Raw genomic sequence first — 61,286 nt, 5'->3', positions numbered from 1 at the left:
TACGAAAATCAAAGCTGAACAAAACACAAGGCCTAATAAATAAGAAATAAAATAAAGAAGACCCAATACCAAGGAACTTGGAATTAAACCAGAAACCAGAAGTAAGACTAAAATGGGACCAACAAGAAAATAAATGCTATGGCAAAACAGGATTCACATGTAGGAAAAGTGATGGTAATAAAAAACAACTGATGATTACACAACAGATAGCAATGGCTGGACAGAAACTAGAATGGAACTACATACCTGACTAAAGTACAACTGACAGAGACACATGATTGAAGTATGTTGAACAGGCAATAAATGATGAACAGAAAATAAATGATGAAAAGAAAACAAAATCAGTATAACAGACCAGTATAACCAGTATATTTACTGGATAACAGAAAATCAAAGACTGAGGATCGAAGTAGTGGGCAAGGGCGCAGACAGAGGACAGAACAAGGCACAGGTTGGGACTAGTGCAAATCCTGACAAGCTTGGTTGTTTATTTTTTTCAAACCGTGCTCAGACCTGGCACCTAAACGAGGCAGGGCGTAAAGAGCTGCTTGTTGCCTGCACTGTAATATGGTGTTGATTTTCACACATATTCCTGGGTGTGGCAAACCAATCCGCTTTAGATTAGAGCCCTAGTCTAAAGTGATTAAGGATCTTGCCCAAGGGCCCTTAGCGATTTTCTGGTCGGGCTGGAATTTGAACCAAGGATCCTCTGGTCTCAGGCACAACCCTTAACCACTAGACCATCACCTCCCCAACATACTCCACAGCATACTCCATCTTAGCATATATGTTGATAGAAATCTGGTTGTCGCCCTGCCTCATGTATCCAACAGTGTCCCATGACAGTTTTGTTTATGTCCATTGGTCTTGCCATGGGAAATGAAATATGAATGGAGAGGTACTAATTCACACTCTGCTAGGCTGCAGAATATGTGCAGGTTGGGAATAACTGAGTTACAAAGTTGTTAACCAAGTTGGATTTCATAATTAAGCTGTTTATTGTAGAGAGAAAGGTAGATGTGGGTGTTTGAGAGAAGATGGTGACCTTTTCTTAGCTTCACAGAAGGTCACTTAATAGAAAACATTTAGATAGCAGTAATCACTGCTGTATACTGTTACAACCGGACTCAGATTATTAAAAAAGATCACTTACACTTATATCTGACACAGAAACTTCATAACAGGACCACTTCAGCGCCAGTTTGACCATCGACACAGAGCACACAGAAGCAATGAATAAAAACATTTACATTTTTAATGCTTTGAATCACTTTCATAATTATACATGCTTTAATTTGATGAAAACAGCAGCTGAATGGCTGAACATTGAAAATAAATTTCTGCATCATATGCAGAACAATGGAGTAATGAGACTTTTAAATTCAATTACATCAATTATTTCTGCTTATTTCTTATGTCAAAGGTGATTGCAGCACGCCAAAACAATTCATCATGGCAGGAGCAGATGGAATCTGCTACAACCTGGAAGTTCATTTTCTTGTGTCGTCACACGCTGGTTCAGTCAGCTCAGCCAGGAAGTGATGAATGGAGATTAAACTGTGTCATGTGGTGCCTCGGAATGAGGTGACCAGTGCTAATTGATTTTTAAAATAGCTCATTATTACTTTAATTACTTTTTATCGACTAATCAGATGTTTGCCTTTATACCCCTGTCACAGTTAGCATGAATGAGGCCGAATCCCAGCCGAATGACAATTCGAACCACACTCAGCAAGTGCCAAGGTGCATTTGGAAATGTCGGACAGCATTCGCAGAGCAGCCGAACAGGCGGGCACAGTTGTCGGAATCCCACTCACACGAGAGGCCAAATAAGCCCAAATGCCGGCCAAATTAAAATTTGACTGCCATTCGGCCAAAGTCGTGGTGCATTCGAACGTCTCGGACAGCTATTAGAGTGCAGCCCACAAAGGCGGGTGCATTTGCGCGGCCAGGCCAAATGTAGAGCACATGCACCCAACTGTCTAGGTGCACTCGAGGTGGGAAAAAGCTTGAACAGTGGGCAAAGTGCACTCTGACTGCAGTCTCAGCATTCAAAACACCTGAAAGGGGTTGGCCGACATACTGCAATACAGAACCCGACCGAATGCTCTGGATGTGGAACGGATGAGCTGGAATGTACCTGAGTGCTACCCATAATGTCCCAAAGGGGTCCGAAAGTAACACAGTTGTGAGCCCCCCCCCCCCCCCAATGCAACACGACTGGGAGCTGAATGGCCCAAGTGCCCCCCAGCACAACACAACTGCAAGCCGAATGGCCCGAGTGCCCCCCAATGCAACACTGATGAGGTGGAACTACCCACCTGGGCATAGACTGTGGTTGGACCACAATGACCACAACAGCGGATAATATTAGAAGGCGGGATGTTGGCGCACCATCCAGTTTCCGCATTGAATACATTGAACAGCATCAGGTGGTTTACAGGACTGGAACACGCGACAATTTTCCTGCCTGCAGCTGACGCAGATCTTACTTTTGCACATGAATGACCAGCACATAGCAACAGCCTAACCCAACATGCACTGGATAATGAGAGGCAAAGTTATGGCTCGTAATGTTTAGTTCTGGCCACTGAACAGAATCAGAAATATTCCATTGTGGAGAAATTCATTTATAAAATCACTGATCATCTCATCATCAAAAGAGGCTGTGATGTGGACTGTTTAAACACTGTAACTACAAGGCACGTTAAATGAATTATTATGCAAGAACACATGAAAAAAGTTGTTTATCTTTGAATGTAACCAGAGGAAGCTTTTCTGCACTTTTGAAGCCTTTCTTTAATTTCAGTGTGTCTTGTGCTGCCCTGTGTGTGTCACCACATCCACCACAATAACAAAACCATCTTGGGTCCTGGATGGCAACCACCTAGCCAGACAATTGGCCCATTTCAAACTTTTTAAAAGTAGCCATCTAGCTGTAGCAGTCAGATGAAACATGGGCATCTCTTTGGTCTTCTCCAGTTGCTGGGGTCCTCAACATTGAGGCACCTCTGTGCTGGATCGTTTTTAGAGAAAAAACCGCCACAGCTGACATCCCCTTACAAAGTGAGTAGTCAGTCTTGGTATCCCTAAAGTTATGGTCACACCAACACAAACTCTTTAATTGTGCGATTGACCTACAATGTGGTAGTGGTACATCCAGTCTTCACAAATTTGTGATTGTGAGGAGAAGCTGTGAATGAAATATGCCGATCGCAACATGTTTCAAAATAGCTGGGACAGTGGTATGTTTACCACTGTGTTACATCAGCTTTCCTTCTAACAACACTCAATAAGCATTTGGGAACTGAGGACACTAATTGTGAGTGTCATGATTGGGTATAAAAGGAGCATTCCCAAAAGTCTCAGCCATTCACAAGCAAAGATGGGGCAAGGATCACCACTTTGTGAACAACGTGACAATATAGTCCAACAGTTTAAGAACAATATTTCTCAATGTTCAATTGCAAGGAATTTAGGGATTCCATCATCTACAGTCCATAATATAATGAGAAGATTCAGAGAATCTGGAGAATTTTCCACATGCAAGCGACAAGGCCGAAATCCAACATTGAATGCCCGTGACATTCGATCCCTCAGGCAGCACTGCACTAAAAACCGACATCATTGTGTAAAGGATCTTACCGCGTGGGCTCAGGAACACTTCAGAAAACCATTGTCAGTTAACACAGTTTGTCGCTACATCTACAAGTGCAAGTTAAAACTCTACCATACAAAGCAAAAGCCATAAATCAACAACATCCAGAAATGCCGCCGCCTTCTCTGGGCCTGAGCTCATTTGAAATGGACAGATGCAAAAATGGAAATCATGGATGTCATGTCGCCCGGACAAAAGAAAAAAAAAAGACCATCCAGATCATTACCAGTGCAAAGTTCAAAAGCCAGCATCTGTGATGGTATGGGGGGGTGTTAGTGCCCATGGCATGGGCAACTTACACATCTGTGATGGCACCATCAATGCTGAAAGGTGCATCCAGGGTTTGGAGCAACACATACTGCCATCTGAGCAATGTCTTTTTCAGGGATGTCCCTGCTTATTTCAGCAAGACAATGCCAAGACACATTCTGCATGTGTTACAACAATGTGGGTTTGTAGTAAAAGAGTGCGGGTACTAGACTTACCTGCCTGCAGTCCAGACCTGTCGCCCATTGAAAATGTGTGGCGCATTATGAAGCGTAAAATACGACAACAGAGACCCCGGAGTGTTGAACAAGTGAAGTCGTACATCAAGCAAGAATGGGGACGAATTCCACTTACAAAGCTTCAACAATTAGTGTCCTCAGTTCCCAAATGGTTATTGAGTGTTGTTAGAAGGAAAGGTGATGTAACACAGTGGTAAATATACCACTGTCCCAGCTTTTTTGAAATGTGTTGCAGGCATCCATTTCAAAATGAGCAAATATTTGCACAAAACAATAAAGTTTATCAGTTTGAACATGAAATATCTTGTCTTTGTGGTGTATTCAATTGAATATAGGTTGAAGAGGATTTGCAAATCATTGCATTCTGTTTTTATTTACATTTTACACAACGTCCCAAGTTCATTGGAATTGGGGTTGTATTACAACTTCCAAAATAGCCCTGGATGCAACAAATTTATTCCAGCTGCTTAGCTGACAGCATTTCCACTCGTGCCACAAGTCAGGAGAAGAAATCATAGCAAGCGGTGTTACTGATCATAAGGTCATACCACTGGTGGAGCCACTGATCTTCAGGTGGCACAAGCATGACAACTTAAGCAACAAGTTGTAGCATGATGATGCAAGTCTGGTTGTGTAATGATCCAGTGCTGGTGGAACAACCTTCTTGTGAGCTCCTGCAATCTTAAAACTTACAACTGGATTTTGAACATGGTCCAAAACCACCCACGACCACTTTTTCATCAAGTGATCAGCCATGAACTCTGTGATCTGTCACACTCTCTTTTCATGATTGGTTCAGCGATTCCTCAAATTTTAGGCTGTGGGCAAGTTGGTCATATCTTTCGTGTGACTGGCCCAGAAGTAATAATTACTTTGACACAATATTATTCCAGTGGTACCCAAGAATTCTGACCTCGCACCAAAGACATCCTGTCTTCACCGAAGGACACCGGTTAATGTCCAAGCCTTACAACCATACAGTAAGAAAGGACTCACCAGGACACTAATGGATTGAGCCGTTATTCTCCTGCAAAAGCATCAATATTGCCAATTTCCTCTGCCCACAGAATTTTTCTCAGGTGACTCTTGACCTTGTTGACCATACTCGCAGAGATGAATAGCAGTCATGACATCATGCATTTTCATGCAGAACAACAAAAGCATGGCTTCATTTCCCAAAATACCACTTTTTGCTTTATACTGCAAATGGCTTTGAATGGGTTCATTTTTATTCAGGACGCTCACGGCACAGTTGACCATGATGTAATTGGAAAGGAGCACGTTTTCAGATGAACATTTAAAATAGTTTGGTATTTGAATTACTGTGGTGTTTAAACCCCTCAAATCGCAGCAGAGATAAATAATTTATGCTGATCCTTCCACGTAAATGAGAGATGTGAGGGTTTTTGGGGTTTTGCTGTGGTCAGGAAGGGGCATGACATCAGTGCTGATTAATTTTGACCGCAGACCATAAGTTCAAATCCATTTAATGGACTGGACTGCCACATGGTCTCCTGTTTGATTTAGAGGCTATTGAGAAAAATAAAAGCATATGTTTGTTTTCTTGTCTACAACTTGTCAGAGGTCAGATAGGTCACCATGGTCACCCCATCAACACAATATCACCACTGACCCCCTCATCGCCTCTCCAACTTCTACACAATGGAAAGTCAACAGGGTGGAAAATGACGTCCCACCACTAACGCGGGCTAGAAAAACCACGGCATGTCCACAAGCTGACCTGTGACCCTCAGTTTCACATGTGTCAAAAAACCTGTATTAAGCCCAAACACGACTCAATACATCACGTGGATTATAAATTATTAAAAGTGAAAAAAGAAGACTGTTAACAATAATAATAATAAATATCAAACCAATGACATGAACAAAAGAAGAAGAAAAAATAAACCAGGTGTAAAATCTGAGCCAAAAAGGAACAAATATATGGTTAATTCTTTTGACCTGGGTTGCAGGAGTTAAAGGGTTGCAAAAATACTACTTGAAGATGACAACATATATACTCAACAAAATATAAACGCAACACTTTTGGTTTTGCTCCCATTTTGTATGAGATTAACTCAACGATCTAAAACTTTTTCCACATACACAATATCACCATTTCCCTCAAATACTGTGCACAAACCAGTCTAAATCTGTGATAGTGAGCACTTCTCCTTTGCTGAGATAATCCATCCCACCTCACAGGTGTGCCATATCAAGATGCTGGTTAGACACCATGATTAGTGCACAGGTGTGCCTTAGACTGCCCACAATAAAAGGCCACTCTGAAAGGTGCAGTTTTGTTTTATTGGGGGGGATACCAGTCAGTATCTGGTGTGACCACCATTTGCCTCATGCAGTGCAACACATCTCCTTCGCATCATCCGTGAAGAGAACACCTCTCCAAAGTGCCAAACAGCAGCGAATGTGAGCATTTGCCCACTCAAATCGGTTACGACGACGAACTGGAGTCAGGTCGAGACCCCGATGAGGATGACGAGCATGCAGATGAGCTTCCCTGAGACAGTTTCTGACAGTTTGTGCAGAAATTCTTTGGTTATGCAAACCGATTGTTCCAGCAGCTGTCCGAGTGGCTGGTCTCAGACGATCTTGGAGGTGAACATGCTGGATGTGGAGGTCCTGGGCTGGTGTGGTTACACGTGGTCTGCGGTTGTGAGGCTGGTTGGATGTACTGCCAAATTCTCTGAAACGCCTTTGGAGACGGCTTATGGTAGAGAAATGAACATTCAATACACGAGCAACAGTTCTGGTTGACATTCCTGCTGTCAGCATGCCAATTGCACGCTCCCTCAAATCTTGCGACATCTGTGGCATTGTGCTGTGTGATAAAACTGCACCTTTCAGAGTGGCCTTTTATTGTGGGCAGTCTAAGGCACACCTGTGCACTAATCATGGTGTCTAATCAGCATCTTGATATGGCACACCTGTGAGGTGGGATGGATTATCTCAGCAAAGGAGAAGTGCTCACTATCACAGATTTAGACTGGTTTGTGCACAGTATTTGAGAGAAATGGTGATATTGTATATGTGGAAAAAGTTTTAGATCTTTGAGTTCATCTCATACAAAATGGGTGCAAAACCAAAAGTGTTGCGTTTATATTTTTGTTGAGTGTATATTTCATAGTATATTTCACTTAAGATGGTATATATTATTGTTGAATGAAGAAACAACCAGTATGACATAAATAAACTGTTGGACAAGTTCTGCAGATTTCTAATTGTTTTCTAATTATGGGCATGAATATCATGGCAACACTGGGCTTTCAAATAATTATTTGAAGAGTTTTTTTGTTTCAGCCTAGAATGATGATGATAACACCTTTAAAAGAAAACAACAAATAATTTAGTGCATCAGTAATTTACTTGGGTTTTCTGAAATGAACACTGAGTCAAAATTATACATGCAGGAACAAAAATATATAGCACACCTAAAATTTGGCTGAACGTCTCTTCTGGTCATGTGGTAACCACAAACAAGCTTCTGGCAGAATTCCGGTTGGATATTTGACCACTCCTTTTGGCTGATTTAGTTGGTTTCCTGGCACAGACCCAACATTTAAGCAAAATACTGATATTTTTGAGAAGGTTGAGATCAGGACCATTCCAAAAGCTTAATGCTGGCCTGCTTTAACCATTCCACAACCATCTTTGATGTGTCTTTTTTCTTCCTTGCCCTATTAGAACACCCATTTATGTCCAAATTTCAAACATCTAGCTAAAGATTTGAGGTTTTGCTGAAATATTTATAGGTATTCTGCTGTCTTCATTATTCAGCCCACTTCGTGCAGTAGTTTCACTGGAAGCAAAACAGTCTCAGATCATGATGCTTCCACTAGCATATGTCTTGGCAATCCCTTGGTGGTGAAGAAGATTGTCTCTTGAGCTATTCCCAGATGGGACGGGCCGAATGCCTCAGCTTCTTTCCTGAAAACATACCTCTGGTTATTGTGGTCAGACAACTTAATCTTTGTCTCATCAGACTATACATTTTTCATCCAGAAAGTTATTTCTTTGTCCTTGTGGTCAGCAGCAAATTTTAGTGGAGTTTGAATTCTGGACCAGGGTCTTCTTTCTTGGATGGCATGGTATTGTAAAATGTGCTTGACTGTATACAGTGACACTGGCATCATAGCAGCTTCCAGTTCATGGAACATTTTCCAGCGTTCACTGGGCAAGAGATGGGGAACACCCCACCCCAGAGCTGATACTTCGCAAGGTGAACAGCCAAACTCATTCACACTCCTACTCCCATCTGTGGTAGTAAATTCAAAGTTTCCAATTCACATACCTGTATGCCTTTACTGGTTGGAAGAAGCCGGAGTACCCAGAAGGAAGTCATGCAAACACAAGAGAACATGCAAACTCCACACAGAAAGGACCAGGTCAGAAGCAAACCTGAGACCTTTTCACTGTAAGACAACAGTGCTAACCACTAAGCCATAGCGTGCTGCCCATTACTTTTATTTTACTCAATATTAAACATGCACAGATTACACTCCAAGGTCATCAATGTCAATACAGTGGATGCTCTTGACAGTTGAACAACTCTGCAATAGATTAAGTTGTGCCAAGCTGCTCCATAATGTTTTTATTTATTTATTAAAAAATAACAAACAAACAAATAGAATTTTTTCATATGGCTCTCATCAATTCCACTTCCTGCAGTACTGTAGCAGTAAAAATAACATACGCAAGGTAATACAGATTTAACAATATTCCTGAAAGACTGGTGGAACATTTTAGTTGTTAAAAATACATTAATAATAATAATAATGCTAATAATTTTAGAGATCAGAATCTGATTGGCGAGTTTATATGAGCGAAGCATCGCGCAGCGGCATGAAGCTCATTCATGGTACAGGGCGTCCTAAACAGGAAATGCCAATTTTCAAATCCACAGTAAAACGGGAAATGTTCAAATGTCAAACACTTCCTGGATTGACAGACGAGATCCCATGGAACATGGAATCTCGCGGGAACTCAGTGGCAAGCTCACACTCAAACAGGAAGTGCCAATTTATCAGTCACAGTGAAACAGGAAATGTTCAAATGTCAAAAATGGCATGGGTGGAGCTAGAGCGGAGGCCGGGGTTTCACTGGACTCCCCTGAAATCTAATTGGACAAATAAAGACCAAGACATATTCACCGACTTGGAAATGTTCATGTTTCCATCTCCTGACTTGTCTAAAGAAAACGCAATAAAACTGATTATGATTTACACGTTTTATGAAGTTTTAGAGATTTGCTTTCAGTTTGAGTAAGACCATTTTAGAAATTTTTATTCTTTTTTTTTTTTTTGTATTTCTTAAATAAACAAATTAAAATGTGTGAAATTACAAGTGTTCTAATACTTTTGGAGGGCACAGTATCCAAACCTTATGATGAGTGTAAAATGATTGTGGTATTATTACTGTTTGTTGTGAAAGTGTAGGGACACGGACCCACAACAGGGGGCGCAAAGGAACTGGTACCCCAAACATACTTCAAATGGGGAGAGGCCGGTGGCAGATGAAACCTGGCTGTTGTGTGCGTACTCGATCCAGGCCAGATGGTTGCTCCAGGCCGTCGGGTGTGCTGAGGTCATGCAGCGAAGGGCCTGTTCCAATTCCTGTTTGGCCCGCTCTACCTGTCCTTTAGTCTGGGGATGGTACCAGGACGAGAGGCTCACGGTGGCCCCCAGTTCCCTACAGAAACTCCTCCAGACTTGCGAGGAGAACTGGGGACCAAGGTCAGAGACGACGTCGGATGGAATCCCATGCAGACGTACGACGTGGTGGACCAGGAGGTCTGCAGTCTCCTGGGCCGTTGGGAGCTTCGGGGGGGCCACGAAGTGGGCCACCTTGGAGAACCGGTCCACTATCGTGAGGATGGTGGTCATGCCCTGGGATGGCGGGAGGCCCGTGACGAAGTCCAGGCCGATGTGTGACCAGGGGCGGTGGGGCACAGGTAATGGCTGGAGGAGTCCCTGTGCCCGTTGGTGGTCTGCCTTTCCCCTGGTGCAGGTGGTGCAGGCCTGGACGTACTCCCGGACGTCGGCTTCCATAGACGCCCACCAGAAGCGCTGCCGGACCACTGCCATGGTTCTTCACACCCCAGGATGACAGAAGAGCTTGGACCCGTGACAGAAATCCAGGACTGCAGCTCTGCCTTCTGGTGGGACGTAAAGTCTGTTCTTTGGGCCAGTCCCCGGGTCCGGGTTCCATGCCAGGGCCTCCCGGACGGTCTTCTCCACGTCCCAGTTGAGGGCTGCCACGATAGTGGACTTGGGGGTGATGGGTTCTGGTGGATCTGACAGCTCGACCTTGACTTCCTCTTCGTGGACCCGGGACAGGGCATCAGATTGCTGGTTTTTGGTCCCGGGGCGGTAGGTGATCCGGAAGTCAAAACGCCCGAAGAACAGTGACCAGCGGGCTTGCCTGGGGTTCAGACGCTTCGCGGTCCGGATGTACTCCAGGTTCCGATGGTCCGTGAAAACCGTGAAGGGCACCGTAGCTCCCTCCAACAGGTGTCTCCACTCCTCAAGAGCCTCTTTCACTGCTAGGAGTTCCCGATTGCCGACGTCGTAGTTCCGCTCTGCCGGGGTCAACCTATGGGAAAAATAGGCTGGAGAACCATATCGGACTCTCCGCTCTGGGACAACACAGCTCCTATCCCTGAGTCAGAGGCATCCACTTTGACAACAAACTGGCGATTGGGATCGGGCTGCACCAGAACGGGTGCAGACGAGAACCGACGTTTCAACTCCTTAAACGCGGCTTCGCACCAATCCGACCAGGTGAAGGGGACTTTAGTGGAGGTCAGGGCCGTCAGGGGGCTAACTACCTGGCTATAACCCTTAATAAACCTCCTGTATAAATTTGCAAAGCCAAGGAACTGTTGCAGCTTCCTACGGCTTGTCGGTTGGGGCCAATCTCTCACCGCCGCTACCTTGGCCGGATCGGGTGCGACGGAGTTGGAGGAGATGATGAACCCCAGGAAGGACAAAGAAGTACAGTGGAACTCGCACTTCTCGCCCTTCACAACAGCTGGTTCTCCAAAAACCACTGCAGGACCTGACGTACATGCTGCACATGAGTCTCAGGATCCGGGGAGAAGATGAAGATGTCATCCAGATATACGAAGACGAACCAGTGCAGGAAGTCCCGCAAGATGTCATTAACCAATGCCTGGAACGTCGCGGGCGCATTGGTGAGGCCGAACGGCATGACCAGGTACTTAAAGTGACCTAACGGGGTGTTAAATGCCGTCTTCCACTCGTCTCCCTTCCAGATCCAAACCAGGTGATACGCATTCCTAAGATCTAGTTTAGTGAAGATTTGGGCTCCATGCAAGGGCGTGAACACAGAATCTAGCAGAGGCAGCGGGTATCGATTGCGAACCATGACTTCTTTGAGCCCTCTGTAGTCTATGCATGGACGGAGTCCGCCGTCCTTTTTGCCCACGAAAAAGAAACCTGCACCCATCAGGGAGGTGGAGTTCCAGATTAACCCGGCAGCTAAGGAGTCCCGGATGTAGGTCTCCATTGATTCGCGCTCAAGACGAGAGAGGTTGTACAACCTGCTGGACGGGTACTCAGCGCCTGGGATCAAATCAATGGCACAATCATACGGACGGTGCGGGGGAAGAGTGAGTGCCAGATCTTTGCTGAAGACGTCAGCAAGATCATGGTACTCCTCCGGCACCGCCGACAGATTGGGGGGACATTAACCTCCTCATTAGCTGTCACACCGGGTGGAACCGAGGATCCTAAACATTCCCGGTGGCAGGTGTCGCTCCACTGCGTCACTACCCCAGACGGCCAATCAATCCGGAGATTGTGCTTTAACATCCATGGAAATCCCAAAATCACTCGGGAGGTAGAAGGTGTTACATAGAACACAATCTCCTCCCTGTGATTTCCAGACACCACCAAAGTCACAGGTGGTGTCTGGTGTGTGATTAATGGGAGAAGGGTGCCATCTAGTGCCTGTACCTTCAATGGGGAAGGTAGAGCCACTAGAGGAAGCCCTACCTCCCTGGCCCATCTGCTGTCCAGCAGATACCCTTCAGACCCCGTGTCCACCAGTGCTGGAGCGTGAAGGGTAAGATCCCCACAAAGGATCGTCACTGAGATGTGTGCTGATCTACAGGCTCTCCCCGCGTGGATGTTATGGCCCACCCTTAACCCAGTCTCTAAGGGCGGGCGTTGAAGTTTAACCGCTTGGGGCAGTTTCTTTGTATGTGCTCATTAGAGCCACAGAAAAAACATTCTCCGTGAGCCAGCCTCCGTTGTCTGTCATGTGTTACTTTAGCCCTGCTCGTGTCCATAGCTTCGTCAGCAGGGGGAGCTGTTGCTCCACGGAGCTCTCCGACTGTCGAGCGTGGGGACGGCGGCACCCTTTCGGACCTGGAAGGAAGAGGGACGGCTCGCGCCCAGCCATGCCCTTCGCCCCACTCCTGACGGTGTTGTTCTAACCGGTTGTCTATCCGTATGACCAGGTCGACAAGCCCGTCAAAATCCCGCGGCTCATCCTTAGCCAGCAGGTGCTCCTTCAGGTCTGGAGACAGTCCGTTTACGAAGGCGGCGCGGAGTGCAACGTTATTCCAGCCGGACCTCGCAGCCGCGATGCGGAAGTCAACTGCATACTCGGCTGCACTCCGACGTCCCTGTCTCATTGACAGCAGCACGGTTGAAGCGGTCTCGCCTCTAATGGGATGATCAAACACCTGTTTAAACTCCCTCACAAACCCAGTATATGTCGTTAGGAGCCGTGAATTTTGCTCCCAGAGCGCCGTAGCCCAGGCACGTGCCTCTCCTCGAAGCAAATTAATGACATAAGCCACCCGGCTGGCATCTGACGCGTACATGACGGGACGTTGTGCAAAGACGAGCGAACACTGCATTAAGAAGTCCGCGCACGTCTCGACACAACCTCCGTACGGTTCCGGAGGGCTCATGTATTCTTCAGGGGATGTGGGGGGGGGGGTTCCGTTGAATCACCACTGGAATGTCTGTATCTAGTGCTCGGTCAGCTGGAGGAGGTGCTGCAGCAGTGCCCTGAGTGCACGCTTCCACCTGGGCGGTGAGAGCCTCCATCCTCCGATTGAGTATAACATTCTTGTTGGGAAGGTGTCGTAGCACGGAGCCACAACAGGGGGCGCAAATGAACGGACAATGAGTAAGCCAAAAGGTAACAATTTAATGTTGTGATAATACACAACGAAACGTGTCGTAATTTTCACAGTCAATAAACACCAGGTGACGTGTGGGCAGGCTCGAAGATAGAAGACGCCCGACGAGAGAGAAGCTCGTCCCACACGGCTTCCACCACCAACGGTCTGAAGAACACCGGAGCCGCCAAGTCCCGAGTCCCCAGGTGGCCTCTGTCTTCTGCTGTCGACCCTGGTACTGCTGGCAGAAAGCAGAGATAAGATGTGTGAGTGTGAGTCCGCACACTCAGTAGTTCACAGTCCAGACACAGTTGGGAGGGAGCACCTCCACCTCCAAATCACACACACTCGTGCAGCTCCTGGTCAACCACTTATCTGTGATGGGGTGTGAGGCGAAGCCGTCGCTGTCACACCAAACGCCAATCCTCCAGATAAGGCAACACTCCAGGAAAACGGCTGCAATAGAGGTTCAAGTTATTACACACACACAGTGTTAGTCAGCAGAGAAATTACCTTGGTACTGGTAGTCGATTTCTCAGCGGGGAGGTGGAGTTGCAGTCCGGCTTATATAGTGGTGTAGATGAGTGACAGCTGGAGTGATGAGTGACAGCTGTCACTTCCTCTGGGTCTGGCGCCCTCTCGTGCTTGGAGCCCGCACTCCAAGCAGGGCGCCCTCTGGTGGTAGTGGGCCAGCAGTACCTCCTCTTCAGCGGCCCACACAACAGGACCCCCCCTCAACGGGCGCCTCCTGGCGCCCGACCTGGCTTGTCCGGGTGTCGTCTGTAGAAATCGGCCAGGAGGGCCGGGTCCAGGATGAAGCTCCTCTTCACCCAGGAGCGTTCCTCAGGTCCATACCCCTCCCAGTCCACCAGATATTGGAACCCCCGGCCCTTGCGACGGACGTCCAGGAGCCTGCGGACCGTCCAAGCAGGCTCCCCGTCGATGAGCCGGGCAGGAGGCGGCGTAGGTCCAGGTGCACAGAGGGGCGAGGTGTGGTGTGGCTTGATACGGGACACGTGGAAGACAGGGTGGATCCGCAGTGAAGCCGGGAGTCGGAGCTTCACTGCGGCCGGGTTGATGATCTTGAGGATGGGGAATGGTCCGATGTATCTGTCCTTTAATTTGGGTGAGTCCACACAGAGGGGGATGTCCTTTGTTGACAGCCACACCTCCTGCCCGGGCTGGTATGTGGGGGCCGGGGAACGTCGGCGGTCCGCATGGGTCTTGGCCCTCGTCCGGGCCTTTAACAGGGCAGAGCGGGCGGTCCGCCACACCCGGCGGCACCTCCTGAGGTGGGCCTGGACCGAGGGCACACCGACCTCTCCCTCCACCAGCGGGAACAATGGGGGCTGGAACCCCAAACATGCCTCAAAAGGGGAGAGGCCGGTAGCAGACGAGACTTGGCTGTTATGGGCATACTCGATCCAGGCCAGATGGTGACTCCAGGCCGCCGGGTGCGCGGAGGTGATGCAGCGAAGGGCCTGTTCCAACTCCTGGTTAGCCCGCTCTGCCTGGCCGTTGGTCTGGGGGTGGTACCCGGACGAGAGACTCACGGTGGCCCCCAGCTCCTTACAGAAACTCTTCCACACCTGCGAAGAGAACTGGGGACCACGATCTGAAACAATGTCCGATGGTATCCCATGCAGCTGCATGACGTGGTGGACTAGGAGGTCTGCCGTCTCCTGGGCTGTCGGGAGCTTCGGGAGGGCCACGAAGTGGGCCGCCTTGGAGAACCGGTCCACTATCGTGAGAATAACGGTGTTGCCCTGGGACGGCGGGAGGCCCGTGATGAAGTCCAGGCCGATGTGAGACCAGGGGCGATGAGGCACTGGCAGGGGTTGGAGGAGTCCCGTCGTCCTCCGATGGTCTGCCTTGCCCCTGGCGCAGATGGTACAGGCCTGGACGTAGTCCCGGACGTCGGTTTCCAGGGACGCCCACCAGAAGCGCTGCTGGATTACTGCCACGGTCCTACGCACTCCAGGATGACAGGAGAGCTTGGACCCGTGACAGAAGTCCAATACGGCAGCTCTTGCCTCTGGTGGGACGTACAGTCTGTTCTTGGGGCCAGTCCCCGGGTCCGGGCTCCTTGTCAGGGCCTCCCGGACGGTCTCCTCCACGTCCCAGGTGAGGGTGGCCACGACAGTGGACTCGGGGATGATGGTCTCGGTGGGGTTCGACAGCCCCGCTTTGGCTTCTTCTTCGTGCACCCGGGACAATGCATCTGGTTTTTGGTTCTTGGTCCCGGGGCGATACGTGATCTGGAAGTCAAAGCGCCCGAAGAACAGAGACCAGCGGGCTTGCCTGGGGTTCAGCCGTTTGGCGGTCAGGATGTACTCCAGGTTCCGATGGTCTGTGAAAACCGTGAAGGGCAACGATGCCCCCTCCAGCAGGTGTCTCCACTCTTCAAGAGCCTCCTTCACCGCAAGAAGTTCCCGATTGCCGACGTCATAGTTCCGTTCAGCTGGGGTCAACCTGCGGGAATAAAAGGCACAAGGATGGAGGACTTTATCAGCCTCCACGCTCTGGGACAGCACGGCTCCTATCCCTGAGTCAGAGGCGTCCACTTCTACTATGTACTGGCGATCAGGATCAGGCTGCACCAGAACTGGTGCAGTCGAGAACCGGCGTTTCAACTCCTGGAACGCGGCTTCGCACCGATCCGACCAGGCGAAGGGGACCTTGGTGGAGGTCAGGGCAATCAGGGGGCTAACTACCTGACTGTAACCTTTAATGAACCTCCTGTAGAAATTTGCAAAGCCTAGGAACTGCTGTAGTTTCCTGCGGCTTGTTGGTTGGGGCCAATCTCTCACCGCCGCAACCTTAGCCGGATCAGGGGCGACGGAGTTGGAGGAGATGATGAACCCCAGGAAGGACAAAGAAGTGCGGTGGAACTCGCACTTCTCGCCCTTCACAAACAGCCGGTTCTCCAACAACCGCTGTAGGACCTGACGTACATGCTGGACATGGGTCTCAGGGTCCGGGGAAAAGATGAGTATATCGTCCAGATATACGAAGACGAACCGATGCAGGAAGTCCCGCAAGACGTCATTTACCAAAGCTTGGAACGTCGCGGGGGCGTTAGTGAGGCCGAACGGCATGACCAGGTACTCAAAATGACCTAACGGGGTGTTGAATGCCGTCTTCCATTCGTCTCCCTTCCGGATCTGAACCAGGTGGTACGCGTTTCTAAGATCCAATTTAGTGAAAATTTGGGCTCCATGCAGGGGTGTGAACACTGAATCCAATAGAGGTAACGGGTATCGGTTGCGAACCGTGATCTCGTTCAGCCCTCTGTAATCAATGCATGGACGGAGTCCGCCGTCTTTCTTGCCCACAAAAAAGAAACCAGCACCCATCGGGGAGGTGGAGTTTTGGATCAGCCCGGCAGCTAAGGAGTCCCGGATGTAGGTCTCCATTGATTCGCGTTCCGGACGTGAGAGGTTGTACAACCTACTGGACGGGTACTCAGCGCCCGGGACCAAATCGATGGCACAATCATACGGTCGGTGCGGGGGAAGAGTGAGTGCCAGATCTTTGCTGAAAACGTCAGCAAGATCGTGGTACTCCTTTGGCACCGCCGATAGATTGGGGGGGACTTTGACCTCCTCATTAGCCGTAGTGCCGGGAGGAACCGAGGATCCTAAGCACTCCCGGTGGCAGGTTTCGCTCCACTGCGTCACAACCCCAGACGGCCAATCAATCCGGGGATTGTGCTTCACCATCCATGGAAAGCCCAAAATCACTCGGGAGGTAGAAGGTGTTACATGGAACACTATCTCCTCCCTGTGATTCCCAGACACAACCAAAGTCACTGGTTGTGTCTGATGTGTGATTAATGGAAGCAGGGTGCCATCTAGTGCTCGCACCTGCAATGGTGCCGGCAGAGCCACCAGAGGGAGCCCTACTTCCTTTACCCATCTGCTGTCCAGCAGATTCCCTTCAGACCCCCGTAGGTCCAGGTGCACAGAGGGGCGAGGTGTGGTGTGGCTTGATACGGGACACGTGGAAGACAGGGTGGATCCGCAGTGAAGCCGGGAGTTGGAGCTTCACTGCGGCCGGGTTGATGATCTTGAGGATGGGGAATGGTCCGATGTATCTGTCCTTTAATTTGGGTGAGTCCACACAGAGGGGGATGTCCTTTGTTGACAGCCACACCTCCTGCCCGGGCTGGTATGTGGGGGCCGGGGAACGTCGGCGGTCCGCATGGGTCTTGGCCCTCGTCCGGGCCTTTAACAGGGCAGAGCGGGCGGTCCGCCACACCTGGCGGCACCTCCTGAGGTGGGCCTGGACCGAGGGCACACCGACCTCTCCCTCCACCAGCGGGAACAATGGGGGCTGGAACCCCAAACATGCCTCAAAAGGGGAGAGGCCGGTAGCAGACGAGACTTGGCTGTTTTGGGCATACTCGATCCAGGCCAGATGGTGACTCCAGGCCGCCGGGTGCGCGGAGGTGACGCAGCGAAGGGCCTGTTCCAACTCCTGGTTAGCCCGCTCTGCCTGGCCGTTGGTCTGGGGGTGGTACCCGGACGAGAGACTCACGGTGGCCCCCAGCTCCTTACAGAAACTCTTCCACACCTGCGAAGAGAACTGGGGACCACGATCTGAAACAATGTCCGATGGTATCCCATGCAGCCGCATGACATGGTGGACTAGGAGGTCTGCCGTCTCCTGGGCTGTCGGGAGCTTCGGGAGGGCCACGAAGTGGGCCGCCTTGGAGAACCGGTCCACTATCGTGAGAATAACGGTGTTGCCCTGGGACGGCGGGAGGCCCGTGATGAAGTCCAGGCCGATGTGAGACCAGGGGCGATGAGGCACTGGCAGGGGTTGGAGGAGTCCCGTCGTCCTCCGATGGTCTGCCTTGCCCCTGGCGCAGATGGTACAGGCCTGGACGTAGTCCCGGACGTCGGTTTCCAGGGACGCCCACCAGAAGCGCTGCTGGACTACTGCCACGGTCCTACGCACTCCAGGATGACAGGAGAGCTTGGACCCGTGACAGAAGTCCAATACGGCAGCTCTTGCCTCTGGTGGGACGTACAGTCTGTTCTTGGGGCCAGTCCCCGGGTCCGGGCTCCTTGTCAGGGCCTCCCGGACGGTCTCCTCCACGTCCCAGGTGAGGGTGGCCACGACAGTGGACTCGGGGATGATGGTCTCGGTGGGGTTCGACAGCCCCGCTTTGGCTTCTTCTTCGTGCACCCGGGACAATGCATCTGGTTTTTTGGTTCTTGGTCCCGGGGCGATACGTGATCTGGAAGTCAAAGCGCCCGAAGAACAGAGACCAGCGGGCTTGCCTGGGGTTCAGCCGCTTGGCGGTCCGGATGTACTCCAGGTTCCGATGGTCTGTGAAAACCGTGAAGGGCAACGATGCCCCCTCCAGCAGGTGTCTCCACTCTTCAAGAGCCTCCTTCACCGCAAGAAGTTCCCGATTGCCGACGTCATAGTTCCGTTCAGCTGGGGTCAACCTGCGGGAATAAAAGGCACAAGGATGGAGGACTTTATCAGCCTCCACGCTCTGGGACAGCACGGCTCCTATCCCTGAGTCAGAGGCGTCCACTTCTACTATGTACTGGCGATCAGGATCAGGCTGCACCAGAACTGGTGCAGTCGAGAACCGGCGTTTCAACTCCTGGAACGCGGCTTCGCACCGATCCGACCAGGCGAAGGGGACCTTGGTGGAGGTCAGGGCAGTCAGGGGGCTAACTACCTGACTGTAACCTTTAATGAACCTCCTGTAGAAATTTGCAAAGCCTAGGAACTGCTGTAGTTTCCTGCGGCTTGTTGGTTGGGGCCCATCTCTCACCGCCGCAACCTTAGCCGGATCAGGGGCGACGGAGTTGGAGGAGATGATGAACCCCAGGAAGGACAAAGAAGTGCGGTGGAACTCGCACTTCTCGCCCTTCACAAACAGCCGGTTCTCCAACAACCGCTGTAGGACCTGACGTACATGCTGGACATGGGTCTCAGGGTCCGGGGAAAAGATGAGTATATCGTCCAGATATACGAAGACGAACCGATGCAGGAAGTCCCGCAAGACGTCATTACCAAAGCTTGGAACGTCGCGGGGGCGTTAGTGAGGCCGAACGGCATGACCAGGTACTCAAAATGACCTAACGGGGTGTTGAATGCCGTCTTCCATTCGTCTCCCTTCCGGATCCGAACCAGGTGGTACGCATTTCTAAGATCCAATTTAGTGAAAATTGGGCTCCATACAGGGGTGTGAACACTGAATCCAATAGAGGTAACGGGTATCGGTTGCGAACCGTGATCTCGTTCAGCCCTCTGTAATCAATGCATGGACGGAGTCCGCCGTCTTTCTTGCCCACAAAAAGAAACCAGCACCCATCGGGGAGGTGGAGTTTCGGATCAGCCCAGCAGCTAAGGAGTCCCGGATGTAGGTCTCCATTGATTCGCGTTCCGGACGTGAGAGGTTGTACAACCTACTGGACGGGTACTCAGCGCCCGGGACCAAATCGATGGCACAATCATACGGTCGGTGCGGGGGAAGAGTGAGTGCCAGATCTTTGCTGAAAACGTCAGCAAGATCGTGGTACTCCTTTGGCACCGCCGATAGATTGGGGGGGACTTTGACCTCCTCATTAGCCGTAGTGCCGGGAGGAACCGAGGATCCTAAGCACTCCCGGTGGCAGGTTTCGCTCCACTGCGTCACAACCCCAGACGGCCAATCAATCCGGGGATTGTGCTTCACCATCCATGGAAAGCCCAAAATCACTCGGGAGGTAGAAGGTGTTACATGGAACACTATCTCCTCCCTGTGATTCCCAGACACAACCAAAGTCACTGGTTGTGTCTGATGTGTGATTAATGGAAGCAGGGTGCCATCTACGTGCTCGCACCTGCAATGGTGCCGGCAGAGCCACCAGAGGGAGCCTACTTCCTTTACCCATCTGCTGTCCAGCAGATTCCCTTCAGACCCCGTGTCTATCAGTGCTGGGGCGTGAAGGGTTAAATCCCCACAAAGGATTGTTACTGGGATTCGTGCAGATTTGCGGTGTTTTCCCGTGTGCGTGTTATGACCCACCCTTAGCCCAGTTTCTAAGGACGGGCGTTGTAGTTTGACCGTTTTAGGGCAGTCCTTCTGCATGTGCTCGCAAGAGCCGCAGACAAAACACTCCCCGCGGGCCAGCCTCCTTTGTCTGATTTTTGATTTTAATTTGGCCCTGCTCGTGTCCCTAGCCTCCTCAGCAGGGGGAGCTGTAGCCACACGGAGCTCTCTGGCAGTGAAGCGTGGGGACGACGTCACCTTGTCGGAACCGGAAGGGGGAGGGACGGCTCGTGCCCGGTCACGCCTCCCGGCCTGCTCCCGACGATGCTCGCTTAAACGGTTGTCTAAGCGTATAACTAAATCAATAAGCCCATCAAAATCCCGCGGTTCCTCCTTGGCCAGTAGGTGCTCCTTAAGGACCGGGGACAGTCCATTTACAAAGGCGGCGCGGAGCGCAACGTTATTCCAGCCGGACCTCGCTGCCGCGATGCGGAAGTCGACTGCATACTCGGCTGCGCTACGACGCCCCTGTCTCATTGACAACAGCACGTTCGAAGCGGTCTCGCCTCTGTTGGGATGATCAAACACTTGTTTGAATTCCCGTACAAACCCAGTATAAGACGTTAGGAGCCGTGAATTCTGCTCCCAAAGCGCCGTAGCCCATGCGCGTGCCTTTCCTCGAAGCAAATTAATAACATAAGCCACCCGGCTAGCGTCTGATGCGTACATGACGGGGCGCTGTGAAAAGACGAGCGAACACTGCATGAGGAAGTCCGCGCACGTCTCGACACAGCCCCCGTACGGTTCCGGAGGGCTTATGTATACTTCAGGGGACGGTGGGGGGGTTCGTTGAACGACCAGTGGAACGTCTGATACAGGCCCAGGACCAGCCAGAGGAGTGGCTGCAGCAGTGCCCTGATCGCGCGCTTCCACCCTGGCGGTGAGAGCCTCCACCCTCCGATTAAGGAGGACACTCTGCTCGGTCACTAATTCTAACAGGGCCTTGAAGGCGGTTAAGATCTGCTGCAGCTCACTCAACCCGCCTCCCGCTGACGCCTGCGCTCCTGGCTCTTCCATTGGCCGTTCAAGCTTGAGTTGACGCCCCTCGGAGTCCATGACGATTGGCCGAGAAATCCTGTTGGGAAGGTGTCATAGCACGGACCCACAACAGGGGGCGCAAATGAACGGACAATGAGTAAGCCAAAAGGTAACAATTTAATGTTGTGATAATACACAACGAAACGTGTCGTAATTTTCACAGTCAATAAACACCAGGTGACGTGTGGGCAGGCTCGAAGATAGAAGACGCCCGACGAGAGAGAAGCCGCGTCCCACACTGCTTCCACCACCAACGGTCTGAAGAACACCGGAGCCACCAAGTCCCGAGTCCCCAGGTGGCCTCTGTCTTCTGCTGTCGACCCTGGTACTGCTGGCAGAAAGCAGAGATAAGATGTGTGAGTGTGAGTCCGCACACTCAGTAGTTCACAGTCCAGACACAGTTGGGAGGGAGCACCTCCACCTCCAAATCACACACACTCGTGCAGCTCCTGGTCAACCACTTATCTGTGATGGGGTGTGAGGCGAAGCCATCGCTGTCACACCAAACGCCAATCCTCCAGATAAGGCAACACTCCAGGAAAACGGCTGCTAATAGAGGTTCAAGTTATTACACACACACAGTGTTAGTCAGCAGAGAAATTACCTTGGTACTGGTAGTCGATTTCTCAGCGGGGAGGTGGAGTTGCAGTCCGGCTTATATAGTGGTGTAGATGAGTGACAGCTGGAGTGATGAGTGACAGCTGTCACTTCCTCTGGGTCTGGCGCCCTCTCGTGCTTGGAGCCCGCACTCCAAGCAGGGCGCCCTCTGGTGGTAGTGGGCCAGCAGTACCTCCTCTTCAGCGGCCCACACAACAATTCTGCTCGGTTACTAAGTCCAACCGAGCAGTGAAGGCGGTTAAGATGTGGCTGCAGGCTCACTCAACACGCCTCCTGCCGACGCCTGTGCATCCTGTGTTTCCATTGGCGGTTCAATCGATGGTTGACTCCCCTCGGGATCCATGACGCTGGCCGAGAAATCCTGTTGTGAAAGTGTAGGGACACGGACACACAACAGGGGGTGCACATGAACGGACAATGGAATAAGCCAAAATATAACAATTTAATGTTGTGAATGTGCACAACAAGAGCAACAGACAACACAATTGAGATCAACAGTCAATAAGTCACGGTGACGTGTGGGCAGGCTCAAGGATAGAATTGCCCGTCCCGCAGAAAAGAGCCGGATCCCACACTCTTTCCACTGCCACCGGATCTGAAGCACCCCGGAGGCCACCAAGCGCTGGGTCCCCGGACTGTCAGATTCGGGTACTGCTGGCAGGAAGAACAGACAGGTGATGGTGGGTGCGTGAACACCCAGCAAACAGTCCGAAAGGGTGGGAAACACCTCCACCTCTCAATCACAGTCACACAGGAACAAAAACGTGCAGCGCCTGAAGGACTACTTATCCGAGGAGCAAAGACGTCATCTCCTCCCAGCTTCCAGCTGCTGACCAGTCAAACAGGTACGTCTGCAAATGTTCAGAAAATTGTATGACACCAAAACCACGGCTGAGTGTTTACCTGATCGGTAGACGATTTCTCGGCAGTGAGGTGAAGATGCTGCCCGGCTTTTATGGAGATGTGGTTGATGATGATGAGTGACAGCTGTGCTTGTTGATGAGTGACGGCTGTCACTCCCGGTTGCTCCGGCGCCCTCTCATGCCTGAAGCCCCGCACTTCGGCGGGTGCCCTCTGGTGGTGGGCCAGCAGTACCTCCTCTTCAGCGGCCCACACAACACTGTTTTGTTTAAGAATGTTTAATTTTCACTGTTGCTGCATTTTTTGTTAAATCTTAGTCATATTGTTTATCATATTGATATGAAAATTCAGTATATCTTCTATTATACCTTCCAAAACCTAAAGTGGAACTCTACTAGTGTTTACTAAGGTACACCGAAATATCTTTAGAAAAAAAAAAAAAGAGAGAGTAGAGCCACTGAAACGAAAGAAAACGACGGTCGCTGTAACGCCGCTGTGACTATTTAAAAATGGCGGGTTTTGAGTTTCCTCTCGGACGGTGCACTCATGACTCATCCCAGTGACGACGTTCTCTGACCAATCAGTGGCCGGCAGCCTGTGACGTCACATTTTAGTATCGGCTCGGCTCGCTTGGAACCGCTCCCGAGCAGGTACTAAAAAAACCTACCCGGTACTAAAAACTACCCTAATGAAAAAGCGAAAAAATCAGAGTAGAGTCGAGCCAAGTAGGTGCAGAATAGTGCTACTTTTGTGTAGTGGAAAAGCGCCTTTAGGTGCCTGGTCTTGAGAACCAGGGATGGTAGGCTGAAAAGCTTTTTTATCCCATGGGAACTCTCCCTACCCACCTAAGTGGCTCAAGAATATGGACAGCGCTCAAGAATATGGACAGCATGTATATAAGTGACATTTACATGACAATTTATATGACAATATTGCGATATGATAATTTGGCCATAGTGTACAGTCCTACTGTCAACAAGCTGAAAACTTTGAATAATAATTTACATCTACATTAAAACAAAATGCTTAAAGTGGCAGGGGGTTAAGAGGGCTGTAATTGGGGTGGGGGGGGGAGTCAGCTGAAAAGCAAAAAAAGAAAAAAGCTTAAAAAGGTGGGGAGTATGGGGGGCAGAGCCCCTCCAGAAGCTGAAAGGCAAAATAAGGAAAATGCTTAAAAAGGTGGGGGAGTCTGGGGGAGCAGCCCCCCCCCCCCCAGAAGCTAAAAGGTTTTAGCCATACTCATGCTCACAAGAATCATTTTACTGAAAAAAGTCTGAAGGACCTAAAGGACATGGTTAGGTTGCGAGGAGCTTTTCCAAGTATGTGAGAGACTAAGAAAAATGCTTAAAAAGTAAAAAGGCGGGGGGTCTGGGGGAGCGGAGGCTGCCCAGAAGCTGAAAGGTTTTTGCCATGCTAATGCTCCCCTGAAGTATTTACTCAAAATAAAGTCTGAAGAACCTAAATGACATGGGGAGATGCTGACAAGCTTCGCTCGTTCATGTCCGCGACATATGCATATTAGATCTGGATGAAGGTATTGAGCTAAATTGTTGTAGTTCTTGATACCAGTGTCCTCTTTTTTGGTCAAATGTTTAACGCTGGGTGATGTCGGTACTTTGAATTGTGATGTTATCTTTGAACTCTGGCCATCAGGAGATGTATACCGAAAACATGAAGAAACAAATGAGAGCCAAACTTTTGTGAACATCACTGAAATTATTTCTAAATTTAACTCACCATAGTTATTTCCAAAATTACAATAACGCCAGATTTTCATAGAAATCTAAGTTCACTATAGTTATATATAGTTATAGTTTACTGATGACAGATGGCATCTGAGAACGTGAGGAGTCCGCTTGCTAAAATGTAAATGTGAAATGTTGTTCAGTGACAAAGCAACTAATTATTCAATTTAAACACCAAAGTGTAACGACGGTTGATGGACGCCGCATCTTTTGCCATTTACTTTATCTGATTGTTAATGTTGCTTTCCCCCCTTCTGCCCACCTCCCCCATCTCATTATGGGTCAACAAGAAAATGCACAAAAAACAGACATTAATATGCGCACGCGTACACACACACACCCACACACACACTCAAATGTGCTAGTTGCTTGTCAGAAAGGTGCCATGCTCCACCTCTCCTCACAGCTTTCATGCTAGCTCCTGGTTTCCTTGGCAACTAGCAATGCGTGTGTGTGAGGCTGCATTTGTGTATTTGTGTCTGCACATATGTGTGTATGTATGTATGTATGTGTCGGTTCTGTTTCGAGTACTACAAGGTAAAGAGAGAGAAGAAGAACAGCAAATGGAAATGCAGACAAAACACACACATGCACACACAAATAAATTTTTGAGATGCAGGATTCGTATGATTTTACTGCACTTTACTCGCTTGGCTGCAAAAATAATAAATGTAATTCAATCAGGAATTGAATTACAAAAAATGAAATCAATTAAATCAGTCATAATTAAAGGCGGTAACAGAGTCTCACTGAATGTGATTGTTATTATGTATGTACACATTTTTTACTGTATGCTTTGAAGCAAAAGATGATGCTGCATTATTTCTTGAAATGGCCCTTGAGGCTTTTTGCTACAAATATCCACTGATTTAATCCAACAGCATAACTGCTCACTGAGTGAAAAAACCCTCACATTTGCTCACAATTGAATTAAATGCTGTAATTTCAAAAATTTGCAGCCCTGTCTTGATGCATGTTTAAATGGACTGCATTTACTAAAAAGGAAATGTCAATCAAGCCAGCTAATATTTAATAAATAATATTATTATATGGCTGCAAAGCTATGTGTGCTCTGATTGGCTGATTACCGGTCTGATATTTTCCCATATCAGACTGGTTTCCATGGAAATTGACACTGTATATTCGTTTTGTGAATTATTTTGTAATTTGTGTCTGCAGCATGGCCCAAGCAGAGGGTCACCCCTTTGAGTCTGGTCTGCTTGAGGTTTCTTCCTCAGAGGGAGTTTTTCCTTACCACTGTTGCTCTGGGTGTTAGTAAGGTTAGACCTTACTTGTGTGAAGCACCTTGAGGCAACTCTGTTGTGATTTGGCGCTATATAAATGAAAATAAACTGAAATTGAATTGAAAATTATTGGTGGTTAACTTTGATGCACCAAATCTGTCAAAAAACAACAACAACAACATTAGTTTACCTTTGTAATAGCTCATAGACATGTCGGCCACCTGGTGGATGGCAGTGTGCTGGATGGATAGGAGAAAATTGCAAACTACTGTGGTTGGATTTACCTGCAGTTTGTCAACCATCTGACCACTGGGCACATCATGTGTTTGTTAGTGTGATCTAGATGCTTTGTACATTTCCTCTGGATGCCGTTTGCACTGTGTTTAATGCTTGAGAACCTTCATTTTGATAAAAATGAAGACTATACACATTGCTTATCACAAGAAAAGCAAAGCATGAGTCTCATCATCAAAGAAGGGAAAACGTAAGGTGAAACAAAATTGTGAACGGTACAACCCGCTCCCACAGCAGTTCATGATGGCATTATGAAAAGTCAATTGAGCAACGCAGTCTTGTTTGAGGGCGGGCACTAAAGGGTTAAAATATGACACATATGATGCATTAATCCTACATCTGGAAACATGGCACTTTCTCTTAGTTTTTAGGCAAAGTACACAGCAAACAAAGTGAAAATGCAAAGAAAAAGTGAAGATGCAGTGGAAATTGGACACATGTTGTGGTTTGTTTATGACCCGGCACAAACATGTAGAGGTGGTTATGCAGGAGAGAGAACGCAGCTACTCTGTCAAGGCGTGGAGGCTAAAATTTACCGACAGGGACGCTCACATTTGCCTCATCTTCCCTTCTCCACTGGGAACTGAAAAAAAACTGTACTTTTCGTGACTGCTTCGGTGATTGCAGCCAAAAACAAAACAGTACACCATTTTTCTGTGTGAAGTGATGCTGTGTTTGTGTTGTGCAATGGCAGGCTGTCCCTGGAAATGGTCAAATCCCGTAATATCACACAGGGGTTCAAACGAGACTGCGCTGTCCCATTAATCTATGGGTTTGTGATATCATCACTTTGACTGAACATTATCCATATTAAAATCAGAATTTTGACCACAACATTGCCTAGAATGCGATGACAGAATGGGTGTGCTGTTGGTTATTTCGACAAAAGGACTGTTGCTGTGTATTGTTATGGATCTACAGTAAGACTGTGTATTTTGGGGTATTTAGCATAAAACAATAAAGGTGAAATAAAATAAAACTGACACTTGCTACTTGGAAACAAGGGACATTTTAATGGAATGCATGAATCTGCTGCTGTGTGTGGACAGAAGGAAGGCCAACTACCTAAATGGTAAATGCTTTACATTGATGGCTTACATTCACCCATTCGCACACTCAGTCACACAACAATGTCAGGGTGCTGCCATGCAAGATGCTCACTACACCCAGGAGCAACATAGCGATTAAAGACCTTGCCCAAGGGCCCTTAGTGATTTTGTACCCTGATGGGGGTTTGAACAGGGGATCCTCTGGTCTCAAACCCACTGCTTATTCACTAGACAGTCACCTTCCATATCGTAAAACATTGCAGTGGTCACTCTGACTTTTTTTGTAAAACATCCTGCATTTGATATGTTCCAGTCAATAGCTGGAAACTTTATATATGGACACAAAAATGTTTTTCTTGTATTATTCATGTCACTGACCCTAGTGCTTGTACGGTTCTGTTTTTTTATGAACTGCTCTACATAAATACAAGAACTGACCACAATCCCCCGTGGGACTGTGGGTCAAACACACAAGGTCACTCCACTTTCTTTCAGGCTTTACTTTGCAACATCCATTCAATCAGTAGACACACTGAAAGGTATTAATTTACTTTTTAACACCCTATGTGTCATGGCAACCATTTTATCCTAAACCCATAAATACCACCTGGACATATGGAGGGCAGTTGTGAATCGACACTTCCAGGACAAATGTGTGGGGGCAGGAAAAGTAGGTCACAATTTGTCAGTTGACTTCTATATGTGTGACTGGCAGTTCTTCTGAGAAAGAGAAAAGAGGAGCACAGAGCAGCTTGATGACCTCCTACAGCTACCTCTGGTCTTGTCAAGGACAATGAGCAATCAGGAGTAAGTGGTGGTGATTAGGAGACACTCAGAAGAGCCTGGCGTCCACTGAATCTCCTCAACCTTCATAACACTATCAGTCTCCAGCAGCCATTGAAGACCAAAGCCCACAATACATATCTAGGATCAGGGACCAAAATACTATAACGTTCCACTTTTTCCTTGGTTTTGTCTGCATGCACATGGTAATATTTCTAAGAAGGTTAAAAACATGCAAATTTGGGTGCATTCACACCTACTTTCATTTGGTTCAGACTTTTTGATTTTCAGTTTGCTTGAAGAGGTGTGAAAGCTGCCACAGGCCACAATCTGCACCAAAGAATACATTTTTGGTCCAACCAAAGGAGGTGGTCTCAGGTCAGCTCGACATGAAACATGGTTTGGTTTGTTTGGAGCAGGGGGTCACCAGCCCTGCTAATGGAGATCACCTGCCCCACATGCTTTACATGTATACCTGCAACAAAAGCGTGGCTGCAACAATTCGTGTTTCCTAGCTCTTGATTAGCTGAGCACACCTGACTCTTTAGTTAATTAGCAGTGCATGGAGCAGGAAGAAGAGGAAAACATACCTACATACACACACACACACAGATGCCTCAGTGTTGACCACAGCACCTGGCAAAAGGTCGAGGTGAAACCCTTGTTCAGGCCCATGTTTCACTTTTCCAGTGATATACATTGAACAAGTTCTTATATTTGACTAAATTTTTGTTGAATTCTTTCACAGTATTCCACCATTCCACGATATCTCTCTGACAGTAAACTTAGGTTTGCCATTTGTCTATTTGACTCCTTTGTTGTGAGGCTGGGGGTGCCTGGCTGTCTTTTGTTTCTGTCTTTTGTTTTTCCTTCCAGGTGGTGCGCGTTTAGGACTGAGTGGCTGTGTGGCTGAATTCAGGACCTCACCCTGATTACCTGAGGCTGATCATGTGCAGCTCATCAGGACTCACAGCTGTGGTGCATCTACACGGATTGGAGCATGGTGGCATTTAAGTCTGGAGTACACAGTGTGTATTTGCCAGAGACTCGATCTTGTGACCAGACGGGTGAGAACGTCGTCTTGAGAGCCATCTCATCATCACGGATGCAGAGAACGTCCAGGTTTGATGCATGGTCTGTGAAAGAGGAGGGGGTGAGGTCTCACGCTCGTCAGCACACTTCCTGAGGTACGTTAGGTTTTGTGACTAACATAAGTACAGTCAGTAAATGTGGTGTCCCTCACACCTTATTATTTGAGCTGTTATGTTAGTCGTTTAATCAGCTTCCACTGCAGTTGAGTAATGTGAACTGGGTTCCATGCCTGCAGGGTGGGAAGCTGATTAGTGATTAAGCCAGGAAGTGTTTGCTGTTTATGTACACCTTTGAGCGGTCTCTCTGTGTGTGGAGTGTGGACTCACATGATGGTTTCTTCTTTCACAGACTCGGTTTGTCGCGGCCACCTGGGGGGTGTCGGCGGGGTCCTTGGGTCCGAACTGTTTCTGGCTCCGGACCATTTTGTGCAGCTGGGAGCGCACCGTAAATCCACCACGCCAGACCGCGCACTCATTTGTTGTCTTTTTTTCACATCACTGTTATGTCATTAAATTTTGTTATCCTTTGTACCGTGCTCTGCTTATTTTATACTGGGTCCTTCAAACGCTGGTCGGTTCTCCGTCCTGCGTCCGACACATAACATCCTTTACTTCATACAGAAGTATTTTTCTTTTTTTTTATTGTAGTTTATGCACTAATGACACCAGATCAAATTCCTTGTATGTGAGAACTTACTTGGCAATAAATTCGATTCTGATGCTGATTCTGAATATCACACACCTTGTCAGAACCAGAAATACACATCTGCCTCAGATACCTCATAGTCATCTTCGTCAGAGCCCTCAACCTCAGAGTCATCTACCTTGGAGTCCTCCACTCCAGTGACCTCTATGTCAGAATCATCTACCTCAGAATCATTTACTTCAGAGTTATCTACAGGGCATCCAGAAAGTATTCACAGCACTTCACTTTTGTCACATTTTATGTTACAGCCTCATTCCAAAATTGAGTAAATAATTTTTTCCCTCAAAATTCTACTCACAACACCCCATAATGACAACATGAAAAAAGTTTTTTTCTTTAATTTTTGCTAATTTATTAAAAATAAAAACTAAGAAATCACATGTACAAAAGTATTCACATCTTTTGTTCAGTACTTTGTTGATGCATCTTTGGCACCAATTACAGCCTCAAGTCTTCTTGAATATGATGCGACAAGCTTGGTGCACCTATCTTTGGGCAGTTTTGCCTATTCCTCTTTGCAGCACCTCTCAAGCTCCATCAGGTTGGATGGGGAGGATCAGTGGACAGCCATTTTCAGATCTCGCCAGAGATGTTCAATCGGATTTAGGTCTGGACTCTGGCTAGGCCACTCAAGAACATTCACAGAGTTGTCCTGAAGGCACTCCTTTGATATCTTGGCTGTGTGTTTAGGGTCTTTGTCCTGCTGAAAGATGAACCGTTGCCCCAGTCTGAGGTCAAGGGCACTCTGGAGCAGATTTTCATCCAAGTTGTCTCTGTACATTGGAGTATTCATATTTCCCTCAATCCTGACTAGTCTCCCAGTTTCTGCCAATGAAAAACATCCCTGCAGCATGATGCTGCCACCACCATGCTTCACTGTAGACATAGTGCCTAGTTTCTTCCAAATATTAGGCCTGGCATTCACGCCAAAGAGGTTAATCTTTGCCTCATCAAACCACAGAATTTTGTTTTTCATGGTCTGAGAGTCCTTCAGGTACCTTTTGGCAAACTCCAGGCAGGCTGCCATTTGCCTTTTACTAAGGAGTGGCTTAGTATTCAGGGTGGAAACAGGATGCACCTGTGTTGTGGTGTGACCTGCATCCATGTCTGCGTCCTGAGTTTGTGTTCTCAGAGTCTGGTCCCCTGTCTGTATTCAGCCTACTCTCACGTTTTTGTTTTTGTTTTTCTCCATGCCCCCATCACGAAAAGTGCCTGCTTTTCGTGACATGGTCTTTTTATTTTACTTTTTGCAATCTTCTCTGACTCCTAACTCTAACCATAACCATAGCATAAGTGTGTACCTTCCCCAAACGCTAACCATGACCCCCCCCAGACTCCCGCCTTTCACTCCACATTTTGTGCCCCCATCACGAAATGAATTCATACCCCGTTACAAAAATGCCACATTTTTGTACCCCGTCACAAACCCATAGATTAATGTACATTTCGCAACCCTCCCATGAACTGCCATGAGAATGGGTTGCTATATTTGTGGTTTTGTTCATTTCATTATCCATTCTTATGGTTTGTCTTTTCGTGTGTGTGCCTTTGGTCATGGTGTGATGTCAGTGTCTGTGGTCTGTCCTTTGTCTGAGTCCCTATCTATTGGCCACTATCCTGTGTCTCCCCCTTGACTGTTCCTGGTGTTTGAGTTACCTGTGGGTTTTTATTTCGGTATCTGTCCTTGCCCTCCGAGTCCCCCTTGTGACTGTTCCATGTGTTGACATTGTCTAAGTCCCTGTGGGTTTGCCTGTCATGTAACTGTTTTTATCCTTGTCTGTCTTTGTTTATTTTACTGTCTGCAGTTTAGTTCCCTTAGTCTTTGTATTCTGGTTTTATTATGTGTCACTACTGGGTTGATTTGTTCTTGGTTTTGTTTCTATATATTAATAGAAGCAAGTGGTTGGATTGTGTCTAACTGTGTAATTAGGATTTTCAATGCAGAGGACAAATTTTGTTGTATGTATGAATAGGTACAATCACAATAAAGACTATATTAAACAATTTCCTTTATGATTAATAATGTTCTTTCTTTTTCTAATTAGTATCTATACATTTTAGTCTGGAAGGGCGATGGAGGGATTACCATATGTTAAGCCAACTCTAATGCTTTCCCAGGCGTGGATGTGACACAGTGATCGCCATTGATTCTGCAATGAATACGATGCACCCCTAATAAACTGCATACGTTTCTCATCCCATTGCAACTATGGGATTAGGTATCCAAAGAAAGTCACGCACACATGAAGCTTAAGACTTGCAATATCAGGGACCCCTAATCATGTGCCTTCCGTGGGTCCCCTGTCTTCATTAAAACTCAGACAAGAAAGGGGGTGCAGACAGAAGCATGGTGGCGAGAAGGACTGTTGAGACGGAGTCCTCCAGCCTGTCTGGTTCAGAGTGTGGGAGCGTGTGTGCAATGGTGTGTGTGCAGATATTTGCAGAGGAGGGGGGTCATATGGGAATTGACTTTAAACGACTTGATTGAGCGACACCCCTGAACCACCTCCTCCTGCTCCTTTTCCCCCTGGCGGGAGTGGCAGTGGAGCGGTGACAGGCCCGCCACTACTCCTGCAACAATTTGCTGTCTGGGAAGCACAAAGGAAGGTGAGAGGTCAAATAAGTGCAGGGAGATGGAGGTGCTTTCTTATGTAATCCCGCCACAAACAAGACTGCGTCATTCCAAGGCTGTCAGAGAAATGCGGCGGTGGATGTATTTTGTGAGTATGATTACACGCACGATTTGTGACGCTTTCAAGGAATCCCAGAAAAGGAACTGCTTAAACACACAGTCAAGATCTAAGCACCACCAGGTGTGACATTTATAAAGATTAACTCAAGATGTAGTAACAAGTCAGTTCAGTCTTTTTGACAATATATACTTCCCAACAATCTTAAAAGCAATTTGGATCTTTAATTTGACAACAGCTTGCAGTGTGGTTGGTTAAGCAACTACAACCTACATGCAGCATCACTTGGTGTGTATCAGGTGGTCAGTGTCTCAAACTAAGATGAAAATTCCTCCACTGTTACCAACATTGGGGAACCAATGTAACAAACTTCCAACCCACTGTGAAAACATCAAGCCAAAATTCAGCACATATGACTGTAGCTGTCTTCACATGAAACCATTTAAAACCAGATTGTTACTGAACTTTGTTTCGTGTCCAACAACAACAAACACATGGGACTCCCCACCCAGAGTTCTGTGATTAACATCAATACTGCAAAAGCAAAAATGCCAGTGAATGAATGTTTACATTTGTACATTTATCATGTGAGTCATCAACATATTTTCATGGTGCATTTTGTATGATATGATTTAAAACTTAAGTGCTACATTGATGTCTTCATGCACAATGCAAGTTTCACATATAGTGTTCAGAAATGTGCATTTGTAATTTGGATAAGGTTAGGGTTAGAGTTCGGTATGGGTTATGGTTTGAATATCCATAATAATAAAGAAAAAACATAGCTTTTATTTTCACACAGATAATATGTCCACGTCCCAACAGCCAGGGCTGTGAGCATGGACCGGGCCCCCGGGCCACCCGCCCTTGACCACCACCCAATCCTCTCTGCACCCGACCCCCATGGCCCCCTCTGCAGGTGGTGAACCCACAGGAGGACTATCGGTTGGCCTCGAAAAGATTCTGGCAAACCGTCCAACGCCTCAGGAGGCGGAAGCAGCTCTCCACCAGCACTGTTTATGGTGCGGGTGGGGAGAAGTTGACCCTGACTGGAGATGTTCGGGCGGTGGAAGGAATACTTCGAGGATCTCCTCAATCCCATTGTCACATCTTCCGAAGAGGAAGCAGAGACTGGGGACTCGGAGGCGGACTCATCCATTACCCAGGCCGAAGTCACCGAGGTGGTTAGAAAGCTCCTTGGTGGCAAGGCTCCTGGGGGATGAAATCCGTCCTGAGTACCTTAAGTCTCTGGATGTTGTGGGACTGTCTTGGCTGACACACCTCTGCAACATCGCGTGGCGATCGGTGGTCCCTCTGTTTAAGAAGGGGACCGGAGGGTGTGTTCCAACTACAGGGGATCACACTCCTCAGCCTCCCTGGTAAGGTCTATTCCAGAATACTGGAGAGGAGAATTTGACCGATGGTCGAACCTCGGATTCAGGAGGAGCAGTGAGGTTTTCGTCCTGGTCGCGGCACACTGGACCAGCTCTACATGCTCCATCGGGTGCTCGAGGGTTCATGGGAGTTCGCCCAAAGTCCACATGTGTTTTGTGGATCTGGAGAAGGTGTTCGACTGTGTCCCTTGGGGCACCCTGTGGGAGGTTCTCCGGGAGTACGGGGTCCGGGGTCCTTTGCTAAGGGCTATCCGGTCCCTGTACGACCGCAGCAGGAGCTTGGTTCGCATTGCCGGTAGTAAGTCAAACCTGTTTCCAGTGCACGTTGGCCTCCGCCAGGGCTGCCCTTTGTCACCGGTTCTGTTCATTATTTTTATGGACAGAATTTCTGGGCGCAGCCAGGGTGTAGAGGGGTCTGGTTTGGGAACCACAGAATCTCGTCTCTGCTGTTTGCGGACGATGTGGTTCTGTTGGCTTCGTCAAATCAGAACCTTCAGCGTGCACTGGGGTGGTTTGCAGCTGAGTGTGAAGCGTCCGGGATGAGAATCAGCACCTCCAAATCCAAGACCATGGTTCTCGACCGGAAAAAGGTGCTTTGCCCTCTTCAGGTCGGTGGAGTGTCCTTGCCTCAAGTGGAGGAGTTTAAGTATCTCGGGGTCTTGTTCACCAGTGAGGGACGGATGGAGCGTGAGATCGACAGATGGATCGGTGCAGCATCTGCAGTGATGCTGTCGCTGTATCGGACCGTCGTGGTGAAGAGAGAGCTGAGTAGGGGGGCAAAGCTCTCGATTTACCGATCAATCTACGTTCCGATCCTCATCTATGGTCATGAGATTTGGCTCATGACCGAAAGAGCGAGATCGCGAGTACAAGTGGCCGAGATGAGTTTCCTCCGCAGGGTGGCTGGGCGCTTAGAGATAGGGTGAGGAGCTCGGTCACTCGGGAGGAGCTCGGAGTCGAGCCGCTGCTCCTCCACATCGAAAGGAGTCAGTTGGGGTGGCTCGGGCATCTTTTCCGGATGCCCCCTGGACGCCTTGCTGGAGAGGTGTTCCGGGCACGTCCCATTGGGAGGAGGCCCCGGGAAGACCCATGGACATGCTGGAGGGACTACATCTCTTGGCTGGCTTGGGAACACCTTGGGGTTCCCCCGGAGGAGCTGGGGGAGGTGTGTGTGGATCGGAAGGTCTGGGCGGCTTTGCTTGAGCTGCTGCCCCCCGACCTGACTCCGGATAAAGTGGAAGAAAGGATGGATGGATGGATAATATGTCATCTGGGTATCTGTGATGTCTTCACCACCTCTCACAAGAATATATTTGGGAAATGTATGAAATCTGTATAAAAATACAACGTATATACAAAAGTTATACAAATTTTATGCACAATTTTTTCATACATTGTATACTGACTTTTCATGAGAATAGGTTTGGCTCATGCAGGATTACATACTATTACATTATTTTCCTGTATGTGCCACTGACTGACAAGGCAGAATGGATTTGGCTTCTACATGGTGGTTGTTAAAAACAGAACCTATAATATCTATTTTGCTATAATCTTAACTCGCCATACATATATATTTTTTAAATTTCTTCCCTACTGAAGTGTAAATTAATCATAAAACATAAATATTTAACCCCACCAATCAGTTGTGAGCAATGCTGGACATTTCCCCTGTATAGTATACAAATCATGAATTTTTATGAGTACTATGGTAAGAATATTTGTATGAGTTGAAAGATTCTATTCAACGAGATGGAGCCAAATCAATGAATGAATGAAATATTTTTCAATGAATGAAAAGATTTTTCCATTGTGCAAATGGAAACATTATTTGTTTTATATGACGCCTGAATAGATCAGCGTTGATTGAAATTTGACTAAAAATTAGAAAGGTGTTTCTTGTAGGAATAGGAAACTGATGATAGGGGCGAAGCAGGCTCTGTGTCCAATCAGCAGCTTGCTGACCTGTCCAGTCTCACGTTTTTTTTTCGTGCCCCTGCTATTTTGCTTCTCCTAACTCTAACCATAACCACAGCGCAAGTGTCTATCCTCCCCTAACCTTAACCATAACCACCCCCCCCCCCTCCCCCACACATCACTCCACATTTCGGGCCCCTGTCACGAAATGAATTTGTGCCCCCGTCACGAGAAGCGCCCCATTTTCGTGTCCCCATCACGGACCCATAGATTAATGTACTTTTTGTAATGCTGCCATGAACTGCCGTGAGACTGGGCTGTGCTGACACACCCCTTAGTAGAACCAGAGCTGATGAGGAGTCAAAGAGTTTCTATGGCCACTAAAGATGTCCCCACGAACACTGTGGCACCTGGAGATAGATTCCTTGCATCATGGCAGAATTTTTTCCCAAAAGCTAATGGAGCCGTGCAATAGAGTGAAATGTATGGGAGGAAAAATGCCCGCTGGAGGTTTGTAATCAATGTAGAGAAATGATCATTTTTCTGACAAAAACCCCCCAAGTGCACAAGTGCAAAAAGCCTACCAGACATGCCTCATGACAAACCGGCCTGACTTTGTTGCAGTCACTAGTTGTCTCTGGGTGAAATCACAACTTTTTTCATGTGTGGTGTGTGTGTGTGTTGTTTTAATGAGTAACGGGATGGCACATAGAAAATGTATCAGAGTAGAAGTATACAATTAACGTCGGAAATGTAGTGAAGTAAAAGTGAAAGTAACCTGAATTAAAAAAACTCAAGTAAAGTACAAAGTCTCCCAAAACATACTTATATACGAAGACGAACCGATGGCAGGAAGTCCCGCAAGACGTCATTTACCAAAGCTTGGAACGTCGCGGGGGCGTTAGTGAGGCCGAACGGCATGACCAGGTACTCAAAATGACCTAACGGGTGTTGAATCCGTCTTCCATTCGTCTCCCTTCCGGATCTGAACCAGTGGTACCGTTTCTAAGACCAATTTAGTGAAATTTGGGCTCCATGCAGGGGTGTGAACACTGAATCCAATAGGTAACGGGTATCGGTTGCGAACCGTGATCTCGTTCAGCCCTCTGTAATCAATGCATGGACGGAGTCCGCCGTCTTTCTTGCCCACAAAAAAGAACCCACCCATCGGGGAGGTGGAGTTTTGGATCAGCCGGCAGCTAAGGAGTCCCGGATGTAGGTCTCCATTGATTCGCGTTCCGGACGTGAGAGGTTGTACAACCTACTGGACGGGTACTCAGCGCCGGGACCAAATCGATGGCACAATCATACGGTCGGTGCGGGGGAAGATGAGTGCCAGATCTTTGCTGAAAACGTCAGCAAGATCGTGGTACTCCTTTGGCACCGCCGATAGATTGGGGGGACTTTGACCTCCTCATTAGCCGTAGTGCCGGGAGGAACCGAGGATCCTAAGCACTCCCGGTGGCAGGTTTCGCTCCACTGCGTCACAACCCCAGACGGCCAATCAATCCGGGGATTGTGCTTCACCATCCATGGAAAGCCCAAAATCACTCGGGAGGTAGAAGGTGTTACATGGAACACTATCTCCTCCCTGTGATTCCCAGACACAACCAAAGTCACTGGTTGTGTCTGATGTGATTAATGGAAGCAGGTGCCATCTAGTGCTCGCACCTGCAATGGTGCCGGCAGAGCCACCAGAGGGAGCCCTACTTCCTTTACCCATCTGCTGTCCACAGATTCCCTTCAGACCCCCGTAGGTCCAGGTGCACAGAGGGGCGAGGTGTGGTGTGGCTTGATACGGGACACGTGGAAGACAGGTGGATCCGCAGTGAAGCCGGGAGTTGGAGCTTCACTGCGGCCGGGTTGATGATCTTGAGGATGGGGAATGGTCCGATGTATCTGTCCTTTAATTTGGGTGAGTCCACACAGAGGGGATGTCCTTTGTTGACAGCCACACCTCCTGCCCGGGCTGGTATGTGGGGGCCGGGGAACGTCGGCGGTCCGCATGGGTCTTGGCCCTCGTCCGGCCTTTAACGGGCAGAGCGGGCGGTCCGCCACACCCGGCGGCACCTCCTGAGGTGGGCCTGGACCGAGGGCACACCGACCTCTCCCTCCACCAGCGGGAACAATGGGGGCTGGAACCCCAAACATGCCTCAAAAGGGGAGAGGCCGGTAGCAGACGAGACTTGGCTGTTTTGGGCATACTCGATCCAGGCCAGATGGTGACTCCAGGCCGCCGGGTGCGCGGAGGTGACGCAGCGAAGGGCCTGTTCCAACTCCTGGTTAGCCCGCTCTGCCTGGCCGTTGGTCTGGGGGTGGTACCCGGACGAGAGACTCACGGTGGCCCCCAGCTCCTTACAGAAACTCTTCCACACCTGCGAAGAGAACTGGGGACCACGATCTGAAACATGTCCGATGGTATCCCATGCAGCCGCATGACATGGTGGACTAGGAGGTCTGCCGTCTCCTGGGCTGTCGGGAGCTTCGGGAGGGCCACGAAGTGGGCCGCCTTGGAGAACCGTCCACTATCGTGAGAATAACGGTGTTGCCCTGGGACGGCGGGAGGCCCGTTGAAGTCCAGGCCGATGTGAGACCAGGGGCGATGAGGCACTGGCAGGGGTTGGAGGAGTCCCGTCGTCCTCCGATGGTCTGCCTTGCCCCTGGCGCAGATGGTACAGGCCTGGACGTAGTCCCGGACGTCGGTTTCCAGGGACGCCCACCAGAAGCGCTGCTGGACTACTGCCACGGTCCTACGCACTCCAGGATGACAGGAGAGCTTGGACCCGTGACAGAAGTCCAATACGGCAGCTCTTGCCTCTGGTGGACGTACAGTCTGTTCTTGGGGCCAGTCCCCGGGTCCGGGCTCCTTGTCAGGGCCTCCCGGACGGTCTCCTCCACGTCCCAGGTGAGGGTGGCCACGACAGTGGACTCGGGGATGATGTCTCGGTGGGGTTCGACAGCCCCGCTTTGGCTTCTTCTTCGTGCACCCGGGACAATGCATCTGGTTTTTGGTTCTTGGTCCCGGGGCGATACGTGATCTGGAAGTCAAAGCGCCCGAAGAACAGAGACCAGCGGGCTTGCCTGGGTTCAGCCGCTTGGCGGTCCGGATGTACTCCAGGTTCCGATGGTCTGTGAAAACCGTGAAGGGCAACGATGCCCCCTCCAGCAGGTGTCTCCACTCTTCAAGAGCCTCCTTCACCGCAAGAAGTTCCCGATTGCCGACGTCATAGTTCCGTTCAGCTGGGTCAACCTGCGGGAATAAAAGGCACAAGGATGGAGGACTTTATCAGCCTCCACGCTCTGGGACAGCACGGCTCCTATCCCTGAGTCAGAGGCGTCCACTTCTACTATGTACTGGCGATCAGGATCAGGCTGCACCAGAACTGGTGCAGTCGAGAACCGGCGTTTCAACTCCTGGAACGCGGCTTCGCACCGATCCGACCAGGCGAAGGGGACCTTGGTGGAGGTCAGGGCAGTCAGGGGCTAACTACCTGACTGTAACCTTTAATGAACCTCCTGTAGAAATTTGCAAAGCCTAGGAACTGCTGTAGTTTCCTGCGGCTTGTTGGTTGGGGCCAATCTCTCACCGCCGCAACCTTAGCCGGATCAGGGGCGACGGAGTTGGAGAGATTATGAACCCCAGGAAGGACAAAGAAGTGCGGTGGAACTCGCACTTCTCGCCCTTCACAAACAGCCGGTTCTCCAACAACCGCTGTAGGACCTGACGTACATGCTGGACATGGGTCTCAGGTCCGGGGAAAAGATGAGTATATCGTCCAGATATACGAAGACGAACCGATGCAGGAAGTCCCGCAAGACGTCATTTACCAAAGCTTGGAACGTCGCGGGGGCGTTAGTGAGGCCGAACGGCATGACCAGGTACTCAAAATGACCTAACGGGGTGTTGAATGCCGTCTTCCATTCGTCTCCCTTCCGGATCCGAACCAGGTGGTACGCATTTCTAAGATCCAATTTAGTGAAAATTTGGGCTCCATACAGGGGTGTGAACACTGAATCCAATAGAGGTAACGGGTATCGGTTGCGAACCGTGATCTCGTTCAGCCCTCTGTAATCAATGCATGGACGGAGTCCGCCGTCTTTCTTGCCCACAAAAAAGAAACCAGCACCCATCGGGGAGGTGGAGTTTCGGATCAGCCCAGCAGCTAAGGAGTCCCGGATGTAGGTCTCCATTGATTCGCGTTCCGGACGTGAGAGGTTGTACAACCTACTGGACGGGTACTCAGCGCCCGGGACCAAATCGATGGCACAATCATACGGTCGTGCGGGGAAGAGTGAGTGCCAGATCTTTGCTGAAAACGTCAGCAAGATCGTGGTACTCCTTTGGCACCGCCGATAGATTGGGGGGACTTTGACCTCCTCATTAGCCGTAGTGCCGGGAGGAACCGAGGATCCTAAGCACTCCCGGTGGCAGGTTTCGCTCCACTGCGTCACAACCCCAGACGGCCAATCAATCCGGGGATTGTGCTTCACCATCCATGGAAAGCCCAAAATCACTCGGGAGGTAGAAGGTGTTACATGGAACACTATCTCCTCCCTGTGATTCCCAGACACAACCAAAGTCACTGGTTGTGTCTGATGTGTGATTAATGGAAGCAGGGTGCCATCTAGTGCTCGCACCTGCAATGGTGCCGGCAGAGCCACCAGAGGGAGCCCTACTTCCTTTACCCATCTGCTGTCCAGCAGATTCCCTTCAGACCCGTGTCTATCAGTGCTGGGGCGTGAAGGGTTAAATCCCCACAAAGGATTGTTACTGGGATTCGTGCAGATTTGCGGTGTTTTCCCTGTTGCGTGTTATGACCCACCCTTAGCCCAGTTTCTAAGGACGGGCGTTGTAGTTTGAACCGTTTTAGGGCAGTCCTTCTGCATGTGCTCGCAAGAGCCGCAGACAAAACACTCCCCGCGGGCCAGCCTCCTTTGTCTGATTTTTGATTTTATTGGCCCTGCTCGTGTCCCTAGCCTCCTCAGCCAGGGGGAGCTTTAGCCACACGAGCTCTCTGGCAGTGAAGCGTGGGACGACGTCACCTTGTCGGAACCGGAAGGGGAGAGGACGGCTCGTGCCCGGTCACGCCTCCCGCTGCTCCCGACGATGCTCGCTTAAAACGGTTTGGTCTAAGCGTATAACTAAATCAATAAGCCCATCAAAATCCCGCGTTTCCTCTTGGCCAGTAGGTGCTTCCTTAAGGACCTGGGACGAGTCCATTTACAAAGGCGGCGCGGAGCGCACGTTATTCCAGCCGGACCTCGCTGCCGCGATGCGAAGTCGACTGCATACTCGGCTGCGCTAACGACGCCCCTGTCTCATTGAACAACAGCACGTTTACGAAGCGGTCCTCCGCCGCTGTTGGGATGATCAAACACTTGTTTGAATTCCCGTACAAAACCCAGTATAAGACGTTAGGAGCCGTGAATTCTGCTCCCAAAGCGCCGTAGCCCATGCGCGTAGCCTTTCCCTCGAAGCAAATTAATAACATAAGCCACCCGGCTAGCGTCTGATGCGTACATGACGGGGCGCTGTGAAAGACGAGCGAACACTGCATGAGGAAGTCCGCGCACGTCTCGACACAGCCCCCGTACGTTCCGGAGGGCTTATGTATACTTCAGGGGACGGTGGGGGGGGTTCGTTGAACGACCAGTGAAACGTCTGATACAGGCCCAGGACCAGCCAGAGGAGTGGCTGCAGCAGCGCCCTGATCGCGCGCTTCCACCCTGGCGGTGAGAGCCTCCACCCTCCGATTAAGGAGGACACTCTGCTCGGTCACTAATTCTAACAGGGCCTTGAAGGCGGTTAAGATCTGCTGCAGCTCACTCAAACCCGCCTCCCGCTGACGCCTGCGCTCCTGGCTCTTCCATTGGCCGTTCAAGCTTGAGTTGACGCCCTCGGAGTCCATGACGATTGGCCGAGAAATCCTGTTGGAAGGTGTCATAGCACGGACCCACAACAGGGGGCGCAAATGACGGACAATGAGTAAGCCAAAAGGTAACAATTTAATGTTGTGATAATACACAACGAAACTGTCGTAATTTCACAGTCAATAAACACCATGTGACGTGTGGGCAGGCTCGAAGATAGAAGACGCCCGACGAGAGAGAAGCCGCGTCCCACACTGGCTTCCACCACCAACGGTCTGAAGAACACCGGAGCCACCAAGTCCCGAGTCCCCAGGTGGCCTCTGTCTTCTGCTGTCGACCCTGTACTGCTGGCAGAAAGCAGAGATAAGATGTGTGAGTGTGAGTCCGCACACTCAGTAGTTCACAGTCCAGACACAGTTGGGAGGGAGCACCTCCACCTCCAAATCACACACACTCGTGCAGCTCCTGGTCAACCACTTATCTGTGATGGGGTGTGAGGCGAAGCCATCGCTGTCACACCAAACGCCAATCCTCCAGATAAGGCAACACTCCAGGAAAACGGCTGCAATAGAGGTTCAAGTTATTACACACACACAGTGTTAGTCAGCAGAGAAATTACCTTGGTACTGGTAGTCGATTTCTCAGCGGGGGAGGTGGAGTTGCAGTCCGGCTTATATAGTGGTGTAGATGAGTGACAGCTGGAGTGATGAGTGACAGCTGTCACTTCCTCTGGGTCTGGCGCCCTCCTCGTGCTTGGAGCCCGCACTCCAAGCAGGGCGCCCTCTGGTGGTAGTGGGCCAGCAGTACCTCCTCTTCAGCGGCCCACACAACAATTCTGCTCGGTTACTAAGTCCAACCGAGCAGTGAAGGCGGTTAAGATGTGCTGCAGCTCACTCAACACGCCTCCTGCCGACGCCTGTGCATCCTGTGTTTCCATTGGCGGTTCAATCGATGGTTGACTCCCCTCGGGATCCATGACGCTGGCCGAGAAATCCTGTTGTGAAAGTGTAGGGACACGGACACACAACAGGGGGTGCACATGAACGGACAATGGAATAAGCCAAAATATAACAATTTAATGTTGTGAATGTGCACAACAGAGCAACAGACAACACAATTGAGATCAACAGTCAATAAGTCACGGTGACGTGTGGGCAGGCTCAAGGATAGAAGTCGCCCGTCCAGAAAAGAGCCGGATCCCACACTCTTTCCACTGCCACCGGATCTGAAGCACCCCGGAGCCACCAAGCGCTGGGTCCCCGACTGTCAGATCGGGTACTGCTGGCAGGAAGAACAGACAGGTGATGGTGGGTGCGTGAACACCCAGCAAACAGTCAGAAAGGGTGGGAAACACCTCCACCTCTCAATCACAGTCACACAGGAACAAAAACGTGCAGCGCCTGAAGGACTACTTATCCGAGGAGCAAAGACGTCATCTCCTCCCAGCTTCCAGCTGCTGACCAGTCAAACAGGTACGTCTGCAAATGTTCAGAAAATTGTATGACACCAAAACCACGGCTGAGTGTTTACCTGATCGGTAGACGATTTCTCGGCAGTGAGGTGAAGATGCTGCCCGGCTTTTATGGAGATGTGGTTGATGATGATGAGTGACAGCTGGTGCTTGTTGATGAGTGACGGCTGTCACTCCCGGTTGCTCCGGCGCCCTCTCATGCCTGAAGCCCGCACTTCAGGCAGGGTGCCCTCTGGTGGTGGGCCAGCAGTACCTCCTCTTCAGCGGCCCACACAACACTGTTTTGTTTAAGAATGTTTAATTTTCACTGTTGCTGCATTTTTTGTTAAATCTTAGTCATATTGTTTATCATATTGATATGAAAATTCAGTATATCTTCTATTATACCTTCCAAAACCTAAAGTGGAACTCTACTAGTGTTTACTAAGGTACACCGAAATATCTTTAAGAAAAAAAAAAAGAGAGAGTAGAGCCACTGAAACGAAAGAAAACGACGGTCGCTGTAACGCCGCTGTGACTATTTAAAAATGGCGGGTTTTGAGTTTCCTCTCGGACGGTGCACTCATGACTCATCCAGTGACGACGTTCTCTGACCAATCAGTGGCCGGCAGCCTGTTGACGTCACATTTTAGTATCGGCTCGGCTCGCTTGGAACCGCTCCCGAGCAGGTACTAAAAAAACCTACCCGGTACTAAAAACTACCCTAATGAAAAAGCGAAAAAACCGAGTAGAGTCGAGCCAAGTAGTGCAGAATAGTGCTACTTTTGTGAAGTGGAAAAGCGCCTTTAGGTGCCTGGTCTTGAGAACCAGGGATGGTAGGCTGAAAAGCTTTTTTATCCCATGGGAACTCTCCCTACCCACCTAAGTGGCTCAAGAATATGGACAGCGGCTCAAGAATATGGACAGCATGTATATAAGTGACATTTACATGACAATTTATATGACAATATTGAGATATGATAATTTGGCCATAGTGTACAGTCCTACTGTCAACAAGCTGAAAACTTTGAATAATAATTTACATCTACATTAAAACAAAATGCTTAAAGTGGCAGGGGGTTAAGAGGGCTGTAATTGGGGTGGGGGGGGAGTCAGCTGAAAAGCAAAAAAGAAAAAGCTTAAAAAGGTGGGGAGTATGGGGGCAGAGCCCCTCCAGAAGCTGAAAGGCAAAATAAGGAAAATGCTTAAAAAGGGGGGGAGTCTGGGGGAGCAGCCCCCCCCCCCCCAGAAGCTAAAAGGTTTTAGCCATACTCATGCTCACAAGAATCATTTTACTGAAAAAAGTCTGAAGGACCTAAAGGACATGGTTAGGTTGCGAGGAGCTTTTCCAAGTATGTGAGAGACTAAGAAAAATGCTTAAAAAGTAAAAAGGCGGGGGGTCTGGGGGAGCGGAGGCTGCCCAGAAGCTGAAAGGTTTTTGCCATGCTAATGCTCCCCTGAAGTATTTACTCAAAATAAAGTCTGAAGAACCTAAATGACATGGGGAGATGCTGACAAGCTTCGCTCGTTCATGTCCGCGACATATGCATATTAGATCTGGATGAAGGTATTGAGCTAAATTGTTGTAGTTCTGATACCAGTGTCCTCTTTTTTGGTCAATGTTTAACGCTGGGTGATGTCGGTACTTTGAATTGTGATGTTATCTTTGAACTCTGGCCATCAGGAGATGTATACCGAAAACATGAAGAAACAAATGAGAGCCAAACTTTTGTGAACATCACTGAAATTATTTCTAAATTTAACTCACCATAGTTATTTCCAAAATTACAATAACGCCAGATTTTCATAGAAATCTAAGTTCACTATAGTTATATATAGTTATAGTTTACTGATGACAGATGGCATCTGAGAACGTGAGGAGTCCGCTTGCTAAAATGTAAATGTGAAATGTTGTTCAGTGACAAAGCAACTAATTATTCAATTTAAACACCAAAGTGTAACGACGGTTGATGGACGCCGCATCTTTTGCCATTTACTTTATCTGATTGTTAATGTTGCTTTCCCCGCCTTCTGCCCACCTCCCCCATCTCATTATGGGTCAACAAGAAAATGCACAAAAAACAGACATTAATATGCGCACGCGTACACACACACACACACACACACACACACACTCAAATGTGCTAGTTGCTTGTCAGAAAGGTGCCATGCTCCACCTCTCCTCACAGCTTTCATGCTAGCTCCTGGTTTCCTTGGCAACTAGCAATGCGTGTGTGTGAGGCTGCATTTGTGTATTTGTGTCTGCACATATGTGTGTATGTATGTATGTATGTGTCGGTTCTGTTTCGAGTACTACAAGGTAAAGAGAGAGAAGAAGAACAGCAAATGGAAATGCAGACAAAACACACACATGCACACACAAATAAATTTTTGAGATGCAGGATTCGTATGATTTTACTGCACTTTACTCGCTTGGCTGCAAAAATAATAAATGTAATTCAATCAGGAATTGAATTACAAAAAATGAAATCAATTAAATCAGTCATAATTAAAGGCGGTAACAGAGTCTCACTGAATGTGATTGTTATTATGTATGTACACATTTATTTACTGTATGCTTTGAAGCAAAAGATGATGCTGCATTATTTCTTGAAATGGCCCTTGAGGCTTTTTGCTACAAATATCCACTGATTTAATCCAACAGCATAACTGCTCACTGAGTGAAAAAAACCCTCACATTTGTCTCACAATTGAATTAAATGCTGTAATTTCAAAAATTTGCAGCCCTGTCTTGATGCATGTTTAAATGGACTGCATTTACTAAAAAGGAAATGTCAATCAAGCCAGCTAATATTTAATAAATAATATTATTATATGGCTGCAAAGCTATGTGTGCTCTGATTGGCTGATTACCGGTCTGATATTTTCCCATATCAGACTGGTTTCCATGGAAATTGACACTGTATATTCGTTTTGTGAATTATTTTGTAATTTGTGTCTGCAGCATGGCCCAAGCAGAGGGTCACCCCTTTGAGTCTGGTCTGCTTGAGGTTTCTTCCTCAGAGGGAGTTTTTCCTTACCACTGTTGCTCTGGGTGTTAGTAAGGTTAGACCTTACTTGTGTGAAGCACCTTGAGGCAACTCTGTTGTGATTTGGCGCTATATAAATGAAAATAAACTGAAATTGAATTGAAAATTATTTGGTGGTTAACTTTGATGCACCAAATCTGTCAAAAAACAACAACAACAACATTAGTTTACCTTTGTAATAGCTCATAGACATGTCGGCCACCTGGTGGATGGCAGTGGATGCTGGATGGATAGGAGAAAATTGCAAACTACTGTGGTTGGATTTACCTGCAGTTTGTCAACCATCTGACCACTGGGCACATCATGTGTTTGTTAGTGTGATCTAGATGCTTTGTACATTTCCTCTGGATGCCGTTTGCACTGTGTTTAATGCTTGAGAACCTTCATTTTGATAAAAATGAAGACTATACACATTGCTTATCACAAGAAAAAGCAAGGAAGCATGAGTCTCATCATCAAAGAAGGGAAAACGTAAGGTGAAACAAAATTGTGAACGGTACAACCCGCTCCCACAGCAGTTCATGATGGCATTATGAAAAGTCAATTGAGCAACGCAGTCTTGTTTGAGGGCGGGCACTAAAGGGTTAAAATATGACACATATGATGCATTAATCCTACATCTGGAAACATGGCACTTTCTCTTAGTTTTTAGGCAAAGTACACAGCAAACAAAGTGAAAATGCAAAGAAAAAGTGAAGATGCAGTGGAAATTGGACACATGTTGTGGTTTGTTTATGACCCGGAGCACAAACATGTAGAGGTGGTTATGCAGGAGAGAGAACGCAGCTACTCTGTCAAGGCGTGGAGGCTAAAATTTACCGACAGGGACGCTCACATTTGCCTCGTCTTCCCTTCTCCACTGGGAACTGAAAAAAACTGTACTTTTCGTGACTGCTTCGGTGATTGCAGCCAAAAACAAAACAGTACACCATTTTTCTGTGTGAAGTGATGCTGTGTTTGTGTTGTGCAATGGCAGGCTGTCCCTGGAAATGGTCAAATCCCGTAATATCACACAGGGGTTCAAACGAGACTGCGCTGTCCCATTAATCTATGGGTTTGTGATATCATCACTTTGACTGAACATTATCCATATTTAAAATCAGAATTTTGACCACAACATTGCCTAGAATGCGATGACAGAATGGGGTGTGCTGTTGGTTATTTCGACAAAAGGACTGTTGCTGTGTATTGTTATGGATCTACAGTAAGACTGTGTATTTTTGGGGGTATTTAGCATAAAACAATAAAGGTGAAATAAAATAAAACTGACACTTGCTACTTGGAAACAAGGGACATTTTAATGGAATGCATGAATCTGCTGCTGTGTGTGGACAGAAGGAAGGCCAACTACCTAAATGGTAAATGCTTTACATTGATGGCTTACATTCACCCATTCGCACACTCAGTCACACAACAATGTCAGGGTGCTGCCATGCAAGATGCTCACTACACACCAGGAGCAACATAGCGATTAAAGACCTTGCCCAAGGGCCCTTAGTGATTTTGTACCCTGATGGGGGTTTGAACAGGGGATCCTCTGGTCTCAAACCCACTGCTTATTCACTAGACAGTCACCTTCCATATCGTAAAACATTGCAGTGGTCACTCTGACTTTTTTTGTAAAACATCCTGCATTTGATATGTTCCAGTCAATAGCTGGAAACTTTATATATGGACACAAGAAAATGTTTTTCTTGTATTATTCATGTCACTGACCCTAGTGCTTGTACGGTTCTGTTTTTTTATGAACTGCTCTACATAAATACAAGAACTGACCACAATCCCCCGTGGGACTGTGGGTCAAACACACAAGGTCACTCCACTTTCTTTCAGGCTTTACTTTGCACCATCCATTCAATCAGTAGACACACTGAAAGGTATTAATTTACTTTTTAACACCCTATGTGTCATGGCAACCATTTTATCCTAAACCCATAAATACCACCTGGACATATGGAGGGCAGTTGTGAATCGACACTTCCAGGACAATGTGTGGGGGCAGGAAAAGTAGGTCACAATTTGTCAGTTGACTTCTATATGTGTGACTGGCAGTTCTTCTGAGAAAGAGAAAAGAGGAGCACAGAGCAGCTTGATGACCTCCTACAGCTACCTCTGGTCTTGTCAAGGACAATGAGCAATCAGGAGTAAGTGGTGGTGATTAGGAGACACTCAGAAGAGCCTGGCGTCCACTGAATCTCCTCAACCTTCATAACACTATCAGTCTCCAGCAGCCATTGAAGACCAAAGCCCACAATACATATCTAGGATCAGGGACCAAAATACTATAACGTTCCACTTTTTCCTTGGTTTTGTCTGCATGCACATGGTAATATTTCTAAGAAGGTTAAAAACATGCAAATTTGGGTGCATTCACACCTACTTTCATTTGGTTCAGACTTTTTGATTTTTCAGTTTGCTTGAAGAGGTGTGAAAGCTGCCACAGGCCACAATCTGCACCAAAGAATACATTTTTGGTCCAACCAAAGGAGGTGGTCTCAGGTCAGCTCGACATGAAACATGGTTTGGTTTGTTTGGAGCAGGGGGTCACCAGCCCTGCTAATGGAGATCACCTGCCCCACATGCTTTACATGTATACCTGCAACAAAAGCGTGGCTGCAACAATTCGTGTTTCCTAGCTCTTGATTAGCTGAGCACACCTGACTCTTTAGTTAATTAGCAGTGCATGGAGCAGGAAGAAGAGGAAAACATACCTACATACACACACACACACAGATGCCTCAGTGTTGACCACAGCACCTGGCAAAAGGTCGAGGTGAAACCCTTGTTCAGGCCCATGTTTCACTTTTCCAGTGATATACATTGAACAAGTTCTTATATTTGACTAAATTTTTGTTGAATTCTTTCACAGTATTCCACCATTCCACGATATCTCTCTGACAGTAAACTTAGGTTTGCCATTTGTCTATTTGACTCCTTTGTTGTGAGGCTGGGGGTGCCTGGCTGTCTTTTGTTTCTGTCTTTTGTTTTTCCTTCCAGGTGGTGCGCGTTTAGGACTGAGTGGCTGTGTGGCTGAATTATCAGGACCTCACCCTGATTACCTGAGGCTGATCATGTGCAGCTCATCAGGACTCACAGCTGTGGTGCATCTACACGGATTGGAGCATGGTGGCATTTAAGTCTGGAGTACACAGTGTGTATTTGCCAGAGACTCGATCTTGTGACCAGACGGGTGAGAACGTCGTCTTGAGAGCCATCTCATCATCACGGATGCAGAGAACGTCCAGGTTTGATGCATGGTCTGTGAAAGAGGAGGGGGTGAGGTCTCACGCTCGTCAGCACACTTCCTGAGGTACGTTAGGTTTTGTGACTAACATAAGTACAGTCAGTAAATGTGGTGTCCCTCACACCTTATTATATTGAGCTGTTATGTTAGTCGTTTAATCAGCTTCCACTGCAGTTGAGTAATGTGAACTGGGTGTTCCATGCCTGCAGGGTGGGAAGCTGATTAGTGATTAAGCCAGGAAGTGTTTGCTGTTTATGTACACCTTTGAGCGGTCTCTCTGTGTGTGGAGTGTGGACTCACATGATGGTTTCTTCTTTCACAGACTCGGTTTGTCGCGGCCACCTGGGGGGTGTCGGCGGGGTCCTTGGGTCCGAACTGTTTCTGGCTCCGGACCATTTTGTGCAGCTGGGAGCGCACCGTAAATCCACCACGCCAGACCGCGCACTCATTTGTTGTCTTTTTTTTCACATCACTGTTATGTCATTAAATTTTGTTATCCTTTGTACCGTGCTCTGCTTATTTTATACTGGGTCCTTCAAACGCTGGTCGGTTCTCCGTCCTGCGTCCGACACATAACATCCTTTACTTCATACAGAAGTATTTTTCTTTTTTTTTTATTGTAGTTTATGCACTAATGACACCAGATCAAATTCCTTGTATGTGAGAACTTACTTGGCAATAAATTCGATTCTGATGCTGATTCTGAATATCACACACCTTGTCAGAACCAGAAATACACATCTGCCTCAGATACCTCATAGTCATCTTCGTCAGAGCCCTCAACCTCAGAGTCATCTACCTTGGAGTCCTCCACTCCAGTGACCTCTATGTCAGAATCATCTACCTCAGAATCATTTACTTCAGAGTTATCTACAGGGCATCCAGAAAGTATTCACAGCACTTCACTTTTGTCACATTTTATGTTACAGCCTCATTCCAAAATTGAGTAAATAATTTTTTCCCTCAAAATTCTACTCACAACACCCCATAATGACAACATGAAAAAAGTTTTTTTCTTTAATTTTTGCTAATTTATTAAAAATAAAAACTAAGAAATCACATGTACAAAAGTATTCACATCTTTTGTTCAGTACTTTGTTGATGCATCTTTGGCACCAATTACAGCCTCAAGTCTTCTTGAATATGATGCGACAAGCTTGGTGCACCTATCTTTGGGCAGTTTTGCCTATTCCTCTTTGCAGCACCTCTCAAGCTCCATCAGGTTGGATGGGGAGGATCAGTGGACAGCCATTTTCAGATCTCGCCAGAGATGTTCAATCGGATTTAGGTCTGGACTCTGGCTAGGCCACTCAAGAACATTCACAGAGTTGTCCTGAAGGCACTCCTTTGATATCTTGGCTGTGTGTTTAGGGTCTTTGTCCTGCTGAAAGATGAACCGTTGCCCCAGTCTGAGGTCAAGGGCACTCTGGAGCAGATTTTCATCCAAGTTGTCTCTGTACATTGGAGTATTCATATTTCCCTCAATCCTGACTAGTCTCCCAGTTTCTGCCAATGAAAAACATCCCTGCAGCATGATGCTGCCACCACCATGCTTCACTGTAGACATAGTGCCTAGTTTCTTCCAAATATTAGGCCTGGCATTCACGCCAAAGAGGTTAATCTTTGCCTCATCAAACCACAGAATTTTGTTTTTCATGGTCTGAGAGTCCTTCAGGTACCTTTTGGCAAACTCCAGGCAGGCTGCCATTTGCCTTTTACTAAGGAGTGGCTTAGTATTCAGGGTGGAAACAGGATGCACCTGTGTTGTGGTGTGACCTGCATCCATGTCTGCGTCCTGAGTTTGTGTTCTCAGAGTCTGGTCCCCTGTCTGTATTCAGCCTACTCTCACGTTTTTGTTTTTGTTTTTCTCCATGCCCCCATCACGAAAAGTGCCTGCTTTTCGTGACATGGTCTTTTTATTTTACTTTTTGCAATCTTCTCTGACTCCTAACTCTAACCATAACCATAGCATAAGTGTGTACCTTCCCCAAACGCTAACCATGACCCCCCCCAGACTCCCGCCTTTCACTCCACATTTTGTGCCCCCATCACGAAATGAATTCATACCCCGTTACAAAAATGCCACATTTTTGTACCCCGTCACAAACCCATAGATTAATGTACATTTCGCAACCCAGTCCCATGAACTGCCATGAGAATGGGTTGCTATATTTGTGGTTTTGTTCATTTCATTATCCATTCTTATGGTTTGTCTTTTCGTGTGTGTGCCTTTGGTCATGGTGTGATGTCAGTGTCTGTGGTCTGTCCTTTGTCTGAGTCCCTATCTATTGGCCACTATCCTGTGTCTCCCCCTTGTGACTGTTCCTGGTGTTTGAGTTACCTGTGGGTTTTTATTTCGGTATCTGTCCTTGCCCTCCGAGTCCCCCTTGTGACTGTTCCATGTGTTGACATTGTCTAAGTCCCTGTGGGTTTGCCTGTCATGTAACTGTTTTTATCCTTGTCTGTCTTTGTTTATTTTACTGTCTGCAGTTTAGTTCCCTTAGTCTTTGTATTCTGGTTTTATTATGTGTCACTACTGGGTTGATTTGTTCTTGGTTTTGTTTCTATATATTAATAGAAGCAAGTGGTTGGATTGTGTCTAACTGTGTAATTAGGATGGTTTCAATGCAGAGGACAAATTTTGTTGTATGTATGAATAGGTACAATCACAATAAAGACTATATTAAACAATTTCCTTTATGATTAATAATGTTCTTTCTTTTTCTAATTAGTATCTATACATTTTAGTCTGGAAGGGCGATGGAGGGATTACCATATGTTAAGAGCCAACTCTAATGCTTTCCCAGGCGTGGATGTGACACAGTGATCGCCATTGATTCTGCAATGAATACGATGCACCCCTAATAAACTGCATACGTTTCTCATCCCATTGCAACTATGGGATTAGGTATCCAAAGAAAGTCACGCACACATGAAGCTTAAGACTTGCAATATCAGGGACCCCTAATCATGTGCCTTCCGTGGGTCCCCCTGTCTTCATTAAAACTCAGACAAGAAAGGGGGTGCAGACAGAAGCATGGTGGCGAGAAGGACTGTTGAGACGGAGTCCTCCAGCCTGTCTGGTTCAGAGTGTGGGAGCGTGTGTGCAATGGTGTGTGTGCAGATATTTGCAGAGGAGGGGGGTCATATGGGAATTGACTTTAAACGACTTGATTGAGCGACACCCACTGAACCACCTCCTCCTGCTCCTTTTCCCCCTGGCGGGAGTGGCAGTGGAGCGGTGACAGGCCCGCCACTACTCCTGCAACAATTTGCTGTCTGGGAAGCACAAAGGAAGGTGAGAGGTCAAATAAGTGCAGGGAGATGGAGGTGCTTTCTTATGTTAATCCCGCCACAAACAAGACTGCGTCATTCCAAGGCTGTCAGAGAAATGCGGCGGTGGATGTATTTTGTGAGTATGATTACACGCACGATTTGTGACGCTTTCAAGGAATCCCAGAAAAGGAACTGCTTAAACACACAGTCAAGATCTAAGCACCACCAGGTGTGACATTTATAAAGATTAACTCAAGATGTAGTAACAAGTCAGTTCAGTCTTTTTGACAATATATACTTCCCAACAATCTTAAAAGCAATTTTGGATCTTTAATTTGACAACAGCTTGCAGTGTGGTTGGTTAAGCAACTACAACCTACATGCAGCATCACTTGGTGTGTATCAGGTGGTCAGTGTCTCAAACTAAGATGAAAATTCCTCCACTGTTACCAACATTGGGGAACCAATGTAACAAACTTCCAACCCACTGTGAAAACATCAAGCCAAAATTCAGCACATATGACTGTAGCTGTCTTCACATGAAACCATTTAAAACCAGATTGTTACTGAACTTTGTTTCTGTGTCCAACAACAACAAACACATGGGACTCCCCACCCAGAGTTCTGTGATTAACATCAATACTGCAAAAGCAAAAATGCCAGTGAATGAATGTTTACATTTGTACATTTATCATGTGAGTCATCAACATATTTTCATGGTGCATTTTGTATGATATGATTTAAAACTTAAGTGCTACATTGATGTCTTCATGCACAATGCAAGTTTCACATATATAGTGTTCAGAAATGTGCATTTGTAATTTGGATAAGGTTAGGGTTAGAGTTCGGTATGGGTTATGGTTTGAATATCCATAATAATAAAGAAAAGAAGACATAGCTTTTATTTTCACACAGATAATATGTCCACGTCCCAACAGCCAGGGGCTGTGAGCATGGACCGGGCCCCCGGGCCACCCGCCCTTGACCACCACCCAATCCTCTCTGCACCCGACCCCCATGGCCCCCTCTGCAGGTGGTGAACCCACAGGAGGACTATCGGTTGGCCTCGAAAAGATTCTGGCAAACCGTCCAACGCCTCAGGAGGCGGAAGCAGCTCTCCACCAGCACTGTTTATGGTGCGGGTGGGGAGAAGTTGACCCTGACTGGAGATGTTGTCGGGCGGTGGAAGGAATACTTCGAGGATCTCCTCAATCCCATTGTCACATCTTCCGAAGAGGAAGCAGAGACTGGGGACTCGGAGGCGGACTCATCCATTACCCAGGCCGAAGTCACCGAGGTGGTTAGAAAGCTCCTTGGTGGCAAGGCTCCTGGGGTGGATGAAATCCGTCCTGAGTACCTTAAGTCTCTGGATGTTGTGGGACTGTCTTGGCTGACACACCTCTGCAACATCGCGTGGCGATCGGTGGTCCCTCTGTTTAAGAAGGGGGACCGGAGGGTGTGTTCCAACTACAGGGGGATCACACTCCTCAGCCTCCCTGGTAAGGTCTATTCCAGAATACTGGAGAGGAGAATTCGACCGATGGTCGAACCTCGGATTCAGGAGGAGCAGTGAGGTTTTCGTCCTGGTCGCGGCACACTGGACCAGCTCTACATGCTCCATCGGGTGCTCGAGGGTTCATGGGAGTTCGCCCAACAAGTCCACATGTGTTTTGTGGATCTGGAGAAGGTGTTCGACTGTGTCCCTTGGGGCACCCTGTGGGAGGTTCTCCGGGAGTACGGGGTCCGGGGTCCTTTGCTAAGGGCTATCCGGTCCCTGTACGACCGCAGCAGGAGCTTGGTTCGCATTGCCGGTAGTAAGTCAAACCTGTTTCCAGTGCACGTTGGCCTCCGCCAGGGCTGCCCTTTGTCACCGGTTCTGTTCATTATTTTTATGGACAGAATTTCTGGGCGCAGCCAGGGTGTAGAGGGGGTCTGGTTTGGGAACCACAGAATCTCGTCTCTGCTGTTTGCGGACGATGTGGTTCTGTTGGCTTCGTCAAATCAGAACCTTCAGCGTGCACTGGGGTGGTTTGCAGCTGAGTGTGAAGCGTCCGGGATGAGAATCAGCACCTCCAAATCCAAGACCATGGTTCTCGACCGGAAAAAGGTGCTTTGCCCTCTTCAGGTCGGTGGAGTGTCCTTGCCTCAAGTGGAGGAGTTTAAGTATCTCGGGGTCTTGTTCACCAGTGAGGGACGGATGGAGCGTGAGATCGACAGATGGATCGGTGCAGCATCTGCAGTGATGCTGTCGCTGTATCGGACCGTCGTGGTGAAGAGAGAGCTGAGTAGGGGGGCAAAGCTCTCGATTTACCGATCAATCTACGTTCCGATCCTCATCTATGGTCATGAGATTTGGCTCATGACCGAAAGAGCGAGATCGCGAGTACAAGTGGCCGAGATGAGTTTCCTCCGCAGGGTGGCTGGGCGCTTAGAGATAGGGTGAGGAGCTCGGTCACTCGGGAGGAGCTCGGAGTCGAGCCGCTGCTCCTCCACATCGAAAGGAGTCAGTTGGGGTGGCTCGGGCATCTTTTCCGGATGCCCCCTGGACGCCTTGCTGGAGAGGTGTTCCGGGCACGTCCCATTGGGAGGAGGCCCCGGGGAAGACCCAGGACATGCTGGAGGGACTACATCTCTTGGCTGGCTTGGGAACACCTTGGGGTTCCCCCGGAGGAGCTGGGGGAGGTGTGTGTGTGGATCGGAAGGTCTGGGCGGCTTTGCTTGAGCTGCTGCCCCCGCGACCTGACTCCGGATAAAGTGGAAGAAAATGGATGGATGGATGGATAATATGTCATCTGGGTATCTGTGATGTCTTCACCACCTCTCACAAGAATATATTTGGGAAATGTATGAAATCTGTATAAAAATACAACGTATATACAAAAAGTTATACAAATTTTTATGCACAATTTTTTCATACATTGTATACTGACTTTTCATGAGAATAGGTTTGGCTCATGCAGGATTACATACTATTACATTATTTTCCTGTATGTGCCACTGACTGACAAGGCAGAATGGATTTGGCTTCTACATGGTGGTTGTTAAAAACAGAACCTATAATATCTATTTTGCTATAATCTTAACTCGCCATACATAATATATTTTTTAAATTTCTTCCCTACTGAAGTGTAAATTAATCATAAAACATAAATATTTAACCCCACCAATCAGTTGTGAGCAATGCTGGACATTTCCCCTGTATAGTATACAAATCATGAATTTTTATGAGTACTATGGTAAGAATATTTGTATGAGTTGAAAGATTCTATTCAACGAGATGGAGCCAAATCAATGAATGAATGAAATATTTTTCAATGAATGAAAAGATTTTTCCATTGTGCAAATGGAAACATTATTTGTTTTATATGACGCCTGAATAGATCAGCGTTGATTGAAATTTGACTAAAAATTAGAAAGGTGTTTCTTGTAGGAATAGGAAACTGATGATAGGGGCGAAGCAGGCTCTGTGTCCAATCAGCAGCTTGCTGACCTGTCCAGTCTCACGTTTTTTTTTTCGTGCCCCTGCTATTTTGCTTCTCCTAACTCTAACCATAACCACAGCGCAAGTGTCTATCCTCCCCTAACCTTAACCATAACCACCCCCCCCCCCCAACTCCCCCACACATCACTCCACATTTCGGGCCCCTGTCACGAAATGAATTTGTGCCCCCGTCACGAGAAGCGCCCCATTTTCGTGTCCCCATCACGGACCCATAGATTAATGTACTTTTTGTAATGCTGCCATGAACTGCCGTGAGACTGGGCTGTGCTGACACACCCCTTAGTAGAACCAGAGCTGATGAGGAGTCAAAGAGTTTCTATGGCCACTAAAGATGTCCCCACGAACACTGTGGCACCTGGAGATAGATTCCTTGCATCATGGCAGAATTTTTTCCCAAAAGCTAATGGAGCCGTGCAATAGAGTGAAATGTATGGGAGGAAAAATGCCCGCTGGAGGTTTGTAATCAATGTAGAGAAATGATCATTTTTCTGACAAAAACCCCCCAAGTGCGCAAGTGCAAAAAAGCCTACCAGACATGCCTCATGACAAACCGGCCTGACTTTGTTGCAGTCACTAGTTGTCTCTGGGTGAAATCACAACTTTTTTCATGTGTGTGTGTGTGTGTGTGTTGTTTTTAATGAGTAACGGGATGGCACATAGAAAATGTATCAGAGTAGAAGTATACAATTAACGTCGGAAATGTAGTGAAGTAAAAGTGAAAGTAACCTGAATTAAAAAAACTCAAGTAAAGTACAAAGTCTCCCAAAACATACTTAAGTACAGTAGTGAAGTATTTTTACTTTGTTACTATACAACACTGTTAGTTAGTACAGCGTTAAATAGCAGAACATAGCAAAATTTCAGTGCTTTTGAGCGACCTCTAAAAATTTATTTATGCAAACAAAATTTTACACAGCAAGTTTTTTCATCAACTGGAACCTATTCAGAGGGTCAAAATATTACATTTCAGAACTTTGCAAAATAAGCACCACCCTACCCAGCGGTCATAGGGGGAGAGACGAGGGACACCATGGACAGGATGATGTTACAGGACATGTTATGTTATTTTTACTTCATTATTACATATTTATTCTCATTGTTGTGCCACACCATTTATTTTCACAAAATTTTGTCAAAGCGCTGACTTGGCCTGAAATCGGCGTATAAACACGCTTAACACAATTATTATTATTATTATTATGAAGGGTCCTGATGCTGTGACAATCCTGAGCAACCAGGGTAGCAAGAAAGACAGACAAATAAATAAATACATAAGTAAGTAAAAATAAATAAATAAATAAATAAATACAGATTAAAAATACTGTTATATTTTATGATATGGGCTTCGCCCCTCATAAATCAGATGAATCCATTTTCAATAAGGTCGGAAGTGGCTTGTTAAAGACTTTTTTTTTTAATGAACACTGAGCTTGGTGAAGGCTGCCAGCGGCTCTTGGCAGAGGTTTGCACTCTGAGTGCTTTTCTAGTCTTTGAATATATATTTGCTCAGTTAAAGGGAAATAAGTAAATAGTTATTTTTACCCCAGGATGTTGTTGTTGTTGTTGTAGATGATGATGTCACTGAATAAAATTCGTGTTAACAGTTATGGCGGGTATATAATTCCTATGTGGTGACGTGAGTCATTCCAGGTTAATTACAGCGTGATTTAATCCACTTGAACCCACATCCGCTCTGCTGAGAGACCTTTGATCAGATAACCTGCGGCAGCTGGGACTCAAACCTGCATCATCCTGCGCACGGAGTTTGTCCTCTTTTCTGTTCCACGTTGACTTTTTATATTTAAATGCTCTCACATTATTGACGGTCATAACGCTGTTATTTAGGATGTGTTTTATAAAGGAGAAACACTCGTTTATAAACACATGGATAATCCAAATCTCTAATTAGTTGTTTTTTTCTTCTGATACAGTTGTCATTTTATTTCAATTTCACGCAAATATTTTCAGAAAAAGGCACGAAAACAAACGATCAACACTATACATTAAATTAGCCCCATAGTGGAGGAATATAAATTAAATAAACTATATTTATAAATGTTTTTGAGCTCAATTATTTATCTATAATTATTATTATTACAATAATAATAATAATAATAATAATAATAATAATAATAATAATAATAATAAAAGCTTTTTCGTTCTTCCTGTGTGCACAAACCTTCCTTACAGCTGACTTTATGGGCATAAGGAGCTTTTATTGCGTAAACATAAACTCCACAATATCCTGCGAATGACAATATGAATCCTGTGATAATTATGGACATTTTTTTGTGTGTTTCTCCGCCTCGAACACGCGGTTTCAGGTGTGACTCGGTGGATCCTGTGAATGAAGCTTCGTGAAGACAGCGGCGGTAGAAATGACGCACGGCGCAGCGCGGCGGCGGCGCTGCGCCTCCTCCTGTCCGCTGAGGAGAGTCTAATCAGAGAAGACAAGCGGGCTGATCCGGTGACGAAGCTTTAATTGGCATGGAGTCGTGGGAACGCGTAAACAAACAGCTACCATTTTCTTTTTGTCCTCCTTTTAGCGCGCGAATAAAGAGAAGCGGAGCAGCCAAACCTGGCAGCTGCGCGCACCATGAAGGAACGAAAGGAGGCTAGAGGAGAGGAGGAGAGGAGGAGAGGAGGCCCCGAGTGGAGATTAGACTCACTTTAATCCACCTCCTCCAAAAATGGGACGGGGGGGGGCGGGGGTCCAAAAACAAAACAAAAACTAAAAAAAAGCTCGTTGTACCTTTAGAAGGAGAAAATCTCCTCCTCCTCCTCACACACACACACACACACACACACACACACACACACACACACACACACACACACACACACACACACACACACACACACACACACACACACACACACACACACACACACACACACACACGACAATAATCGCAGTTTTCTCCAGTCTGCCTTTTAGTTATTCATATGATTACAGTGTTGTTCCTCCAAGATTCAAGCTCACTGCCCACAGCTACAATAAAGAAAAATACAACCAAGAATATGATAGAAAGCATATAGTAAGTCCCTTCGGCTTCTCCCTTGTTTGCACTCAGGGGTCGCCACAATAAATCCAAGGTGGATCTGCATGTTGATTTGGCACAGGTTTTACGCCGGATGCCCTTCCTGGCGCAACTCCACATTACATGGAGAAATAAATTCCAAACATTTGGAAACCGCATTTGAAAAGTTTTTTTTTTTTCTGTCATATTTAACACATTCTTTGATGGTTTTAATATTAATATAGCGCATAACAGTAAATATGCCATGGCCTTATCAATTATTGTGATTTATTTATTTATGCGTGCTGAAACATTACTTTAAAGCGCGCGTTCTTCTGAAGTGCTGCACAAATTAACTGAACTGAATTGAATCGAATTGCGTTGTTTGGTTGTTTGCTCGTGTCTGATGGAATCTTTGATTTTTTTTCAAGGGAAGGCGCATTTTTTTTTTTTTTACCTGATTTATTCAAAATAAGTAAATAAGTTAATAAATAAATAAATAAATAAATAAAATGACACTTTCGATTATTATTATTGTTATTATTATTACGTAACATTTGCGCTTTAATTGACATTTATTGCTTTTAAAATTAGTGTTTTTTTTTGGTAGAAATGCAGGCAATGTAGATGGTTAATCATAATTAGCATCTGACTCAATCCACTTATGGCAGTGTTTGTGTTGGTTTTTAAAATTAAAACATTTATTTTGCATCACATTCAGAGATTTCTGTCATGGGAAATTCTGTAACTTGAAATGGAAAAGTGAATGAAGTGTTTTCAGTTATTTAAAGTTCATTATGTTTTGTTAATTAATTTAATCATCTTACAATAGTCTTTCTTTTATTATTAATCTTTTTTATGTTACTTCTTTTTTCAGTCAAAGCTTAAATTTGTTTTTTTTTTTTTTTCATACAATGTGGACTATGAGAGTGATACAGATTAAAAAAAAATATCCTCCTTCATGATCCTCATTATAGCATCAAGATGAACACATGCAGACCTGGCAGTGATTCCGACCTTTTTCATGTCTCTTTTTAATGAAGTTAAAAGTTTACGTCAGTCACAGAACAATCATGCATATGCTCACTTAAACCGATCTCTGTAAAATCAGAAGCAACACTGTTATTTTGAGTGAAACATGCACTTTTCTTGATGCTGAAATATGTTCAACAATTAGGATAAAGTTCATTTTATTCTTAATTACATTCTTATTAGCATTTCACTTCCAGCATTTATGTCTCTGCAGATTTTTATATCAGACACCCATCCAGTGCTACACACATTAAGATTAAGAGCTGATTAAAAATGAGAATTAATTAAAGTCTCTTGAAGTTGCACATCTCCTGATTGGCTTTTGTGGCAATGCAAAGCATCACTGTGAAAGCACCATGGGAGAAAAAAGGGTCCAGTGAAGACAATCAGCGATGCCAGAGCAAACCAGTACTCGGCACAGATAGGCTGGTGCTGCCGCTGTGTTCATCGAGTTCAAACGGAAAAAATTCTTATAACCAAATCAAAATCTCCCTCTTTTCTTCTGTGTGCCTGCAGTCTGAAAAGATGATTGTCCACAAATGCTGTAATTTATTGTCCAAGACTTGCTTACAAAAGATTTTTATTTAAAGTTCAGACGGCACCAAAAGTACTTACTTCATCCACTTCATTCTAACTCAGTGGAAGGTCATTTTTTGAATTTATTGTTTGTTTGCTTTATGTCCATTTCCAAAACTACAACCCCTGGCAAAAATTATGGAATCACCGGCCTCGGAGGATGTTCATTCAGTTGTTTAATTTTGTAGAAAAAAAAGCAGATCACAGACATGACACAAAACTAAAGTCATTTCAAATGGCAACTTTCTGGCTTTAAGAAACACTATAAGAAATCAAGAAAAAAAGATTGTGGCAGTCAGTAACGGTTACTTTTTTAGACCAAGCAGAAGAAAAAAAAATATGGAATCACTCAATTCTGAGGAAAAAATTATGGAATCACCCTGTAAATTTTCATCCCCCAAATTAACACCTGCATCAAATCAGATCTGCTCATTGACAT

The 61,286-nt window shown here is 47.2% G+C and overlaps 1 long non-coding RNA gene across 1 annotated transcript; it reads right to left on the bottom strand.

Annotated features, from left to right (window-relative positions):
• Window positions 1-11,732: 11,732 nt before the first annotated feature.
• LOC117513310 lies at window positions 11,733-26,951 on the bottom strand. Its single transcript, XR_004561554.1, has 4 exons — window positions 26,797-26,951; window positions 18,853-18,859; window positions 13,464-13,473; window positions 11,733-11,743 (listed from the first exon to the last, which is right to left on the bottom strand). It is a non-coding gene; the product is annotated as an uncharacterized LOC117513310 (long non-coding RNA).
• Between the last annotated feature and the right edge of the window lie 34,335 nt (window positions 26,952-61,286).

The sequence above is a fragment of the Thalassophryne amazonica genome, chromosome 7, assembly GCF_902500255.1.
Source record: "Thalassophryne amazonica chromosome 7, fThaAma1.1, whole genome shotgun sequence".
Taxonomy (NCBI): Eukaryota; Metazoa; Chordata; class Actinopteri; order Batrachoidiformes; family Batrachoididae; genus Thalassophryne; species Thalassophryne amazonica.
This window is presented reverse-complemented; position numbering and strand designations above follow the sequence as displayed.